Consider the following 60948-nt stretch of genomic DNA (forward strand, 5'->3'; position numbering starts at 1 on the left):
TGACAGCTGGAGGGAAAGCTATCAAGCGTGCCCAGGAAATACTGGCCCTCCTAGCAGCTGTTTGGGAACCAGAGAAGGTTGGGGTCATCCACTGTAGGGGACACCAAAAGGTGACTCAGAAGTCTCACGAGGCAATAGGTTGGCAGATCAGACAGTCAGGGAAGTGGCCCAAAGACTAGTGAGGAAGAGCAACTTCGCCAGCCACACCTGGTGCTCAGGGTGGGGTGTTTTACCCAGTCCTAGGCCTAGAAGCACAGTAGGAGGTGGGCGGCCTCAGACCCAAATGTTACATTGTAGATTGTTTGGCATTCATGCTCCCCAGAACATTGGACAGAATCAACCACCTCCCCTACAACAAGAGAAAAGGAATCTTTACTTCCTTAATGCAGATGGGGTGGAGGGGGTAGAGAGAGGAGTTCCTGTGGGCTGCTCTAGCCCAGGTTGTGGGGGGGGACAGGGGAGCTAGGCAGGGTTTGGAAGGGGGGTTGAGCAGAGGGAGACTCTCTGGGATGCAGGCTGCAGGCAGGGGAGTCCCTGAGTGTGTGCAGGGCTTGGTGTGTGTGTGTGAGGGGAGAGACAGGAATAGGGCAGGTCCCCCTTCTGGATGGTGAGATGGCAGCTGGGCTGGGCCACGTCCCCCAGGGCTGGAAGGCAGCAGCAAGGTGGCAGAAAAGGTCAGGGAGGCACACAGTAGGGGACAGTTGGGGAGTTGGGGGACAGGGGGCAAGGGGAAGATGGGCCTCCTGGGGAAGGGGGGCAGGACTGAAGAGTAGGTGGAGCTGGAGGCAGGCAGGTCCAAAGAGCCAGGGACTGACTGAATGGTCTGGAGACCTGCACCCACCTACCTGCCCATCAGCTGGGTCTCTGGCTTGGGGCCATGGCTCTGGCAGCTGGCCACCACCCCTCAGGTCAAGTTCAGTTAGGGTCAAGGCCTCTGCCACAAGCACCACCCAAGGGGTCAACTGGGTGGGTGGGGACCCCGTGTCCTAGCAACTGCACAAGCCCTCTGTGATGTCCCCAGGATTCTGTGCGCAGGTGCACTGGCACTGGGCAGCTCATCTGCCCAGCTGCTAGGGCAGGTGGCAGCGCCTTGACCCCAGGGCCCAGGCACAGAGGGCTGGACAGACAGGAGGACAGCTCTGACCCACGATGGACCTCAGGGTTGGCAGTCAAGAGAGGAAAGGAAGAGGTGCGCCAGGGAGCCCCAGGAGCCCAAGCAACAACTGCTGCATGCCAGGAAGGCAGCTGCTTGCATGCCTGCCTCTGTTGAGGTGGGTTTCCTAGTTCCACTCCTCTCCTCTCCACTGTCCTCTCTTCTGGGTTCCCTGCTTACCAGCTCCAGCCCTAGTGACAGTGCTCCTATGCCCGCCACCGTTCCTCCTCCCTGCCCCTGACCCGACCCTGCTCATAGGCTCACCAGCTCACTGCACCCACACTCACAACCCCCCCAACATACCCCCTGGATCAGCCCTGCTGCTCTCCTCAGCCCCCCAACGGAAGGAGCCAGTGAGCCAGCTGCAAGCAAGAGGCACCGGGGTAACCAGCCCAGATCAAGGGTGTGTGTCTGGGGCAGGTGGGCAGGTGTAGAAGGGGGTAACTGAGCTATTGCCCCAGAGGGCAGCAGCCTCTAGGATCCCTCAGTCTCAGGAGTAAAGGGCTGGCTGGACTTAGGTCCGTCCCTCCAGCCCTTCCTGGGTGACACTCCCATTCCTCATTGCCATGCTTCAACCTTTTTTATTTCCATATCCATCCAGTTCTACAGGGAGGGTCTACAGGTTGGGGGCTCCCTGGCCACTGCTGCTTTTGTGTTCATCAGGGGAGAAGGGTATCTTCAGCTTCAACAATATCTCCCTCCGCATAGCCCCTATACAGCCGAGGATTGATCCCTCCCGGAGGACCTGGACACTGACCTGCACGTGAGAAATAGGGGAACATGCCAGGAAGACTGGCCACGTAAGTGAATTCCTCAGACACTCAAAAGATAAGGTGTCTTTTGCTGGGATGGTGTCTTTTGCTGGGATGGGGATGGGGAGAATATAGGTCCCAAAAGAGTGACAGAGGACCTAGTGGGAAATGTTATGCATGTACAGATGTTTGTATTTACTTTCTAATGTAAAGCATTCATTCCCCAATAAAGAAATAAATCAGTCAATATAATAAACTCAGTTGAAAAAAGAAAAGAAAAGAAAAAGGTGTCTTTGCCCTTCCTGGGTATGGGATGCTGTGAGGATCTCAACAGGGATGGCAGAGTCCTGAGCGGGCCCTTGAAGTGTTGAGGTACTGCTTCTTTTTTCTTTCTTTGTTTTATTTAATTAATTTTTTCATTGATCTTTATTTATTGATTGGATAGAGATAGAAATCGGGAGGGAAGGGAGGCATAGAGAGGGTGAGAGACAGACACCTGCAGCACTGCTTCACCACTTGTCAAGCGTTCCCCCTGCAGTGCAGGTAGGGTCCAGGGTCTTGAAGCCAGGTCCTCTTGCACTGTGAAGTGAGTGCTTAACCAGGTGCAGCACTGCCTGGTCCCCTGAATGTGACATTCCTTTAGCAATGAAAAGAAATTTTCTTGGCTAGGTAAGAAAGAAAACAATAAAAGTGCATTAACATTTACAGTTGAAGCACACACATGTGTGTACATGTATATTGCCTGTAATTTTATTTATGTATTTATTTATGTACTTATTAATTTGTTTGCCTCCTGGGTTACTGCAGGGCTTGGTGCCTGCACCATGAATCCAACGCTCCTGCAGACCATTTGTCCCCTTTTGCTGCCCTTGTTGCTTGATGATTGTTGTGGATATTATTATCGTTGTTGTTGTTACTGTCGTTGCATAGGACACAGAGAAATGAAGGGGGGGAAGACAGAGGTGGGAGGGGGAGTCAGAGCCCTGCAGGTCTGCTTCACCGCCTGTGAGGGGACTCCCCTGCAGGTGGGGAGCCAGGGGCTCCAAATGGGATTCTTCCACCAGTCCCTGTGCTTCCTGCCTTGAGCACATAACCCTCTGGGATACCTTAGCCCTACTCCCCGTATTTACTTTTTACAGCAATATGACCTGTTTTAGAATCCTCATTATCCTGAGGATCAGTCCTGGAAATAATGTCATGAGATAACACGAGCGGGGGTTGGGGGGATCTCTGGTATCAGAGAGCTCCTGGAATAGCAGCTGGGGCTCTGGAGCCCTGGCAGGAGGGCTTTCCCATCCACCCTCCAAGGATTCCGCCTACCAGCATCTTGGTCCTGCTCCCTCCCAAAAAGATCTTTCCCTTTTTTCACCGAGAAACAGGCATCAGGCAGGAGATCCAGGCAGCAACAGAGTTTTTTGTTTTTTTCCCCAGTGAATCACCGGCTCCTGGGAAGTACAGGTCTGGAACCTGAAAACTCTTGTCTGTGTGTCTCTAAGTCCACCGGAAGAGCGACTTCTCCAGCCACACCTAGTGCTCAGGGTGGGGTGTTTTAGCCAGTCCTAGGCCTAGAAGCACAGTAGGAGGTGGGCGGCCTCAGACCCAAATGTTACATTGTAGATTGTTTGGCATTCATGCTCCCCAGAACATTGGACAGAATCAGCTCCTTCCCCTACAACAAGAGAAAAGGAATCTTTACTTCCTTAATGCAGATAGGGTGGATGGGGTAGAGAGAGGAGTTCCTGTGGGCTGCTTTAGCCCAGGTTGTGTGTGTGTGTGGGGGGGGAGGCAGGGGAGCTAGGCAGGGTTTGGAAGGGGGCTTGAGGAGCAGAGGGAGACTCTGGGATGCAGGCTGCAGGCAGGGGAGTCCCTGAGTGTGTGCAGGGCTTGGTGTGTGTGTGGTAGGGGGAGGGACAGGAGTAGGGCAGGTCCCCCTTCTGGTTGGTGAGATGGCAGCTGGCCTGGCCCAGGTCCCCCAGGGCTGGAGGGCAGCAGCAAGGTGGCAGAAAAGGAGGTCAGGGTGGCACACAGTAGGGTACACTTGGGGAGCTGGGGGACAGGGGGCAAGGGGAAGATGGGCCTCCTGGGGAAGGTGGCAGGACTGAAGAGTGGATGGAGCTGGAGGCAGGCAGGTTCAAAGAGCCAGGAACTGACTGACAGGTCTGGAAACCTGCACCCACCTACCTGGCCATCAGCTTGGTCTCTGGCTTGGGGCCATGGCTCTGGCGGCTGGCCACCACCCCTCAGGTCAAGTTCAGTGAGGCTCAAGGCCTCTGCCACAAGCACCACCCAAGGGGTCAACTGGGTGGGCGGAGACCCCGTGTCCTAGCAACTGGGCAAGCCCTCTGTGACGTCCCCAGGATTCTGTGCGCAGGTGCTCTGGCACCGGGCAGCTCTTCTGCCCAGCCACTAGGGCAGGTGGCAGCGCCTTGACCCCAGGACCCAGGCACAGAGGGACGGACAGACGGGAGGACAGCTCTCACCCACGATGGACCTCAGGATTGGCAGCCGAAAGATGAAAGGAGGATGTGCGTCAGGGAGCCCCACGAGCCTACGCCACAGCTGCTGCATGCCAGGAAGGCAGTTGCTTGCATGCCTGCCTCTGTTGAGGTGGGTTTCCTAGTTCCTCTCCTCTCCTCTCCTCTCCTCTCCTCTCCTCTCCTCTCCTCTCCTCTCCTCTCCTCTCCTCTCCTCTCCTCTCCTCTGTTCTCGCTTCTGGGTTCCCTGCTCACCAGCTCCAGCCTTAGTGACAGTGCTCCTGTGCCCGCCACCCTTCCCCTCCCTGCCCCTGACCCGACCAGGCTCACAGGCTCACCTGCTCACTGCAACCAAATTCACAATCCCCCCCACCCAACCTCCTGGATCAGCCCTGCTGCCCTCCTCAGCCCCCCAATGGAAGGAGCCAGTGAGCCAGCTGCAAGCAAGAGGCACCGGGGTAACCAGACCAGATCAAGGGTGTGTGTCTGGGGCAGGCGGGCAGGTGTAGAAGGGGGTACCTGAGCTATTACCCCAGAGGGCAGCAGCCTCTAGGATCCCTCAGTCTCAGGAGTCCATGGCCGGCTGGACTTAGGTCCGTCCCTCCAGCCCTTCCTGGGTGACACTCCCATTCCTCATTGCCATGCTTCAACCTTTTTTATTTCCATATCCATCCAGGTCTACAGGGAGGGTCTACAGGTTGGGGGCTCCCTGGCCGCTGCTGCTTTTGTGTTCATCAGGGGAGAAGGGTATCTTCAGCTTCAACAATATCTCCCTCCGCATAGCCCCTATACAGCCGAGGATCGATCCCTCCTGGAGGACCTGGATACTGACCTGCACGTGAGAAATAGGGGAACATGCCAGGAAGACTGGCCACGTAAGTGAATTCCTCAGACACTCAAAAGATAAGGTGTCTTTTGCTGGAATGGAGGTGGGGGAGAATACAGGTCCCAAAAGAGTGACAGAGGACCTAGTGGGAAATGTTATGCATGTACAGATGTTTGTATTTACTTTCTAATGTAAAGCATTCATTCCCCAATAAAGAAATAAATCAGTCAATATAATAAACTCAGTTGAAAAAAAAAAAAGAAAAGAAAAGAAAAAGGTGTCTTTGCCCTTCCTGGGTATGGGATGCTGTGAGGATCTCAACAGGGATGGCAGTGTCCTGAGCGGGCCCTTGAAGTGTTGAGGTACTGCTTCTTCTTTTTTCTTTCTTTGTTTTATTTAATTAATTTTTTCATTGATCTTTATTTATTGATTGGATAGAGATAGAAATCGGGAGGGAAGGGAGGCATAGAGAGGGTGAGAGACAGACAGACACCTGCAGCACTGCTTCACCACTTGTCAAGCGTTCCCCCTGCAGTGCAGGTAGGGTCCAGGGTCTTGAAGCCAGGTCCTCTTGCACTGTGAAGTGAGTGCTTAACCAGGTGCAGCACTGCCTGGTCCCCTGAATGTGACATTCCTTTAGCAATGAAAAGAAATTTTCTTGGCTAGGTAAGAAAGAAAACAATAAAAGTGCATTAACATTTACAGTTGAAGCACACACATGTGTATACATGTATATTGCCTGTAAATAAATACATAAATAAATTTTATTTATTTATGTATTTATTTATGTACTTATTAATTTGTTTGCCTCCTGGGTTACTGCAGGGCTTGGTGCCTGCACCATGAATCCAACGCTCCTGCAGACCATTTGTCCCCTTTTGCTGCCCTTGTTGCTTGATGTTTGTAGTGTATATTATTATCATTGTTGTTGTTATTGTCATTGCATAGGACACAGAGAAATGAAGGGGGGGAAGACAGAGGTGGGAGGGGGAGTCAGAGCCCTGCAGGTCTGCTTCACTGCCTGTGAAGGGACTCCCCTGCAGGTGGGGAGCCAGGGGCTCCAAATGGGATTCTTCCACCAGTCCCTGTGCTTCCTGCCTTGAGCACATAACCCTCTGGGATACCTTAGCCCAACTCCCCTGTATTTACTTTTTTTTTTTTCTCCTCCAGGGTTATTGCTGGGCTCGGTGCCTGCACCATGAATCCACCGCTCCTGGAGGTCATTTTTTTTTCCCCCTTTTGTTGCCCTTGTTGTAGCTTCGTTGTGGTTATTATTATTGCCCTTGTTGACGCAATTCGTTGTTGGATAGGACAGAGAGAAATGGAGAGAGTAGGGGAAGACAGAGTGGGGGAGAGAAAGACAGACACCTGCAGACCTGCTTCACCGCCTGTGAAGCGACTCCCCTGCAGGTGGGGAGCCGGGGGCTCGAACCGGGATCCTTACGCCGGTTCCTGCACTTTGCGCCACATGCGCTTAACCCACTGCGCCACCGCCCGACGCCCCTGAATTTGCTTTTTACAGCAATATGACCTGTTTATTTTAGAATCCTCATTATCCTGAGGATCAGTCCTGGAAATAGTGTCATGAGATAACACGAGCGGGGGTTGGGGGGATCTCTGGTATAAGAGTGCTCCTGGAATAGCAGCTGGGGCTCTGGAGCCCTGGCAGGAGGGCTTTCCCATCCACCCTCCAAGGATTCCGCCTGCCAGCATCTTGGTCCTGCTCCCTCCCAAAAAGATCTTTCCCTTTTTTCACCGAGAAACAGGCATCAGACAGGAGTTCCAGGCAGCAACAGAGTTTTTTTGTTTTTTTCCCCAGTGAATCACCGGCTCCTGGGAAGTACAGGTCTGGAACCTGAAAACTCTTGTCTGTGTGTCTCTAAGTCCACAGGAAGAGCAACTTCTCCAGCCACACCTGGTGCTCAGGGTGGGGTGTTTTACCCAGTCCTAGGCCTAGAAGCACAGTAGGAGGTGGGCGGCCTCAGACCCAAATGTTACATTGTAGATTATTTGGCATTCATGCTCCCCAGAACATTGGACACACTCAACTCCCTCCCCTACAACAAGAGAAAAGGAATCTTTACTTCCTTGATGCAGATGGGGTGGAGGGGGTAGAGAGAGGAGTTCCTGTGGGCTGCTCTAGCCCAAGTTGTGTTCAGTGGGGGGTGGCGGGGGGAGCAGGGCAGGGTTTGGAAGGGGGGTTGAGGGGCAGAGGGAGACTCTCTGGGATGCAGGCTGCAGGCAGGGGAGTCCCTGAGTGTGTGCAGGGCTTGGTGTGTGGTGGGGGGTGGGGTGGGGAGGGACTGGTTTAGGTTAGGTCCCCCTTCTGGATGGTGAGATGGCAGCTGGGCTGGCCCAGGTGCCCCAGGGCTGGAGGGCAGCAGGAAGGTGGCAGAAAAGCTCAGGGTGGCACACAGTAGGGTACACTTGGGGAGCTGGGGGGCAGGGGGCAAGGGGAAGATGGGCCTCCTGGGGAAGGGGGCGGGACTGAAGAGTGGGTGGAGATGGAGGCAGGCAGGTCCAAAGAGCCAGGGACTGACTGAATGGTCTGGAGACTTACACCCACCTACCTGGCCATCAGCTGGGTCTCTGGCTTGGGGCCATGGCTCTGGCGGCTGGCCACCACCCCTCAGGTCAAGTTCAGTGAGGCTCAAGGCCTCTGCCACAAGCACCACCCAAGGGGTCAACTGGGTGGGTGGGGACCCCGTGTCCTAGCAACTGGGCAAGCCCTCTGTGATGTCCCCAGGATTCTGTGCACAGGTGCACTGGCACTGGGCGGCTCAACTGCCCAGCCGCTAGGGCAGGTGGCAGCTCCTTGACACCAGGGCCCAGTCACAGAGGGACGGACAGACGGGAGGACAGCTCTACTGACGACGACGGACCTCAGGTTTGGCAGCCGAGACAGGAAAGGAGGAGGTGCGCCAGGGAACCCGGGAGCCCAGGCCACAGCTGCCTGCATGCCAGGATGGTGGCTGCTTGTATGCTTGCCTCTGTTTAGGTGGGTTTCCCATTTACTATCTTATCCTATCCTATCCTATCCTATCCTATCCTATCCTATCCTATCCTATCCTATCCTCTGTCCTGTCTTCAGGGTGCCCTGCTCACCAGCTACAGCCCTAATGACAGTGTTCCCATGATAGCCACCCACCTCACTCCCCCACCCCATTCCATGCCTCTGACCCAACCCAGCTCACAGGCTCTCCTGCTCATGTCACCCACAGGCTGTTTCACTCCTCCAGATGACTGTGTTGTTCCCTACCAGCACCGGAAACCTTCACCTTTCCTTGATCTTATCCCCCCTCCCTTCTGCCAACTGCCTCTCTTATAGATGTATACTGTCCTAACAATTGCTAAAGTTTTAGTTCACTTGATAATCAAAGATAGTTTTAATATTTTTAACATACTCTTATCTTCCACCTGAGGGAGATGGCTCCTGAAACTGGGGCAGCTTGGAACATTCCTACTCATGACCAGAGAATGTGAGCTATGATCTACAGGGATGCAGAGGTCACATAGGCTTCTAAGCTGAATATGGGCCTCAGATCAGAGTTTACAGCCAACAATATTTATACACCTTTCCTATACTTGGTAGCGACTATCTTCCCTGATACAGCTTTCTGGTCTTTTTTCCAGCCATGATAACATCTCCCAAGACAATAACTTGGATCCACCTGCATATCAGATGTCAGGCTGAGGAAAAAATAACAACTATACTTTAAAACCTATTCCAAAAGAACAAAGAAACCGGAACACTCCCTTCCACCTTCTATGAAGCCAACATCACCCTGATACCAAAAGCAGATAGGGACACAACAAAATAGGAAAACTGCACATCAATATCTCTGTTGAACATAAGATGCTATAATACTGAATAAGATTCTAGCCAACAAGATACAGCAGTATATAGAAAAGATTGTTCATCATGACCAAGTGATATTTATCCCAGTAATGTAACGCTGGTTCATTATACGTAAGTCAATCAATTTCCATTCACCACATCAATAAAAGCAAAACCAAAAACCACATGATTATCTCAATAGATGTAGAGAAAGCCTTTGACAAAATCTAACACCCATTCATGTTCCTAACACTACAGAAATATGAATAGTTGAGAAATACCTCAAGATAGTGGAGTTCAAATACAGCAAACCTACAGCGAAAATCATACTCAACGGACAGAAGTTGAAAGCATCCCCCATCTGATTGGGGACCAGACAGGGCTGTATATTATCAGCATTATTACCATTATTCTTAAACATAATATTGGAAGTTCTTGCCATAGCAATCAGACTGACTTCTGTAATTGCTTCCCCGCTGAACATGGGCATAGGCAGGTGGATCCATACTCCCAGCCTGTCTCTCTCTTTCCCTAGTGGGGCAGGGTTCTGGGGAAGCAAGGCTCGAGGACACATTGGTGGGTCGTTTCTCTAGGGAAGTCTGGTTGGCATGATGGTATTATCTGGAACCTGGTGGCTGAAAGGAGAGTTAACATATAAATCCAAACAACTTGTTGACTAAACATGAAGCTAAAGGTTGGAGCAGTGCAGATGAAGAGTTGGGGAGGGGTCCCCATTTTGTAGATAGTTAGTAGGCATATTTTAGTTATATTCCAAAGGGTCTGTGGCTATACTATTTTTTCCCCTTGAGCCTGAAATCTGATATGCAGGTAGATCCAAGTTATTGTCTGGGGAGATGATGTCATGGCTGGAAAAAGGGCCACAAAGCTGGATCAGGGAAGAGAGTAGCTCCCAAATATGGAAAAGGTGTATAAATATTGTTGACTGTAAGCCCCATCAATTTGATGTGACCTTGGGCCCATATTCATCTGAGGTGCCGATGTGATCTCTGCTATAATTTTAATACTGAAAAAAAAATCAACCCAAAAATGGAAAATAAAAAGTAGAATCAAGTGGAAATTCTAAAACTGAAAAATGATAATAGCTGAAATACATATATTATTATTTATTCTGAAAGCATATTAGAAACAGCAGGGGTTCCCCTTTTCCATTGCACATTCATATTTTGGGTTCCAGGCTCATTTGCTTTGGTCATGCAGTAGAGTGGGTGGAGGAGGCAGACTAGTGTGTCTCTCAGAAACAATAAAAACTGTAATCTTAAAAAAAGAAAGAAAGAAAGAAAAAGCAGAAGATTTGGAAAGTATACTAGATAATGGCTAGTAGAATATATATTTTTTCAAGTAAAAGAAAAATAAGGTGAGTAAACAATTTCTTTTTAAAATACACACAAATATATAGTTGATTTAAAATTTAAGGTGATAGAGAAGTACACAGAGAGAGCTATGCTCAGCTCTGGCATATGGTGATGCTGGGGACTGAATCTGGGGTTTAAAATTCATGGGTAAGAACATATTTTTTAATAGCCATTATGCTATCTGCTCTGCCCAAGTGAATGAATTCTAAATGACTGTGAAAAACCTCAATTGGTACTGCAGCTTAACATGATCAATACAACCAGTACCTCCTTGATGTGTTTCACTTCAGACAGTGTCCAATAGATGGCAGGCCTGGGATGTCAAACCTCCAGCTTCATTTCCCTGGTGAGACCTTTCCAAGCTGACAGAACTCCCTTTTTTATTATTATTCTTCACTTTTTCGCCTCCAGGGTTATTGCTTGGGCTCGGTGCCTGCACCATGGATCCACTGCTCCTGGAGGTTATTTTTTCCCTTTTGTTGACCTTGTTGTTTATCCTTCTTGTTGTTATCAATGTTGTTGTTGGATAGGACAGAGAGAAATGGAGAGAGGAGGGAAAGACAGCGAGGGGGAGAGAAAGATAGACACCTGCAGACCTGCTTCACCACTTGTAAAGCAACCTCCCTGCAGGTTTTGAGCCAGGGGCTCAAACTGGGATCCTTATGCTTAAAGCCATGTGCTCTTAACCTGCTATGCTATCACCTGACCCCCACAAAGAACTCAGTTCCATTTCAGTTGGTGCATTTTCTAACAAAACCTCAAAACTGAAATACAGACCAGGGCCCATGAAATAGGGCATATGTACATGTATCCATAGTTAGGGGAAAATATATACCTTAAAGCAAAAATGAGTAATAATTTGCAGTGAGTCAATAAATGCAACAAGCAAGTAAAAGTCCTAAAATTTCACCTTAAAGTAACTAATGAAACAGTTTCTACATAGACCTAGATACCCTCCTCACCTATCTCCTATTACAGGTCCCTACATCACTCCAAAGTTAACCTTGTCAGACAAAGTAAGGACTGCATAAGTTGAATAAGGGCAAGAGACTGGCATACTTTAATGATGACTCTCTGGTCACCTAGGGTCCTAGCTGGGGATTTCTGGGATTCCCATACAGACATGATGGGCCTAGACCTCTAACAGACCCTCTTGTCACTTTCACTGGTCATCTCCATCAGAAACTACATAATGTGGGCCTCTATGTGGATCAGTAATGGTAGGGAATGTTCCATTCCCCAAAGGGAGGTTGGCCAACATAGTCTACCACAGGAGGAGGACGGGTCTTGAAATTAATGCAGCCTAGAATGTTCCTAGCCATGACCACAGAATGTGAGCTCAGACCTACAGGGATACAGTGGTTATACAGGCTCCTGTGACAAATATGGGCCCCAAATCAAATCGATGAGGTTTACAATTATAACAATATTTATATACTTTTCCCATATTTGGGAGCTACACTCTTCCCTGATCCAGCTTTCCACTACTTTTTCCAACTCTGACACCATCTCTAGATAATTACGTTGGTCCATCTACATGTTAGCTATTAGGCCTAGGCAAAGTTATGGGCTCATTGGAATATACTTAAAATAGACCTACTAGCTTTTTCCAAAATGAAGATCCCAAGTTTCATCTGCTATATTCTTGCCTTTAGGTTCATGATTATTCCACAATTTGTTCTGCTTTATATCCTAATGCTTTTTCAGGCACCATGTTGCAGATGCTACCATGATGCCAACCTGACTTCCCTGGGCAGACGACTCCACCAATGTGTCCTGGAGCTCCACTTCCCCACAGCCCTGCCCCACTTGGGAAAGAGAGAGACAGGCTGGGAGTATGGATCCACCTGTCAACATCCATGTTCAGTGGGGAAGCAATTACAGAAGCTAGACCTTCCACCTTCTGCATCCCACAATGACCCTGGGTCCATACCCCCAGAGGGATAAAGAACAGGAAAGCTGTCAGGGGAGGGGATGAGATACGGAGTTCTGGTGGTGGGAATTGTGTGGATTGTACCCCTCTTATCCTATGGTTTTTGTCAGTTTCCTTTTTATAAATAAAAATGAAAAAGAAAGAAACCTGGGAAGTCAGCCCCCCAGAGTCCCAGCTCCCAATCACACTCCAAAAAAAAAATTTCACAAGTATATGTCACATCCATGGGAGTGTAAGTGATGATGCTCGGTGAAGTAAGTAATAATAATAACGAAGTGGCGAGTAAGCCCTTGGCTTCCTAGCTTCTAGAGCTGGAAACGCCCCTAGACAGTCCCCGTAGCCCCTGAGCCAGGGTACAGCTCGGACAGTCAACTCAGCAGTGACCTGAGGCAGCTCAGCTCTGGGGACGCGGGAAGCCGCCCACAGGACAGACACGCCCTGGCTGAGCACCAGCTCGCTTAGTGTCAGGGCTGGGGTGCAAAACCATGGGTCCAGCAGCAGGGGAAGCTTCACAGGCAGGGAGGAAGCCCAGAGGCTGCCTCTTTCCCCTTCCCTCTTGAGTCCCCTGCCCTCTTGTGAACATTCCCAGAGCAGCAAGTGGCTATCCGAATAAGAGGCCGGCTGAGCCTCTTTCTAGTGGTTCACACTGCTAGGAAGGCCTAGTGAGCCCTGCTGAGGCAAGGGGCCCATGTCACTTCCGATTTCAGTTCCTGAGCAGCCAGGACAGGCTGGGGGCATGGTCTCGCTCCTCCTCTGCCCCGACTGTCTGTCTGAGCTGGGCTGGCTGCGCAGCATCTGATTGGCTCCCTGGAACCCCCTGCACCCTCCTGATTGGCTGCTGCCTCAAGGACTGCTGGGAAGACACGCTCTGAAGTCACGTTGTGCAGGTGGAAAGGCCACGATGGAGCAGCTGTGCTTGTCTTCCCTCCTCGGATGGGGGCAGAACCGGTTTCTGTGCGACGCCCCCAGAGTGTGTGCTGTGCATGGAGGTGTCCAGCGCTTCCAGGAGCAGCCAGGGCTTCAGCTCCCTGCTTGGCCCTGCAGCTTGGCTTGTGGTCTGTGGAGACACCTGAGCAGGTGAGCAGCCAGGTAGGGGCAGCTGGGCCTAGTCAGGGCTGGAGGAGGGGGGAAGGCAAGGTGGGGGGAGGGGAGAGTGGGGAAAAGGGGCCTGGGGCCCAGTAAGGAGAGAGTGGGCACATGGGGCAGGGGATCTGGAGGATATTGAAGGGCGAGAGTGGGAAAGGTGGGGCAGGTGAGCCGGGGCAGGTGGGCAGAGTGGGAGCTCGGAGATCTCCCAGGGGAGCGTGGGGAGCAGGGTAGGTGAGCTGCAGGAAGGAGCAGCTGTCGCAGACTGTGAATAAGAGCCTGTAAATTTCTTATGTTAGGCTCACAGTCTAATGTTCATTGACCTGTTATCAGAATGGAGATCCTAGAATACTATGCGGTGTGATTGTTAGAAGATGGACAATATGAAGCGTTTAAGTGCATTTCCTCCTGTGAAGGAAGATGTTGTGTTACTAATGTGCTGTGATGATTGACCCCGCTGTATAGTAATGAACAAATAGAGCGAGGAAATTGCTGTGAGTACTGAATTTACTCCTGTGAGAAAAATAGTGAGATTGGATTCAGAGAATGCTGTTACTATCAGGACTGACTCACCTGCAAGATGGATGGTTGGTGGGAGGTCTGGATTCGCTAAATCTGTCAGTAGTGCTTGTATTGCCATGAGTGAGAATGTAGTTTGTAAGCCCGGGGTGGAATTCTAGGACAGCTGTGAGTTGCCCGTAGTTTGTATTTGCAATGAAGATAACACAGAAGTTAGACCATGGGAAGTTCTTAGGGTGGTGGCTCCTATATGGCTCAGGGGCTCTGGATTAATAGGGCCATGTGCCTTACAGAGGAGTAAGCAGTTAAGGATTTTGCAGGGCCATGTACAAATGTAATGTAATACTCACTAGCAGGGCCATGTACAAATGTAATGTAATACTAAGTTCTCACCCATTTTTTTAAGAAAATAGAACAAAAGTTACAAATGTTTATTTGGAACCAGAAAACACCTGGAATCACCAAAACAATCTTGAGAAAAAAGAGCAAGGCTGCAGGCATCAATCCCTCAGATCTCAAACGATTATAGTGACATTATAATTAAAACTGCCTTTTCTGGGACAAAAAATAGACACACTGAGAGGTGGATTTGACGGAGCCTCAGGCTTGAGAGTCTGTTTTGCATAACCATTATGCTATCTACCCCCACCCGCAAGAGAGGTGGATTTGAATTGAGAACACAGTAATAAGTCCCCACATCTATGGACCTTTAATTTTGTATAAGGAACCCAAACTAAACAATGGAGAAAGGAGAGTGTCTTCAACAAATAGTGTTAGAAAAATCAGGTTGAAATGTGCAGAACAATGAAATGGAACTTCTACATTTTACCACAAAGAAAAGTAAATTCCAAATGGATCAAGGCCTTGGATGTTAGACTAGAAGCTATCAAATCCATAGAGGGAAATATTGGCAGAAATCTTTTCCATCTAATTTATATTTAGTGGCACAATTCAAAGGAAGATAAAAACATAAATAAATGAATAACTGCATCAAATTGTAAAGCTTTTCCACAGCAAAAGAAACTACCGCCAAAACAGAGATTCCTTACAGAACAGGAGATCTCTTAAAAAAAAAATTAATGTAACCATATAATAACCAAGCTGTTGTGGAAAATGATTTAAAATAGAGAAAAAATGAGATATCTTCTTTTACAAATTTAGGGAATGAACAGAAGCCAGAACCACTAATTTTTATGAGATATTACATAAGGCAAACATATCCTGATTGCATATCTTTATTTTAACATGATACATCTCAGAAATTTATGGGCCATATACTATCCATATATATAGATAGTAGACATCAAACTACAGACTAAAGGCATACTGTACTTTTTTTTGCCTCCATGGTTATTGCTGTGGCTCTGCCTGCACCATGAATCCACTGCTCCTGGAGGCCATTTTTTCCCCTTTGTTGCCCTTGTTGTTGTAGCCTTGATGTGGTTATCACTGTTGTTGTTGATGTTGTTTGTTGTTGGATAGGACAAAGAGAAATGGAGAGAGGAGGGGAAGACAGAGAGGGGGAGAGAAGGATAGACACCTGCAGGCCTGCTTCACCACCTGTGAAATGAACTCCCCTGCAGGTGGGGAGTCAGGGGCTCGAACAGGGATCCTTAAGCCAATCCTTGCGCTTTGTGCATGTACTTCATAGAAAACAAAAATAAGGCATCTGAATTTATCTTTATATGATTGGCACTTTTCTTCTCTGAGTTCATATAGTCTTGATGCCAAACTGACAGAATCATTATTTATTTAGGATGCCTAATATGAGTTGATTATTCTGTATGTATTTTAGAAAAATAGGAAGAATTCAAGTCAAAATTCTTTTTTTTAATTTTTAAATTATCTTTATTTATTTATTGGATAGAGACAGCCAGAAATCTAGAGAACAGGAGGAGATAGAGAGGGAGAGAGATAGAGACACCTGCAACACTGCTTCACCACTTGCAAAGTTTTCCCCTCCATGTGGATATTGGGGGCTGGCAGCCTAGCCAGGGAAGGAGGAGGTATGCCCAGGAGTCCTGGAGCCCTGGAGCCCGGGGCCAGAGCTGCCTGCCTGCCTGCCTGCCTGCCTGCCTGCCTCTGTCATGGTGGGTTTCCCAGCTCCTATCCATTCCTCTCCTCTTCACTCCTCTCTTTTCCTCTTTCTTCCGGGTGCCCTGCTCACTAACTCCAGCCCTAGTGAAAGTGCTCCTGTGACAGCCACCCTCCCCCCATCCACCTCACACCCCCAGTTGACAGGTCCTGCTCATCCCCACCTCCACACAGACCCACAAACCCATCCCTGGATCAGTCGCGCCGCCCTCCTCAGCCAACCTGGCCACCTACCAGTACAGTGTTGATTTTCATTTTTTTTTTTTTTGCCTCCAAGGTTATTGTTGGGTCTCAGTGCCTGCACCATGAACCTACTGTTCCTGGAGGCCATTTTTACCCTCTTTTGTTGCCACTGTTTTTGTAGCCTTGTTGTGGTCATTATTGTTATTGTTGATGTCGTTCGTTGTTGGATAGGACAGAGAAAAATGGAGAGAGGAGGGGAAGACAGAGAGGGGGAGAGAAAGACAGACACCTGCAGACCTACTTCACCGCCTGTGAAGTGACTCCCCTACTGTTGGTACTCACGTGGGTGGCCTCGCAACAGAGGCAAGCCACTGGCTTTCCCATGACTGATTCTAGTGATCATGTGATGCAGAAAGAAATGCCAGGAGAAATTCAGATATGAATTTCCAATTTTATTCTGAGAAGGACAAGCTTATATAGCAAGTGGAACAAAGAACATTTTACACATATGTCAGTAATCATAGGTTTTCAAAAGGTCAATACCCCTATGGTGGGGAGGGCTAGGAATGATGGGAATTGATGAGATGCCAAAAGGTCAAGGCAATTAGTTTCCATGAAGCAAGAGATGTTAATTATCTAAAGGTATTAAGAAAAACATGATGGTTAAATAAGTAGAGTGAGATAAAGCAGAGAAGGGCAGAGTTTGATGTAAATCATGGTGATCAAAGAATCCAGGAAGTGAGGTGTGGGGGTCTCATTGTTAAGTTACTGGCAAGGCAGTGATGAAGTCTATTTTGTTGTTTTGTTTGTTTATTTTTTATTTAAGAAAGGAGACATTAACAAAACCATAGAATAAGAGGGTTACAGTTCCCCACAATTCCCACAACCCGATCTCCATATCCCATCCCCACCCCTGATAGCTTTCCCATTCTCTATCCCTCTGGGAGTATGGACCCAGGGTCATTGTGGGTTGCAGAGGGTGGAAGGTTTGGCTTCTGTAATTGCTTCCCTGCTGAACATAGGCGTTGACTGGTTGATCCATACTCCCAGCCTGTCTCTCTCTTTCCCTAGTAGGGTGGGGCTCTGGGGAAGTGGAGCTCCAGGACACATTGATGGGGTTGTCTGTCCAGGGAAGTCTGGTCAGCATCTTGCTGGCATCTGGAACCTGGTGGCTGAAAAGAGAGTTAACGTACAAAGCCAAACAAATTGTTGAACAATCACAGACCTAAAGACTGGAATAGTGTAGATGAAGTGTTGGAGGGTATTCCCTGCATGTTCTTGTGTACTTCTGCTTTCAGGTATATATTTTTCCCTAGTTTATGGGCACATGTGAACCTATGCTCTATCTCAGGAGACCTGGACTATATCTAGGTTTGGGGACTTTATTGGGGAGTGGAACACCTGGAATGGAATTAGAGAATACTATGAAAGGAAAGGTCTCACCTAAGTGATGAAGCTGAAGGGTTGTCATTCCACACCTGAAGTCTCTGGTCACAGTCTGAAGTAAAGCATGTTGGGATGGCACTTGTTGTGTTGATTAGGTTGTGATCCGCAGATGCAATATTATTTGATTTGAATTGAGAGCAGCATGCAGGAAAGTGGGCCCCACCCTAAGGTTCCGGGACTGGGGGAAATATAGGCTCTATAGTGGAAATGTGAGGTTCCTGTTGTCTTAGGGTTCAAGAAAACAATGGATAGTTATTGTTATCATCACATTATTTGGTAATTGGGTTAACTTTGGAAAGTCCCTTTGTTAGGGTTTGGGGTATAATACCCAGCATCTTGTATACAGCTGTGCTACTAGTTGCTTCTGTTCTCCCTGGTCTAGGCTTTTGAGAGACTCAACATATCAAAGACAGCCTATGTATTAAAAAGACTCAGTCTGTGTTTTAAGAAGTTCTAGACATATGATCAATTTTCCCCTCTCATATTGATTAAATAGTGGTTTATATGTTTACACTTTAATAGGAATGTAAATAAACACCATTCCCACCACCAAAAGACTGTGTCCTATCCCCACCACCCACCCCCACTCCCCCACCCCCATCCCCCCCACGCCAGGAAGCCCAATGGCCACCCTCCCCTTCACTACAGGGTTTTTACATTGGTGCCCTGCTCTCAATTTAATCAGATCCTGCTTTTAGTTTCCCTTTCTGTTCTTTTTTCTCAACTTCTGTTGATGAGTGGGGACATCCCATACTCATCTTTATCTTTCTGAATTAGCTGACTTAACATAATTCCTTCTATCTCTGTCCAAGATGGGTCAGATAAGGTGTGCTTATTGATCTTAATAGCTGCATAGTATTCCATTGTGTATATATACCACAGCTTTCTCAGCCACTCATCTGTTGTTTGGCACCTGGGTTCCTTCGAGGTTTTAGCTATTATGAATTGTTCTGCTATGAACATAGATGTACACATATCTTTTTGGTGGGGCATTATGGAATCCTTGGGGTATATCCCCAGGAGAGGAATTACTGGGTCATATGGAAGGTCTATGTCTAGCCTTGTGAGAGTTCTCCAGACTGCTCTCCACAGAGGCTGGACCAATTTACCTTCCCAGCAGCAGTGCAGAAGGGTTCCTCTGTCCTCACAGCCTCTCCAACATTTGTTGCTGATGTCCTTTTTGATGTGTGCCATTCTCACAGGAGTGAGGTGGTATCTCAGTGTTGTCTTTATTTGCATTTCTCTGACAGTCAGCGACCTGGAACAGTTTTTCATATGTTTGTTAGCCTTTTGGATCTCCTCTGGAGTGAATGTCTTGTTCATATCCTCTGCCCATTTTTGCATGGGGTCATTTGCTTTTTTGGTGCTAAGTCTGTTGAGTTCTTTGTATATTTTGGTGATTAGTCTCTTGTCTGATGTTTGGCATGTGAAGATCTTCTCCCATTCTGTGAGGGATCTCTCTGTTTGTTTAATAGTTTCTTTGGATGTGCAGAAGCTTTTCAATTTGATGTAGTCCCATTGGTTTGTTTCTGCTTTAGTCTTCCTTGCAATTGGGTTTGTCTCATCAAAGATGTCCTTGAGGTTTAGGTGGGAAAGTGTTTCACCAATGTTTTCCTTTACGTATTTGATAGTTTCCAGTCTGATCCAGGTCTTTGATCCATTTGAAGTTGATTTTTGTTTCTGGTGAGATAAGGTGGTTCAATTTCATTCTTCTGCATGTTACAACCAGTTTTCCCAGCACCATTTATTGAAGAGAGCCTCCTTCTTCCATTTAATACTTTTGGCCCCCTTATCAAAGATTAGATGTCCATAGGTGTGGGGGTTTAGGTCTGGGCTTTCAATTCTGTTCCACTGGTCTGTGTGCCTATTTTTGTTCCAGTACCAGGCTGTTTTGATGATGATGGCCTTATAATATAGTTTGAGATCTGGGAGTGTGATGCCTCTGTTTCTGTTTCTTTTCCTCAAGATGGTATTGGCAATTCTAGGCAATTTGAAGTCTATTTTTTTATGTCATCAAAAGATGGTGAGCTTATAGTTAACATAGTGAACTTTAAGTGAAATTTCAAGCAGGCAATCATTTGGTCTGCAGCAGAGGAATGAGTTAAGTGTGAGAGGTTGCAGGCCTCTGTGAAGCCTGGGAGACTGACAAGGGGAAACTAAGTCAGGAAAGCATTTACCTCCAAGCTCTATCCTCGAAAAGGAGAGACTGACGGGCAGGGTGTCTTTTCAGACCTCCATCTCAAGGATGGGGGAGTTCCCCTATGCTCTGCCATGTTTTCACATAATCCCACAATTCCTCCTCCTTCTTTTTTTTTTTTTTTTTTTATTGATGAGCAGTGTTTATGGGTCTATATCAGCAAAGGATGTCATGTCTGTCATAGGGACAGCAGTATAGGGATGAACAGAAACTTTCTGAACTGTAATGTTTATAATGTCATGTATGCGCTTTTTGAGGAATTGAATAAGGCAAGGAGCAATCAGTAACAGGACTGCAATAACCATCAAGGGGGCCTAGAAAAGGTAAAAGCCAAGAAGTTAGAGAGGAAGAAAACCAAGAGTCAGTATTGAAGGAGGAAAGGGAATTCTTAAGGTCACAGCTGAGTTCATTCAAAGTATCAACATTTTGTTCTACCAGTACAGATTCAATTATGAAAGAGCAGCATTCTTCTCGCAATGCCATACATGTCCCTACATGTTCTGCCAGTACCAAGTCAAGAGCTCTGCGGTTCTGGAGTGCCACCATAGCGAGAGAGTTTATCTGTCTCTGGAGATACTCCACACTGTCAGAGGTGAAGTCAATGGACTGTTGAAGTTGATTCTCGATGAATCCAGCCATATAGAGAGAATGTCCCAAAGCTCCTCCAGCAAGCCCAGTGGAGGCAGTCAGTACAATGCCAATGACCAGGGGAAGAAACACTGCCTGTTTGGTCCTGGGTGGGATGTCAGCCAATGGAATTCTTCTTCTCCGTAGAGGGTTAGCTGTGGAACAAGGGAGACTAGGAGGCAAGGACCGGGTAGAGAAGAGTTGACACGAAAATACAGGGTGGAATTGCACCAGAACACAAACAGAGGAGGGGCATACACTTTAGAAGACAAAGTGAGGTTTCTTGAACATCAAGGAACATTGGGAGAAAAGGAGGAAGTTAATAGACATGTAAGGATGAAGTCAGAGTCAATAGCTACTGTGTAGAGAGGAATTAAGGTAAGGGGTGGTAAGTTAGTGGAGAGGGAAGAGTTGGGTAGGCTGGTGAGGTTTGCTGGGGTATTGTTTACTGGTGAAGCAGCTAGAAGGGGTCTGTTAAGAGAAGCACACAGAAAGCAGTTTGATGCATTGGGGAGAGCACGGGATTGATCAATAAGAGAGACAGCATATTGAAGATAATCAGGCCATGATGAGAGATCAAGGTTGGAGGAACAGGAGGCAAGATCTTGAGAAAGAGCTTGTTCATGTTTGGTTATCATATTTTGAGTTTGAACTTCTCTAGAGGCAGGGACTAACTGTTGAGAGATGAAAATATCAGCAGAAGGAGAACTAGAAGCAGCAGTGTAGTAAAGTTTTCCAGTGATTCCAGTGGCCCATCTGTTATGCCAGGGGTCATGAATGATAAATTTAAGAGATCCATTGCCAGAAAAATATTGTAAGCTAGGGTTGAATATCGGTGTGGGGTCCTTGAGGTAACCACATCAGATAAAGCCGAAGAGAGATAATAGGTGGACAGTTTGATTTTTTGTAAATATTAAAAAGGTTTGATGTAGTTATTCCATTAGTGCTTTAGCCAACTGAACATTGGGGCATGCAGTCCCCTCTTTTTTATTTGAGTCTTAAGGGTTATATGGAATAATTGTAGTGAGAGTAATGTTCTAAAGGGAACAAAAATATTTTAATTATTTGTTAGCAAAAGCAGGACCATTGCCTAAGTTCAATAGGTATGTCCACTGAAGCAAAACAGGAGAGCATGTGACTCATAAGCTTTTTTGAGCTTTTTTTTCAGTCTGAGTTGTAGCCCACATGAATTTAGAAAAAGTATCAATTGAGACAAAAACATATTTAATTACCAAAAATGGGTAAGTGGGTGATATCAATCTGTCTGAAGGCATTGGGTTTTAAGCTACAGGAGTTAACCTCAGGAGTCTGAAGAACCTGGGCTGCTGAGACTCGACCTTGGGTGGGGGTCTGCTGGAGCCAGTGCCCTCCAGCATGGCCAAAGAATCTTCTTGGCTCCTGGGTGTGGACCCATGAATGAATGAGCTAGTGAGCCTGCGCCCAAAAGTGCACAAGGGTGACCTGACCAGATACAGGATGTGTGTTTGCGACAGGCTGGCAGGTGTAGAAGGGGGGACCTGAGCTCTTGCCCCAGAGGGCAGCAGCCTGTAGGATCCATAAGTCTCCAGGAGTCAAGGGAAAGCAGCCCTTGAGTCCATCTCTCCAGCCCTGCCAGGTAGACAATCCCACCCTGATTGCCATGTGCTCAGACTTTTTATTTCCATACCCATCCTGGAATACAGGGAGGGGCTGTAGGGGGCTCCCTGGCCACTGCTCTTGTGTTCATCAAGGGATAAGTGCATTTTCAGCACCAACAATATCTCCCTCACTTGCACTGCAAATCCACGGCTCCTGCAGACCTTTTTTTCTTTGTTTCTTTCTTTTATAATTTTTTACAATTATTTATTTTCCCTTTTGTTGCCCTTGTTGTTTATCATTGTTGTGATTATTGATGTTATTGCTGGATAGGACAGAGAAATGGAGAGATGAGGGGAAGACAGAGAGGAGCAGAGAAAGACAGACACTTGCAGATCTGCTTCGCCTTTGAAGCGACTCCCCTGCAGGTGGGGAGCCTGAGGCTCGAACCTGGATCCTTCCGCGGGTCCTTGTGCTTCGCACCACGTGTACTTAACCCTCTGCAATATCGACCGACCCCCCTGTATTTATTTTTTAAAGCAACATGACCTGTCTATTTTTGAATCCTCATTATCCAGAGGAGGATCAGTCCTGGAGATAGAGTCATGAGACGACACGGGGGATCTCTGGTATAAAAGAGCTCCTGGAACAGCAGCTGGGGCTCTGGAGCCATGGCAGGAGCACCTTCCCATCCACCCTCCTCGGAGTCCCCCTGCCTGCATCTTGGTCCTCCTCCTTCCCAGAAAGATTATTCACTTTTTTCACTAAGAAGCAGGCATCAGACAGGAGAGCCAGGCAGCAAATGAACTTTTTTAAAAAAAATTCCCCAGTGAATCACCAGCTCTGGGAAGGAGAGGTTTTGAACCTGAAAACTGTCTATCTGTCTCAGAGTCCACAGGCAGAGCCCCTACTCTAGCCTGATTGTGAGCTCAGGGTGGGGTACAGGGGGCAAGGGGGGAGTCATCATGGGGGATGGGGCTGGACTCGAGTGGATGGAGCTGGAGGCAGGAACATCCCAAGAGCCAGGGACTGACTGACAGCTCTGGACACCTGCACCCACCCACCCTATAGCAGCTGCAGCAGCCGGATCAGCAGCCCTGGATTGCCTAGGCCAAGGGCCTCTTGTGAGTCCCCTCTGAAGAGAAGGAGGAGGTAGAGGAGGAGGAGGGCAGCTGTCAGCACTCAGCCCTGTAGCCCTGGGCCCCTGCTGCACAGGCCTGTGTCAAGGCGGACTTGCTCCAAACCCAGGTCCATCTCAGGGAATCCAGGGAACTGATGGGAGGGTGGGGGGCTGAGGCATGTGGGCTGTCAGTCAGTCAGTCAGTCTGTCAGTGTTGATGGTTGGACAGGGGCTTGGAGGACCATGGCCCCCAGCCCTGGGCTCCCTGATCCCGGCTCTGCCCCCACCCCTTTTCCCTGGGCTCTGTCCACCTGTGCTGGCTCTGGCCTGTGGCTCTTCCTCTGGCCACACCTCAGGTCATTTTCAGTCAGGGCCATGGCCGCTGGCCACCAACATTGCCCAAGGGTTCAACCAGATGGGGCATGTCCCTGTCACCTAGCTACCACACAAGCCCTCTGTGATGTCCCCCAGGATTCTGTGTGCAGGCACACTGGCAATGGGCAGCCCAACCTCCCAGCTGCTTTGGCAGCAGAGCCATGGCCCCTGGATGTGGACTTGTGAATGTAGAGCCAGCGAGCCTGTGTCCAGCAAGCCCAATGGGTGACCTGACCAGATCCAGGGTGTGTGTTTGCGGCAGGTGGACAGGTGTAGATGGAGGGACGTGAGTTCTTGCCCCAGAGGGCAGCAGCCTCTAGGATCCATAAGTCTCAGGAGTCAATGGCTGGCTGCCCTTGGGTCCATCCCTCCAGTCCTGCCAGAATGACACTCTGGCTCCTGATTGCCATGTATTCAAACTTTTTATTTCCATACCCATCCTGGAATACAGGGAGGGGCTTTAGGGGGCATTCATTCATTAATTCCCCAATAAGGAAATAAAAAATAAATAAAAAGTAAATAAATAATAATAATAAGCTCAGTTGAAAAAAAAAAGTGTCTTTGCCCTTCCTGGGCATGGGATGCTGTCAGGACCTGAAGGGGGATGGCAATGTCCTGAGCAGGCCCTTGAAGTGTTGGGATTCTATTCTTCTATTTTTAAAAAAAATTTATTATCTTTGTTTATTGGATAGAGTCAGTCAGAAATCAAGAGGGAAGGGAGGGATAGAGAGGGTGAGAGAGTGACACCTGCAGCACTGTTTCACCACTGGTAAAGCTTTCCCCCTGCAGGTGGGGAGCCAGGGGTTCGAACCAGGGTCCTTACACTTTGTGCCACCTGCGTTTAACCTGCTGCGCTACCACCCGGCCCCCTAAATTGTTTTATATTTATTTACTTATTCCCTTTTGTTGCCCTTGTTGTTTTATTGTGTAGTTGTTATTGTTGTAGTAGCTGCTGTTATTGATGTCGTTGTTGTTGGATAGGACAGAGAGAAATGGAGAGAGGAGGGGAAGATAGAGAGGGGAGAGAAAGATAGACACCTGCAGACCTGCTTTACCGCTTGTGAAGGGATTCCCCTGCAGGTGGGGAGCGGGGGCTTTAGCCAGGATCCTTATGCCAGTCCTTGCACTGAGGAATTCAATTTTAATATTCACCAGAGAAGGGAAATCTGGCCAGGAGGCAGGATGGAGGTGTGGGGGTCTCTGCAGCACCTTCTGATTCCTCTGGTTTACAGTTGGCTAGGATCTTGGGTCTAGAGGTGTGTGTGTGTGTGTGTGTGTGTGTCTGTGTGTGTCTGTGTGTGTCTGTGTCTGTGTGTGTGTCTGTGTGTGTGCACCTCATCACACCCACCACCCAAGTTCTTATGCCATCACATACCAATGACAGCCCTCTCTCCCTCTCTCTCTCTCCCCCACTCCTCCCTCAATAACCACACCATTTTCTTGTTGCTTTGGATAGAGACAGGCAGCAATGAGAGTGAAAGAGAGCATAGCAGTGAAGTTTCCTTCGGAGGGGTGGGAGCTGGGCTCAAACTTGGGTCTTTACACACTTGGTGAAGCAGCGCACTATCCAAGTGAGCTGTCTCTGTTTTGTTGTTATTGTTTGTTGTTTTTTGTTGTTGTTACTTTGACAGAACAGAGAGAACTTGAGATAGGAGAAGGAGAGAGAAAGAGAGACACCTGCAACTGCTTCACTGCTCATGAAGCTTCCGCCCTGCAGTTGGGAAGTGGGGACTTGAACCTGGGTCCTTGTGTATGGTGACATGTGCACTGCTGCTGGACCACTCCCGATGACCTACTTCACCAGCCCACAGCTGCTGTACAAGTTTTCTGATCCTAAACTTCCTGATACTTGTTATTGGGAAATGTGCTAATTGTTACTTTTGTATCTATGTTTGTAAAATGTGTTATTTCTCTACAAGGTACATTCTTTTGGCTAATATAAACAGTGAGGCCTGTATTTCAGGCTCTGTCCCATTATCACAAAATCCTGCTCTAAGGTGAAGTCTGGATATTTCAGAGATCTCTGCCCACAGGCAGTAGAGGGTTGGATTGCCACAGTGATCACCCATGACTCTGATGTTTGCCCTGAGGGTCTGGAAATTGTTCATGGCATAACTGGAATAAACTCACTATCTTATGGCATGAAAAGAATGCACTGACATAATGACATCTGGATAACAACACCTTTAAGCACCCTTACCCTGATGTTTTCCCCTTTAGAAATGGTTTCTAGTAGCTGGGCTGTAGCGCAGGGGGTTAAGCGCACATGGTTAAGTGCAAGGACTGGCACAAAAATCCCAGTTCGAGCCACTGGCCCCCCATTTCTAGGGGTGTTGCTTCACAAGCAGTGAAGCAGGTCTGTAGGTGTCTACCTTTCTCTCCCTCTCTCTGTCTTCCCCGCCTCTCTTGATTTCTCTCTGTCCTATCCAACAACAAGAGCAACAAGGGCAACAAAATGGGAAAAATGGCCTCCAGAAGCAGTGGATTCGTTGTGCAGGCGAGCCCCAATGATAACCCTGGGGGCAAAGAAAAAGAGAGAGAAAGGAAGGAAGAAAGAAAGAAAGGAAGGAAGAAAGAAAGGAAGGAAGAAATGGATTCTTACCTTTGTCTATGTAATGGACACAGTTGTTTTGTCTGAGCAATGTTGTGTAATGCATTAAATTCTACTAATAAATACTCCTTGAAGCTTGGGGTGTGGGGCACACACTTGGCCTGTCCTACCAGGGATGTCACATGTGTGTGTGCCCATCTGACCTCTTCTGATCACCTGTATGGCAGCTGGCTGTGGTGACTTTCTCTCTACCCTGGGACGCATCTAATCTCAGAGCTGGCTGAGGCTCTCCACCTGAGTGTTCTCTCTATAGTTGCCACACATTTTTCAGAGTCTAAGAGTCAGTCTGGTGATGATAATGATGATTATAAAATTTCTTTTCTGTTTTGTTGTTGTTGTTGCCGCTAGGGTTATAGCTGGGGCTCAGTGCTAGCATTATGAATCCACTGCTCCTGGAGGTCATTTTTTCCATTTTATTGGGTAGGTTAGAGAGAAATTGAGAGAGGAGGGGGAAGATAGATAGATAGATAGATAGATAGATAGATAGATAGATAGATAAAGATAGACACCTGCAGCCCTGATCACTGCTCGTGAAGCATCCCCACTGCAGGTGGGTAGTGGGGGCTCAAACCTGGATCCTTGTGTGGGTCCTTATGCTCAGTACTATGTGCATTTAACCAGGTGCACTACTGCCCAGCCCTCCCCCCAATTTGTTTTCATTATCTGTGCTCCACATACAAATGAGACCATCAGGCAGATAATGATCACTTCTTTTTTTTCTTATTAAATCATTTGGAAAAAAAAAATAACTGCAAAATTCTCTATGGGGAGCGGAAGGTGGGAGTTCTGGCTTCTGTAATTGCTTCTCTGCTGGACATGGACATTGGCAGGTGGATCCACACCTCCAGCCTCTCTCTTTTTCCCTAGTGGGACAGGGGCTCTGAGGAGATGAGGTTCTAGGACATATTGGTGAGGTCGTCTGCCCAGGGAAGTCAGGATGGAATCATAATAGCATCTTCAACTTGGTGTCTGAAAATCAGTAAGATATAAAGGACACATTGTTTAATAAACAGGAGCCCAAAGATAGGAATAACAGCAAATGAAACTAGGGGTGTTCGTGTGGGAAGAAGCTAGGAAGTTCTGAAGGGCCCATGACTTTAATAATTTTTGCTTGAGCCTGATATCTAACATGCAGGTGGACTGAAAGCATTGTCTGGGAAGATGGTGTCAGAAGTGAGAATAGGACTAGAGAGCTGGATCAGGGCAGAGTAGCTCTCAAACAAAGCTCTCATATTCTGACCCTATTCAGATGCCTGGTTGCTTTCAGTTATTTTGTGAGATGTCCTTCAAATAGATGACCCGCCTATTTCTACATATTTTTCTAGGAAGAGAAAGGTGACAGGCATTGATGGGATAATTGTTGACCGAGGAGTGCGCTCTGCGCCCTGTCTCTCAGGAGGCTCCAGGCTGCTGAGAGAGCTCACTTGGGCAGTGTGCTGCTTTACCTTGTGTGTGACCCAGGTTGGAGCACTGTCCCCCATGGCATTGAAGGACATTTGGGGTCTGGGGCTCTCTCTCTCTCTCTGCCTGTCTCTATAAAAAAGTTTTTAAACAGTAAAGTCACCATTTTTTTAGTATTTATTTATTTATTCCCTTTTGTTGCCCTTGTTTTATTGTTGTTGTTATTATTGTTGTTGTTATTGATATCGTCATTGTTAGATAGGACAGAGAGTAATGGAGAGAGGAAGGGAGACAGAGAGGAGAGAAAGATAGATACCTGCAGACCTTTTTCACTGCCTGTGAAGTGACTCCCCTGCAGGTGGGGAGCCAGGGGCTCGAACCAGGATCCTTACACTGGTCCTTGTGCTTCACACTATGTGCGCTTAACCCTCTGTGCTACCGCCCGACTCCCTAAAAAAGGGTTTTAAAAATACTTTCTTAGTCTGGTAAGATGGCTAGCTTGGAGATTCCCTGTTTTGCCATGAAGAGTGATTCAGGTTCTGTCCCTGATACCCCACATTGGAGCACTACAGCACCAGGGGAAGCTCAGCGCTGCAGTATCTCTCCCTCTCTCTGTCTCTCTCCACATATCTAAAAGAAGTCAGGCCATAGCAGTGCAGCCTGAGCAATGACACGCCCACCCCCCCCAAAAAAAAAAGGAGAAGAGGAGAGGAGAGGAGAGGAGAGGAGAGGAGAGGGGAGGGGAGGGGAAGAGGAGAGGAGAAGGGAGGGGAAGGGAAAGGAAGGGGAATAGGGGGGAATGAGAGGGGAGGGAAAAGAAGAGGGGGAGGAGGAGGGAAAAGGGAAATCTTTTTCTCTGGCTTGGACAATGGTGCACCAGGTTGAGTGCACACATCACCATCCACAAAGTCCTGGGTTTGAGCCCCCAGTCCCCACCTACAAGGGGCAGCTTCAGTAGTGGTGAAGCAGGGCTGCAGATGTTGCTCTGCTCCCTCTCAATTTCTCTCTGCCTCTATAAAAAAAATAAGTAAGTGTGGTCCGGAAGGTGGTGCAGTGGATAAAGTATTGGGCTCTCAAGCATGAGGTCTTGAGTTCAATGCCCGGCAGCACATGTACCAGAGTGATGACTGGTTCTTTCTCTCTCTCCTCCTTTCTCATTAATAAATAAATAAAATCTTTAAAAAATAGTAAGTAAGTCAGACTTTTTTTTTTTCAGAACTTATTTAGGAGTATTCCCTGGGTGAGGCAGATAGCATAGTGGTTATGCAAAAAGACTTTCATGTCTGAGGCTCCAAAGTCCCAGATTCAATCTCTAGGACCAGCAGAAGCCAGAGCCGAGCAGCACACACACACACGTGTGTGTGTGTGTGTGTGTGTTTCATTAAAATAAAACCAAATCAAATATATATGTGTATGTAAGTACTTCTAAAAAGGAGCATTATCCCCTGAAAGCACTTACTTTCTGGCTACTCCAACCAGATGGATCCAGCAGGTGGCGGCACAGCCTGTGTGAATCAGACCTCCGGAGGTCTGCTCAGCCACATGGCTCAGAATGAGGGCCAGGCACTGTTTATGCAGGGACAGTTGAGGAGACGCTACAAAATAAAATGAATAGACTAGAATAGAACAGAATAAGATAGAATAAGAATAAACTAGAATAGAATAAGAGTAGAATCGGATAGAATAATAATATAGAACAGAATAAGATAGAATAAGAATGAACTAGAATAGACTACGAATAGAACAGAACAGAATAGAGTAAGATAGAATAAAAATAAACTAGAACAGAATAAGAATAGAATGGAATGGAGTGGAGTGGGATGGGATGGGATGGGATGGGACAGGATAGAATAAGAACAGAACAGTGGTTGTGTTCTAGTCCCATGTTCCTCCACTTCAGGACTACACAGAGCTCCACAAGGGCCTGTCTGTCACCACACACCCTTTGAGTAGCTACACCCACCAATGGATCCCTGAACACACATCCACCTGACACTCCACCTCCTTGTGTTTGAATGAGCCCAGACCTTCCCGATAATAGCTAATGCCATGGGATCGAGTGGTAGTGCAGCAGGTTAAGCACATGTGGTGCAAAAGTGCAAGGACCGGCATAAGGATCCTGGTTCGAGCCCCCGGCTCCCCACCTGCTGGGGAGTCACGTTACAGATGGTGAAGCAGGTCTGCAGGTGTCTATCTCCCCCCCCCGTCTTCCCCTCCTCTCTCCATTCTCTCTGTCCTATCCAGCAATGATGATATCAATAACAACAACAATAATAACTACAACAATAAAAAACAAGGGCAACAAAAGGGGGAAACAATAGCCTACAGGAGCAGTGGATTGTGATGCAGGCACTAAGCCTCAGTGATAACCATGGAGGCAAAACAAATTAAAAGTAAAATTAAAAAATAAATAAATAAAAATGAAAAATAAAGCACCATTGTGTTGATCCTCCAATCTGGGATCTGACTGTCATATATTGTTTTAACTATGTTTGCTAGAAGAATCTATATGCTGAAGAAAAATCAGACAAAGGCGTATGTGAGCTAAAGAGCCAACTTGAGCCCTGATGCCTTGCAAAGTTTGAACGTTTTGCAGACGGCCTAGCATAGAGGGCAAGTAGACATGGAGATGCCACCCTATGCCAGGCCCATTTACCCACGGCTTCTTCACTTGGACATTAATATGACCCTCCACCTAAAATAGCAGGTACCCAGCTGTTAACTGGAGAGAGCATAGTGGTTCTGTAAAACGACTTTCAGGACTGAGGCGCCAAGGTCCCAGGTTCAATCCCCAGCACCACCAGAAGCCAGAGATGAGCAGTGCTCTGGTGGAAGAAAAAAAAAAAAAGCAGTTATGTGTCCTAGGCCCAACAGATGGCACAGTGGCTAGCACTTTGGAGCGAAATAGTCAGGTTCCTGAGTTCAATCCCCATGGGTCCTGTGTGGCCCAAGAAATCCTTTAGTCTGGCCTGTGAGGGCAACTGCAGGCAGCACTCAAGACTCAATAAATCCAGGAGTGCTTTTTCTTTCTTTTTTTTTTTTTAATTTATTTTTCTTTATTTGGGGGGGGGGTTCAAGGTTTACAGTCGACAGTAAAATAACAGTGGTTGGTCCATTTATCACATTTCTCAGTTTTCCCATCACACTCTAACTCCCACTAGGTCCTCCTCCGCCATCATGTTCCAGGACCGGAACCCCCCCCACCCCCACCCGAGTCCTTTACTTTGGTGCAAGACACCAACAGGAGTGTTTTGTTTATATATATATATATATGTATTGGATAGAGACAGTCAAAAGTTGAGAGGGAGAGAGACAGACACCTGCAACACGGCTTCACCACTTGCAAAGCTTCCCCCCTGCAGGTGGGGACCAGGGGCTCAATCCCCGGTCCTTGTACATTGTAACATGTGCGCTCAACCAGGTGCACCACCACTTGGCCCCCAGGAGTGTTTTCTCATAGCAATATCAAGTGCTCTTTTTTTTTAAAGACCTTTTTTAAAAAAAATATTTATTTATTTTCCCGTTTGTTGCCCTTGTTGTGGCTATTGATGTCATTGTTGTTGAATAGGACAGAGAGAACTAGAAAGAGGAGGGGAAGACAGAGGGGGGGGGAGACAAAGATAGACACCTGCAGACCTGCTTCACAGCTTGTGAAGCGACTCCCCTGCAGGTGGTGGGGGCTCGAATCCGGATCCTTACGCTGGTCCTTGCGCTTTGCGCCACGTGTGCTTAACCCGCTGCGCCACCTCCTGATTCCCCAAGTGCTCATTTTTAGTAAGTGTTCATTTATTTATTGGATAGACAGAAATTGAGAGGGGAGGGGAGATAGGAAGAGAGACAAAGAGACACCTGCAGCCCTGCTTTACCACTCGTGAAGCTTTCCCCTTGCAGATGGCAACCAGGAGCTTGTGCACTGTGATGTGTGTCCTTGTCCTTGTGCACTGTGATGTGTGAGCTTAACCAGGTGCACCACCACTTGGCCCCTCCAGTGTTCATTTTTTTAGGTTGATCATTTTCTTTTTTTTTTTTCCCTTTTGTTGCCCTTGTTGTAGCTTCGTTGTGGTTATTATTATTGCCCTTGTTGACGCAATTCGTTGTTGGATAGGACAGAGAGAAATGGAGAGAGGAGGGGAAGACAGAGAAGGGGAGATAAAGATAGACACCTGCAGACCTGCTTCACCGCCTGTGAAGCGACTCCCCTGCAGGTGGGGAGTCGGGGGCTCGAACCGGGATCCTTACGCCTGTTCCTGCACTTTGCGCCTCATGCGCTTAACCCACTGCGCCACCGCCCGACCCCCAGGTTTATCATTTTCTCCCCCCCCCTCCCAGGCTTGGTACCAGCACAATGAATCCACTGCTCCTCGCGGCCATTTTTTCCATTTTATTGGATAGGACAGAGAGACATTGAGAAAGTAGAGGGAGAGAGACAGAGAGACACCTGCAGACCTCCTCCACTGCTTGTGAAGTGCCCCCCCACGCAGGCAGGGACCAGGGGCTTGAACCGGGATCCTTGCATGAGTCTTTGCACTTTGTACTATATGTACTTAACTGGGAGTGCGCGGGCCCTATGTTGATCATTTTGCAGGCCCCCCACACACACTGCTATAAATATCCAGCTGGAGGCCATTTATTTCCAGGGCTCCCAGTCCGCACCTGCAGGAGAAACTTCAAGAGCCATGGAGCAGTGCTACAGGTGCCTCTCATTCTCCATTTCAAGCTCCTCCTTCCCCTCTTCAATTCTGTGTCCTATCAACTAAACAAATAATTTTTTAAAAAATAAATATTCAAATGGCCCTTGGCTGGGGCAAAAAAAAAAGTTCCCTCCTTCTGTTCAAGGTAAAGGCACTCAGTGTTAAAACTCTTTCAAGTGTCCAGAGAAGGGAAGTTCTCTTGAAGTCTTTGGAATTCTTTCCTTCCTTGAAGGAGACTTCTGCTCCTCCTCCCAGGGTGCCCCCACAGAGGCCAGTGTCCTTTGTCACATGTGGCGGGAGGCAGCCACGTCTGCAAAGCCGAAAGCAGGTGGGCCAGCAGAATAGCTCACCTAGACAGCGCACTGCTTTGCCATGTGCACAGCCCGGGTTCAAGCCCGGCCCCCACTGCCCTGGAGGAAGCTTCAGTGTTGTGGTCTCTTTCACTCTCTCCCTCTGCCTCTCTATCTAAAATTAAAAAAAAAAATGTGTGGGGGGGAGGGCAGGCAGTGGCTCACCTGGTTGAGCGCACACACTATACAGTGCACAAGGACCCGGGGTTCAAGCCCCTGGTCCCCACCTACAGGGGGGAAGTTTCACAAGTGGTGAAGCAGGGCTTCAGATGTCTCTCTGTGTCTCTCCCTCTCTAGCTCCCCTTTCCTCTCAATTTCTCTGTCTCTATCCAATAATAAGTAAAGTATCTAAACACACACACCTCAAAGCAGGTCCAAACCACACCATCTTGAGTGTCTCGTGTGCACAGGGCAGAGCTGGCCTGTCTCCTTCTCTGTCAGGGTGGAGGGGAAGAGAGTGTCTGTTTAATCTGGAACAGCTTCAGGGAGATCACAGGCACCCAGGCTGGGTGGGCCTCACAGACAGAAATGAAACAGCATTGTGCTCACTCACTCATAGGAGGGAGGGAGGGAGAGGGAGAAAATGAAGAAGGAGAAAGAGAGAAGAGAAAGAGAATAGAAGAGAGAGACAGACATCCCAGAACACTGTTTGGCTCTGGCTTCTGGTGGTGCTGGGGGTTGAACATGGGACCTGGGAGCCTCAGGCAGGCAAGCGTTTTGCAGAGCCACTGTGCTCTCTCCAGCTGCTGCTGCTGCTGCTGCTGCTGCTGCTGCTGCTGCTGCTTCTTCTTCTTCTTCTTCTTCTTCTTCTTCTTCTTCTTCTTCTTCTTCTTCTTCTTCTTCTTCTTCTTCTATTTTCCCTTTCGTTGCCCTTGTTTTTTATTATTGTTGTTATTGATGTCATCGTTGTTGGATAGGACAGAGAGAAATGGAGAGAGGAGGGGAAGACGGACAGGGGGGGGAGAGAAAGACAGACACCTGCAGACCTGCTTCACCACCTGTGAAGTGACTCCCCTGCAGGTGGGGAGCCAGAGGCTCCAACCAGTATCCTTATGCCAGTCCTTGCGCTTTGCGCCACGTGCACTTAACCCGCTGCGCCCGACTCCCTCTCTCCAGCTTTTAACCCACCTTCCACCCCTCCTGGCTCAGGCTGTTTCTAGGACTCCTTGGGAGGCCAGAGAGCAGCAGCCCTGGTAACTACAGTTCCCAGCAGCCTGTGCCCCCACCCCCAGGCCCATTCCAGATCCCCAAATATGGACAGAGACCAGCTTCTGCAGCAGGACACACACACACACACACACACACACACACACACACACACACACACACCAGATACTTGCCTAGGAGGGAGGCGGGGAAGGGGGGAAGGGGAGAGGAGGGGGAAAGCGAGAGGAGGGGGAGGGGAGAGGAGGGGGAGGGGAGAGGAACATCTAGATTACTTAATGCTCACCTAAGGGTGCACCTGGTTCCTGAAACAGAACCACCCTAGCCAGGACCTTTCAGTGGGTCCTAGCAGCAGCTCTAGCCCTGGGAGTCAAGCAGCCTGTTGGAGGAACCCAGCTTGTGTCCAGGACCTGAGAGATGTGATGGAGTTCCAGGAGGTCAGATACCTTGTCTCTGAGTGCAGGCAGCTGGGAGGGCACAAGGTATGGGGGAGAGAGCAGCTGACCACGTTGGCTAGCTGGCTAGCAGCCCTGGGAGGACAGGGGTCAGGGCCACCTCTCTGTCTCTCCCTCCCCCTTTCCCTGCCTTCCTTCTTTCTCCCTTTCTCTTTCTTTTTTAAAAAATATTTTTACTTTATTTATTTTGGTTAGAGACAGAAAAATTCACAGTGAGAGCGAGTGTGTGTGTGTGAGAGAGAGACAGAGACAGAGACGCCTGCAGCCCTGCTTCACCACTTATGAAGCTGCCCCTGCAGGTGGGGACTGGGAGCTTGAACCTGGGTCCTTGCAAACTGTAATGTGTGTGTGTGTGTGCTCAATCAGGTGCACCACCACTTGGCCTCCCTTCCTTCCTCTCTTCCTCCCTACCTCCCTTCTTTCATTCTCTCTTTCTTCTTTCTTTCTCTCTTCCTTTCTTTCTTGAGCCCTGCTGCTCAACTCTGACTGGGGATTGAACCTCAGAGCCTCAGGCATAAAAAGTCTCTTTGCATAACTATTACGTTGGCTCCCCAGCCTGTTCAATCACTTTTTATGTTTTTTTCTTTTTTTTTCTTTTATTTGTTAATGGATAGAGACAGAGAGAAATTGAGAGAGAAAGAGACAGAGAGAGACCTGCAGACCTGTTTCACCGCCTGTGAAGTGACTCCCCTGCACGTGGGGAGCGGAGGCTTGAACCGGGATCCTAACTGGTCCTAGTGCTTTGCGCCACGTGCGCTTAACCTGCTGCACTACCGCCCGACTCCTGTTTATCTTTTTTTACATCTTTATTTATTGGATAGAGACAGTCAGAAAATCAAGAGGGAAGGGGGAAGATAGAGAGAGAGAGAGAGAGTGCGATACCTGAAGCCCTGCTTCACCACTTGCAAAGCTTTACCCCTGCAGGTGGGGACTGGGGGGCTTGAACCTGGATCCTTGCACATTGTGGACATATGCACTCAACCAGATGCGCTACCACTCAGCCTCTTCAATCATTTTCTTCTTTTTTCTTTCCTTGCCTTTCTTTTCTCCTTCCTTTCCTTTCCTTTCCCTTCCTTCCTTTCTTCTTTCATTCTTTTTCTCCTTATATGCTTCCTTTCTCCCTTCTTAGAGACAGAAGGTAAGAGAAAAAAGATAGGAAAAGAGAGAGAGAGATACCACAATTCCACAGCTTCCTCCGATGCAGTGAGGTCCAGGCTCAAGCCTGGGTTGTGCATGTGGCAAAGCATCGCCCCAGCCACGTGAGCTCTTCTCCAGGCCCTGAAGAACCCCACTGCGTGCATGGAAGGTCAGCTGCCCTTGACCTGAGGGCTGACCAAGTCTCGGTAGACAAGGTGAGGTAACGTGAGGCAACGTGAGGCTGTGACTCATTCCGCAGGCCAGACACCGCCTGGCTGAGTAAGTGATGTCCACTTCCTGTGCAGCATATCCCCATCTGCCCTTCAAGTCCTCCGCTGCCCCTGGTCACCCTCACATCTTGCCACCCTCCACCTGGGCTCCCCCCACCCCCAGCCCGTGTTTGTCTTAGGAAACACTTCCAGCCTTCAGTGCCCTCAAGGGGAGACTGCGCACCGCCGACACCCTCCCTGGCACCCCAGCTCCCACATGCAGCAAGGTGGGTCTGTGCGGAAGGACCCGGGTTCAAGCACAGGAACACCTGCGGTGGGGAGGCGTCACCAGTGGCGGAGTCCTACTGTGGTGTCTCCTCTCTCTCTCTCTTTCTCCTTCCCCCTCTCTATCTCTCTGTTTCCCACCCTCTATCTAAATGAAAGCAGAGGTGGGGGGAATAGGAGTGGAGAGACAGCATCATGGTTCTGCAAAGGGCTCTGTGGTCCCAGATTCAAGCCCCAACACCACCATAAGCGGGGTGGATTGGATCGACCTTCCCGTGGTGCATCTCGTGAGTACCCATTCATTGGGGAAACTGACGATCCTTCCTAGCCGACTGAATCCACATGGATCCCAGTCACTTTCAAAGCCAGCAACAAGCAGACATCAGGCTCAACCTGATGCTGTTGACTGGCTACGGAAGAAGGGCAAACGCTAGAAGAAGAAGACCACCATAAGCCAGAACTGAGCAGGGCTCTGGTCGGCCTCTCCTCTGCCCCTCTCTCACTCTTAATACAGTAAAATAAAATAAAATTAGAAAAGAAAAGAAAAGGCCACTGGAAGTGGTAGTGTCATGTAGCTACTGAGCCCCAGAGATAATGTTTGTGGCAAAAAAGAAAAAAGAAAAGAAAAAGAAAAAGGGATGGGTAAGTGGGGAGTGAGATACCATGGTGGTTGTGCAAAAAGACCTTTATGAGCAGTGCTCTGGTTAAATAACAACAATAATAATAGAATGAAATAAATTTTACCACAAAGATTATTGCTGGGGCTTGGTGCCTGCACTTAGAATCCACTGCTCCATGGCCAGTTTTTCAATTTGTTTTTCTATTTTTATTGGATAGGACAAAGAGCAATTGAGAGGGGAGGAGAGATAGAGAGGGGGAGAAAAAGAGAGACACTTGCTTCACTGTTTGTGAAACTTCTTCCCTACAGGTGGGGAGCAGGAACTCAAACTCAGGTTCTTACACATGGTGATATGTGCATTTAACTCCCCAGCCCCCATTATGTATGTATGTATGTATTTATTTATTTATTTATTTTTAATGCCTGAGAGGGCCAGCAACATAGCTTGCTTGGATAGTACATTACTTTATCATGTGCACAAACCAGGTTCAATTCCAGTCCCCATGACACTGAAGGAAGTTTCCTCCCTCTCCCTCTCCCTCTCCCTCTCCCTCTCCCTCTCCCTCTCCCTCTCCCTCTCCCTCTCCCTCTCTCTCTCTCTTCCTCCCTCCCTCTTAAAATAAATTAAATAGGGGTCAGGTGGTGGCACACCTGGTTGAGCACATATGTTCCAGTTCACAAGGACCCAGGTTCAAGCCTCTGGCCCCCACCTGCAAGGAAAAAGCTTCATAAGTGGTGGAACAGTATTGCTGATATCTCTCTCTCCAAGGACCCAAGTTCAAGCCTCTGGCCCCCACCTGCAAGGAAAAAGCTTCACAAGTGGTAGAACAGTATTGCTGATATCTCTCTCTCTCTCTCTCTCTCTCTCTCTCTCTCTTTCCAGAGCACTGTTCAGCTCTGGCTTATAGTGGTGCTGGGGATTGAACATGGGACTTTGGAGCCTCAGGCATGAGAGTCTCTTTGCATAACCATTATGCTATCTAGCTTCCACCCCATCTCTGTCCCTACTTCCCTGTCCTCTCAATTTCTAGTTGTTTCTCTCAAATAAAGATAATTTTTTTAAATAAAAATATATCTTTAAATCAATTAATATTTTTAAAAATATTTATTCCCTTTTGTTGCTTTATTGTTGTTATTGATTTCATTGTTGTCAGATAGGACAGAGAGAAATGGAGAGAGGAGGGAAAGACAGAGAAGGGGAGAGAAAGACAGACACGTGCAGACCTGCTTCGCCACCTGTGAAGCGACTCCCCTGCAGGTGGGGGAGCCGGGGGCTCGAACCGGGACTTTTTTTTTTTTTTTAAGAAAGGAGACATTAACAAAACTCCACACAATTCCCACCATCCAGTCTCCATATCCCATCCCCTCCCCAATAGCTTTCCCATTCTCTATCCCTCTGGGAGCATGGACCCAGGGTCGTCGTAGGTTGCAGAAGGTGGAAGGTCTGGCTTCTGTAATTGCTTCCCCACTGTCATGGGCATTGACTGGTCGATCCATACTCCCAGTCTGCTTCTCTCTTTCCCTAGTAGGGTGGGTCTCTGGGGAAGTGGAGCTCCAGGACACATTGGTGGGGTCTTCAGTCCAGGGAAGCCTGGCCGGCATCCTGATGGCCTCTGGAACCTGGTGGCTGAAAAGAGAGTTAACATACAAAGCCAAACAAATTGTTGAAGAATCATGGACCCAAAGGTTGGAATAGTGGAGATGAAGTGTTGGAGGTTACTCACTGCAAACTCTAGTGTACTATTGCTTTCACTATATATTTTGCCCTAGTTTATGGATACATGTGAACATATGCTCTATCTCATGGAACCAGGTCTATATCTAGGTTTTGGGACTTTGTTAGGAAGTGAACCACCTGGGATGGAATTAGAGAATACTATGAAAGGAAAGGTCTCACTCCAGTAATGAAGCTAAAGGGTTGTCATTCCACACGTGAAGTCTCTGGACACAGTCTGAGCTGAAGCATGTTGAGGTGGCACTCGTTGTGTTGATTAGGCTGCGATCGGCGGATGCAATATTATTTGATAAGAATTGGGAGAGGCATGCCTGAAAGCTGGCCCTACCCTAGGGTCCCAGGACAGGGGAAGTTTAGGCTCTATAGTGGAAATTTGAGGTTCCTGCTGGCTTAGGGTTCAAGAAGACAATGGATAGTTATTGTTATCATCACATTATTTGGTAATTGGGTTAACTTTGAAAAATCCCTTTGTTAGACATACAATCAGTTTTTCCCCCTCTCATACTAATTAGTGATTTATATGACTAGAATTTAATAGGTGTATACATAAACACCATTCCCACCACCAAAAGACTGTGTCCCATACCACCCACCCATCAGCCCAGGAAGCCGCATGTCCACCCTCCCCCTCACCACAGGGTTCTAACTTTGGTGCCCTACTTTCAATTTAGTCAAATCCTGCTTTTAGTTTCCCTTTCTGATCTTCTTTCTCAACTTCTGTTGATGAGTGAGATCGTCCCATACTCATCTTTATCTTTCTGACTTAGCTCACTTAACGTAATTCCTTCTAGCTCTGACCAAGATGGGTCAGAGAAGTTGAGTTCATTGTTCTTTTTTTTTAATTTATTTTTTATTTAAGAAAGGGTAAATTAACAAATCCATAGAGTAGGAGGGGTACAACTCCACACAATTCCCACCACCCAATCTCCATATCCCACCCCCTCCCCTGATAGCTTTCCCATTCTCTTCCCTCTGGGAGCATGGACCCAGGGTCATTGTGGGTTGCAGAAGGTGGAAGGTCTGGCTTCTGTAATTGCTTCCCCGCTGAACATGGGCGTTGACTGGTCGGTCCATACTCCCAGTCTGCCTCTCTCTTTCCCTAGTAGGGTAGGTCTCTGGGGAAGTCGAGCTCCAGGGCACATTGGTGGGGTCTTCAGTCCAGGGAAGCCTGGCCGGCATCCTGATGGCATCTGGAACCTGGTGACTGAAAAGAGAGTTAACATACAAAGCCAAACAAATTGTTGAGCAATCATGGACCCAAAGCTTGGAATAGTGGAGAGGAAGTTTTAGGGGGGTACTCGCTGCAAACTCTAGTGTACTTCTGCTTTCAGGTATATATTTTGCACTAGTTTATGGATATGTGTGAACATATGCTCTCTCTCATAGAACCTGGTATATATCTAGGTTTTGGGTCTTTGTTAGAAAGTGAACCACCTGGGATGTAATTAGAGGATACTATGAAAAGAAAGGTCTCACCCCAGTAATGAAGCTGAAGGGTTGTCATTCCACACGTGAAGTCTCTGGACATAGTCTGAGATGAAGCATGTTGAGGTGGCAATCGTTGTGTTGATTAGGTTGCGATGGGCAGATGCAATATTATTTGATATGGATTGGGAGAGGCATACGGGAAAGTGGGCCCTATCCTAAGGTTCCAGGACTGGGGGAAGTATAGGCTCTATAGTGGAGATGTGAGATTCCTGCTGTCTTAGGGTTCAAAAAGACAATGGATAGTTAATGTTATCATCACATTATTTGGTAATTGGGTTAACTATGAAAAGTCCTTTTGTTAGGGTTTGCTGTACAGTACCCAGTATCTTGTATATAGCTGTGCTACTGGTTGCTTCTGATCTACTTGGTCTAGGTTTTTGAGAGAGTCCGCACATCAAATACACATCCTATATGTTAAGAAGACTCAGTCTGTGTTTTAAAAACTTCGAGACATACAATTAATTTTCCCCTCTCATATTAATTAGTGATTTATATAACTACACTTTACTAGGAGTGTACATAAACACTATTCCCACCACCAAAAGACAGTGACCCATCCCTCCTACCCACTCCCACCCCCCACTGTCCCAGGAATCTGCATGTCTACCCCTCACCACAGGGTTTTTACTTTGGTGCCCTACTTACAATTTGGTCAGGTCCTGCTTTTAGTTTCCCTTTCAGATCTTCTTCCTCAACTTCTGTTGATGAGTGGGATCATCCCATACTCATCTTTATCTTTCTGACTTAGCTCACTTAACATAATTCCTTCTAGCTCTGTCCATGATGGGTCAGAGAAGGTGGGTTCATTGTTCTTGATAGCTGCATAGTATTCCACTGTGTATATATACCACAGCTTTCTCAGCCACTCATCTGTTGTTGGGCACCTTGGTTGCTTCCAGGTTTTAGCTATTATGAATTGTGCTGCTATGAACATAGGAGTCCACACCTCTTTTTGGTTGGGTGTTATGGAGTCCTTGGGGTATAAGCCCAGGAGAGGAATTACTGGATCATATGGAAGGTCCATGTCTAGCCTTGTGAGAGTTTTCCAGACTGCTCTCCACAGAGGCTGGACCAATTTACATTCCCACCAGCAATGTAAAAGGGTTCCTCTGTCCCCACAGCCTCTCCAGCATTTGTTGCTGCTGTTCTTTTTGATGTATGCCATTCTTACAGGAGTGAGGTGGTATCTTAGTGTTGTTTTAATTTGCATTTCTCTGACAATCAGTGACCTAGAGCAGTTTTTCATATGTCTGTTAGCCTTTTGGATCTCCTCTGAGGTGAATGTTTTGTTCATATCCTCTGCCCATTTTTGGATGGGGTCATTTGCTTTTTTGGTGCTAAGTTTGCTGAGCTCTTTATATATTTTGGTGATTAGTTTTTTGTCTGATGTATGGCATGTGAAGATCTTCTCCCATTCTGTGAGGGGTCTCTTTGTTTGTGTGATAGTTTCTTTGGATGTGCAGAAGCTTTTCAATTTGATGTAGGAGTTCATTGTTCTTAGTAGCTGCAGAACGAACTGGGATTCTTATGCACTTTGCACCACCTGTGCTTAACCCGCTGCGCTACTGCCCGACTCCCCTAATTAATTAATATTTTATTAAATGCCTGAGAGTGGGTTTGAAGGTAAGGCATCATTTAATTTGATAAATTCAATTTGAGCAAAGCAGTCTGAGTCTGCCCACATCCCCTAAGCAAGACTGGGGGGTGGCTGGGAGGCACTTGCCCTCCTTGGCGTGTGGCCACCCTTCAGACAGGAGGGAAAGAGTCTCATGCCAGCCACCTTGTCCCTGGGCAGAGCTGCTCCACGGAGTCTGCTGGGACCCAGGGTCAGGGGTGAGGCCTGGGCCTTGGAAGCCCTTCCTGCCCGGGGTTCCATGCCCAGGGCGGTCTGTGTCCTTCCTCACACCGGAGTTTATTCACTAGGGGGCCAGGGCTCTATTTTTGGTCTGCAGTGAATTAGCTGAGGGAGGGTGGGGGGCGGGACACTCAAGGAGCTGATTCACTGGGTCAGGCTGCCCCAGGCACTCCGCTCTGAGCTCTGAGTCCCCCCAACAGAAGCTGGCAGTGTGCATGCAGGAGGCCCTGGGTTCACTGGGTGACCTCCAGAGCCCAGGGCCAGGGCAGAGGCAGAGGGAGGGAAATAGGAGCCTCAGAGCAAACTGCAGGGGAAGCAGCACCCCCCACCCCACCCCCCAGCACTGCTGTTGGCCTGTGAAGCCTGCCATTCTTTCTTTTTTCCCCCTTTCTTCCTTTCTTTTTAATACTTATTTATGATGTTTTTGTTGCCCTTGTTTTTATTGTTGTAGTTATTACTGTTGTTATTAATGACGTCATTGTTGAATAGGACAGAGAGAAATGGAGAGAGGAGGGGAAGACAGAGAGGAGGAGAGATAGACACTTGCAGGCCTGCTTCACCGCCTGTGAAGTGACCCCCCTGCAGGTGGAGAGCAGGGGCTCGAACAGGGATCCTTACGCTGGTCCTTGAGCTTTGCACCATGTGTGCTTAACCCACTGCGCTACTGCCGGACTCCCCCCTTTCTTCCTTTTTTTTTTTTTGCCTCCAAGGGGCTCAGTGCCAGCACTATGAATCCACTGCTTCTGGTGGCCATTTTTTCCCATTTTATTGGATAGGACAGGGGGAGACAGAGAGGGAGAAAGAGAGACACCTGCAGACCTACTTCACCAGTTGTGAAGTAACCCCCTATAGGTGGGGAGTAGGGGTTCAAACCCAAATCCTTGCGTGGGTCCTTGCTGACCCATACTATGTGCACTTCACCTGGTGCACTGCTGCCCGGCCCCCGGAAGCCCTTCTTTCTAAAGGAGACACAGCAGAGCATCCTCTCAGAGTCAGAGGGAGAGGGCTTCAGCAGGATCAGCAGGAGCGAGCAAGATTGTCTGGGCCTGCAGACATGTCTGGAGTCGTGGGGCTGAGGTTATAACTCGTAAGCTCTTTTTTCTGGTTTGTGCAGAACAAGTCTCTTACCGTCTGGTCCTGACATCTCTTGTGGAGACAATACCCTTTATCTTTAAAAAAAAAAATTATTTATTCCCTTTTGTTGTCCTTGTTGTGTTATTGTTGTAGTTATTGCTGTTGTTGTTGGATAGGACAGAGAGAAATAGAGAAAGGAGGGGAAGACAGAGAAGGGGAGAGAAAGAGAGACACCTGCAGACCTGCTTCACCACCTGTAAAGGGACTCCCTTGCAAGTGGGGAGCTGGGGGCTCAAACCAGGATCCTTACACCAGTCCTTGAGCTTTGTATCACCTGCACTTAATCCACTGCACTACCACCTAACTCCCCCTTTATCTTTTTTAAATTTTTATTTATTTATTAGATAGTTATTGTATAGAGATAGCCAGAAATCAAGAGGGGAGGGGAGATAGAGAGGGAGAGAGGCAGAGAGATACTTGCAACACTGCTTCACCACATGTGAAGCTTTCCCTCTGCAAGTGGGGACCAGGGTCTCAAACCTGGGTCCTTGAGCATTGTAACGTGTGCATTCAACCAAGTGTCTCACCACCTGGCCCAGAGAATGCCCTTTATCCTTTGTCCTCGTGGGCACATAGTAGAAGTGTCTGGGTAAGTAAACAACTGCCCATGTACTGACCTTACTATGTTGGCTAGAGAGAATGCAGACAGACATCAGCAGCCCTGGGGCTCTAGTGCAAAAGGTAAAGACTTGGACTCACAGGCATGAGGTCCTGAGTTGGATTCCTGGCATCGTGTGTGTCAGGGTGATGACCTGGTTCTCACTCTTTCATAAACAAACAAGTTTTTTTTTTTTTTTTAATTTAAACACTGGAAGGAGGAGATAGTATTGTGGTTATGCGAAGGACTTTCTTACCTGAGGGTCAAAGGTCTCAGGTTTAATCCCAAACATCACCATAAACCAGAGCTGAGTAGTGCTAGAGTTTAAAGAAATAAAATAAAATAAAAGAGGCCAGGTGGTGGTACACCTGGTTGAGTGCACACATTACAGTGCGCAAGGTCCTGAGTTCAAGCCCCCTGTCCCCGCCTGCAGGGGAAAGCTTCATGAGCAGTGAAGCAAATCTGCAGGTGTCTGTCTTTTTCTATCCCTGGCCCCCCTCAATTTTTCTCTGTCCTGTCAAGCAAAAAAAAAACAACAAATTAAATAATAATAATAATAGGAAAGAAAAAACTGGCCACCAGGAACCATGGATTTGTGTCAGCACCAAGCCCCAATGATAACCTTGGTGGTAATAAAAATATAATGAAGAATCAATATATAAATAAATTGGGCAGGGGAGATACAATAATAGTTGTGTAAAATGCTTTCATGCCTAGGGGCTGGTCAGTGTTGTACCCAGCAGAACGCACACATCACCTTGCCCAAGGACCTGGGTTCAAGGCCCCAGTCCCCATCTACAAGGAGGAAACTTCACAAGCAGTAGAGCAGTGTGGAAGGTGCCTCTCCTCTCTGTTCCCTTCCCCTTTCAATTTCTGTCTCTATCAAAAATAAATAAATAGGGACTGGGTGGTGGCACACGCGGTCAAATGCACAGGTTACAGTACGCAAGGACTAGAGTTCAAGCCCCTGGGGGGGGGGGCTTCACAAGTGGTGAAACAGGTCTGCAGGTGTTTCTCTGTCTCTCTCCCTCTCTGTCTCCTCTTTCCCTCTCCATTTCTCTCTGTCTCTAGCCAACAAATGAATAAACAAAACAAAACAAAATAAAATAAATCCTTAAAGAAAAAAAATATTTTGTGCCTGAGGTTCCAAGCAGCACCCCAGCCAGAGCTGAGTAGTGCTCTGGGAGGGGGGGTAGGGGAGGGGGGTCGGATGGTAGCTCAGAGTTAAGCGCATGTGGCACAAAGTCCAAGGATCCCAGTTCAAGCTCCTGGCTCTCCACTTGCAGGGGGTTGCCTCACAAGCAGTGAAGTAGGTCTGCAGGTGTCTATCTTTCTCTCCCTCTCACTGTCTTCTCCATCTCTCTCAATTTCTCTCTGTCCTATCCAACAATAATGACAGCAATAACAATCACAACAACAACAAGGGCAACAAAATGGGGAAAATGTGCTCTAGGAGCAGTGGATTCGTAGCCCCAGCGATAACCCTGGAGGTGAAAAAAAGAAAAAAGAAAAAAAATTAAATAAAATATAAAAGCTGAAATTTTCAGGGCAAGGGACAAAGTCAAATAAACAAAGAGATCTTTCAACATCTATTTGGTGAACGAATCGTCAAGGCTCGCAGAACCATCTGTGAGTCTCTTTGCCCCAAACAGCCAGCCTCCTCTACACCTTGCCAAGAATGTCGCTCCCATGCCATCTCTTCTGCCGTCAACACCTTCCAGTCCACATTCCTGGACACGTCAAGCTTTCCTTGGAGCCCCAGGCCTTCCTGCCTCCACCCCCACATCTTAGGTCAGCCTTTGGGGTTGGGGAGACACTGCCTTTCATTCCCATCTGACCGTCCGTCAGCAGTGATCCTTAATGCCCACACTGGGTCCTTAACAGCATCAGAAGGACCCTCTTTGCAGGGGTAAATAGCAGAATGGTTATGCAAACAGACTGTCATGCCTGAGGCTTCTAAGTCCCAGGTTCAATCCCCTGCACCACTGTAAACCAGAGCAGATCAGTGCTCTGTTAAAAAAAAAAAAAAAAAGGACCCTCTTTCTCCTTCCCCCCTTACTTCTCCACTGCTGTGACCCTGGTGGTCCATCCTCCTGACTTCATCCTGTGGGAATACCATGGAGATTAGCTCATGCGCAAGGGCAGAGCCTTCTGACCCTGTGTGTTAATGTTTGGCAGCATGGCTGGGAGAGGAATGAGGCTATGAGACCATGGAGAAGCCCTTTGGCCTTCTGAGGCCAGCCAGCCAGCCTCCAACAGCCCCTAATTTGGTCCATCCTCCCAGAGGGATAAAGAATAGGGAAGCTTCCAGTGGAGAGGGTGATACACGGAACTCTGGGGATAGGAGCTTACAATCTTATTAATCATTATTAAATCAGTAATAAAAATAATTTAAAAAGAAAAAAGAAAGGGAGAGAAGATAGGATCATAGGAAAAATGGGCAAATATATATAAATATAGACATTTGTAGAAATAAGGGTCATCTGACAGGCTGGGGGTATGGATCAACCTGCCAACACCCATGTCCAGCAGAGAAGCAATTATAAAAGCCAAAACTCTCACCTTCTGCACCCCATAAAGAAGAATTCTGGTCCAGGGTGAAGGTAGATAGCATAATGGTTATACAAAGAGACTTTCATGCCTGAGCCTCCAAAGACCCAGATTCAATCCCCCACACCACCATAAGCCAGAGCTAAGCAGTGTTATAGTAAACAAAAACAAAAACAAAAAAGAAAGAAAAAGAGAAGAAGAAAATGTTGTTCCATACTCCCAGTGTGGCAGAAAAGATAAGGGGAAAATGACCAGCAGGCTCTGAAGTCCAACTCCATTGGGACCCAGAGAGAGAAGAGGAAAAAGGGAGGGAGGGACTTTTTTTTTTTTTTTTTTAGCACAGAGAAATCAAGAGGAGGGGAAGACAGAGAGGGAGAGAGACAGAGAGACACCTGTAGACCTGCTTCACCACTTGTGAAGTGAAAAAGAGACATTTGGATGTAGTAATAGGTGTAGGTACGACTTGGAGAGGAAGAGAAGGTGGGACCTTATTTAAAAAGGTGGGAGCCAATCTAGACAGATAGCTGTAGAAATAATAATTGACCCATATCTGCAACCTTGGGAGAATTGCTGTAGCTTCTAATGGAGGGAGTGGAGACACAGAACTCAGGTGGTGGGAACAGTGTGGAATTACACCTCTCATCTCATAATTTCTGTAAATCAATATTAAATCACTAATGAAAGAGTTTCGGGGCCAGGTGGTGGTGCACCTGGTTGAGCGCCCATGTTACAGTACGCAAGGGCCCAGGTTTGAGCCCTTAGTCCCCACCTGCAGGGGAAAAGCTTCACAGATGGTGAAGCAGGGCTGCAGGTGTCTCTTTTTCTTTCCCTCCCACTCTCCTTCTCTACCACCCCTTTCCCTCTCGATTTCTGGCTGTCTCTAATAAAGATAATAATTTTTAAAAAATGTCAACACACACACACACCAAAAATAAGACTCTATGGGGAGACCGACCTGTGAGCCTTCCTGCTTCTCAGGCTCTGCTTTCTCCTTTTTTCCTTCCTTTCTTCTTCCTTCCTTCCTTCCTTCCTTCCTTCCTTCCTTCCTTTCTTTCTTTCTTTATTTCTTTCTTGTTCTTGTTCATTTGTTTCTTATCAGATCCTTGCTCAACTCTGGCATATGGTGGGTGCTGGTGACTGAACCTGATAACTCAGAGCCCAGAGCCCCAGCTATGGGAGTCTTTTTGCAGAGCCCTAATGCTATCTCCACGCACTCCTGCTTTCTCCGTGGCAAGGCACACACACCCCAGCCTGCAGAATGTATCTGCATCCGCCTTGCCACCTTCCCTGGACACCTCGTCCCCCACCAAGGGCTTCTTCCTGCACCTGGGAACCAGCTGGACTTTGGGGAGCTTTACAGGCCCTGGGCCACAGTCACTGCTACTGCTGGGGCTGCCAACACCTTGGCCCAGTCCCCAGATCAGGGGATGGGGGTCTAGAAAAAGGAAGAAGGATACTTCACTTGGTCAGTCCTCTGGCAGAACAATGGTGTGCTATGGTCTCTGGCAGTAATAGAATCAGAGCTAGAGGGGGTCGGGTGGTAGCACAGCAAGTCAAGCACACGTGGCGCAAAGCACAAGGACCGGCATAAGGATCCCGGTTTAAGCCCCTGGCTCCCCACCTGCAGGGGAGTCGCTTCACAGGCAGTGAAGCAGGTCTGCAGGTGTCTATCTTTCTCTTCCCCTCTCTGTCTTCCCCTCCTCTCTCCATTTCTCTCTGTCCTATCCAACAACGAACGACATCAACAATAACAATAATAACCACAACAACAATGAAACAACAAGGGCAACAAAAGGGGGAAAATGGCCTCTAGGAGCAGTGGATTCATGGTACAAGCACTGAGCCCCAGAAGTAACCCTGGAAGCAAAAAAATAATCAGAGCTAGAAGTGGGCCTGCCCTGTTACCCTGGGGATAGATCCTATGGAACCAAACACACCCATCCAAAAAGATCTGTGTGCACATGTGTTCATAACAGCACAATTTGTAATAGCCAAAACCTGGAAGCAACCCAGGTGTCCACCAACAGATAAATGGCTGAAAAAGTTGTGATCTAGATACACAGTGAAATACTATTCAGAGAGAGAGAGAGACAGACAGACAGATGCCTGCAGACCTGATTCACTGCTTGTGAAGCATCCCCAGGAGAATTCTTCAGGGAGTCAGGGCCTAGAACCTGGATCCTTGTACTTAGTGAGGGAGATAGCATAATAGTTATGCAAAGAGACTCTAATGCCTGAGGCTCCAAAGTCCGAGGTTCCCCTGCACTACCATAAGCCAGAGCTGAGCAGTGCTCTGGTTTAAAAAAAAAAAGGGGGGGGCTGTGTGGGTAGCACAGTGTGTTAAGTGCAGGTGGCACAAAGCTAAGGACCGGCGTAAGGATTCTGGTTCGAGCTCCTGGCTCCCCACTTGCAGGGGAGTCTCTTCACAAGTGGTGAAGCAGGTCTGCAGGTGTCTATCTTTCTCTGTCCTCCCCTCCTCTCTCCATTTCTCTCTGTCCTATCCAACAATAAAGACAGCAATAACAACAACAATAATAACTACAACAGTAAAACAATAAGGGCAACAAAAGAGAGAAAAGGAATACTACTGAGCTATTAAAAATGGTGAATTCACCTCCTTCACCTCATCTTGGATGGAGCTTGAAAGAATCAGGTTAAGCAAGATAAGCCAGAGAGATAAGGATAAATATGGGATAGTCTCACTCATTAACAGAATTTGAGAAATAAGAACAAAAAGTGGAAACACAAACTAGAACTTGAAATAGGTTTAGCAAAGGCTTCTGGGGAAGGAGAAGGAGGAGAGGGGGTTTGAGGTCCCAGTGCATTAAGGTGGAGAGGGAACTAGGCTGGGGGTGAGAGTGTTTTGCAGACACCAATCATGATAAGGTGTGAGATTTTGACCCATGTGTAAACAACTGAACTTATCGTAAACCATTAGCCCTCCCAATAAAAAAGAAAAAAAGGAAGGAGAAGAATCCAATTTGAAAAGTGTTTTGTTTACAGCAGAAAGAAGCTAATAGTTAAACCATTTTTCTTAACAGATTGTGCTGAAACTATATTCACAGGCCATTCATGAAGACAAAGCAAGAAGCCAGGGTTAAGTCCCTTCTAATTCATGCAAGACTTGGGCACCAAACTACACAGAATCTTGATGTCATCTTGAGTAGCTTTGATGTCGAAACAGACATCAAAGCTAAGGGGCTCAGGCAAGGGAGATAGCACAATGGTTATGCAAATAGATTCTCATGACTGAGGCTCCAAAGTCCCAGGTTCAGTCCCAGGTATCAACATAAGCCAGAGCTGAGCAGGACTCTGGTAAAAATAAACAAATTAAATAAATAAAAGTTAGCTGGGAAATGGATTTAGCAGCTCTGCAGAAGTCATGTAGTAGGGTGGGAGAGAGAAAAAAAAAAACTTTTTAGAAGATTGTGGTGACCAGACTTTTTAAAAAAAGTTTTTCAGACCATTTAAAAAAAATTTTAATATTTATTTATTTTCCCTTTTGTTGCCCTTGTTGTTTTTTTACTGTTGTTGTAGTTATTATTGTTGTTGATGTCGTCATTATTAGATAAGACAGAGAGAAATAGAGGAGGGGAATACAGAGAGGGGGGAGAGAAAGAGAGACACCTGCAGACCTGCTTCACCGCTTGTGAAGCGATTCCCTTGCAGATGGGGAGCCAGGGGCTCTAACCAGGATCCTTACACCAGTCTTTGCACTTTGAGCCACATGCGCTTAACCCGCTGTGCTACCGCCCGACTCTCGACCAGTTTGTTTTATAATGAGTTTGATCTACTTTTTCTTAGAAAGAGGGAATACAGGACAATAAATTTTAGGTTCCAGTCTCAAAGTAAGGGCTGATAGGACAGAGAGAAATTGAGAGAGGTGGGGGAAAGAAAGAGAGAAAGAGAGAGAGAGGGAGAGGGAGCGAGCGAGAGAGAGAGAAACCTTCAGACCTCCTTCACTGCTTGTGAAGCTTCCCCAGGGGAGTTCTCCAAGGAGTTAGGGCCTGGAACCCAGATCCTTGCGTGGATCCTTGCACTTAGTACTATGTGTGCTTAACCAGGTGCACCACTACCAGGGCCTCCAATTATGTATTATTTCAGTAACAAAGCCTGTATTAGATCATGGCATCAGACTAATTGCTTATTTTAAACTTGAATAAAAAATTACAAAGGTGGACTCATTTGAACAGTACACTGCTTTGCCATGCGCATGACGAGGTTTGATCCCTGTCCCACCACACTGAGGGGAGCTGTGGTGCTGTGGTCTCTCATTCTCTCTGTGTGTACTTCTGTTACTATCTAAAAAGAGAATTAATTAAAAGACATAGAGGCACATACAATAAATTAATATTCTTTCTTTTTCTGTTCTTTTCTTTTTTTTAACACTGGGGCTCAGTGCCTGATATAGACTCCACTACTCCCACCAGTCATTTTCCTTCTCTCTTCTAGATAGAGGGTGAAAAACAGAAGGAGAGAGAGAGAGAGGAGTAGCCTGGGAGGTAGTTCCGTGATAGGGTGCTGGACTTACAAGCATCAGGTCCTGAGTGTGATGCAGAGAAAAAGAGTGATCAGAGGACTGTTCTGTTCTGATTTATGGTATTTCTGGGGATTGAACCTGGGCCCTCAGACTTCAGAGCGTCAGGCATGGAAGCTGTTTGCATAACTATTATGTTGTTTCCTCAGCCCCTTTGTTGAGTTTTTTAATTTTATTTAAAATTTTGTTATTATCTTTATTTATTGGATGGAGACAGCCAGAAATCAAGAGAGTAAGAGAGGGAAGAAAAGAGAGAGAGAGGAAGAGAGAGAGAAGAAGGGAGATTGAGAGACACCTGCAGCACTGCGTCGCCACTCATGAAGTTTTCCCCCTGCAGGTGGGGACTGGGGTCTTGAATTCAGGTCCTTGTGCACTATAATGTGTGCACTCAACCAGATGAGCCACATGGCCCTGATTTTTTTTTTTTTAATCAATTCTAGTTCCCGCCTTGGCAACTGGAAATGACAAAGTGTTAGAAGAAGAAGGAGAAGGAAAAGAAGGAGGAGGAGGAGGGAGAGGAGGAGGAGAAGGAAAAAGAAGATGAAAGAGGAGAAAGAAGAAGGAGAAAGGAGAAGAGAAAGAAACTCACAGATGAAAGCCAAAAGTGGAAGAATCAGGATCGGACACCCTGGGCAGCTAAGGGCAACAGATGCAAGTCACTCCCCATGACTGCACATCCAGATGAACAGAAGGCAAACAAGAACAGGCCAGAGAGGGCTGTTCAAGCAAACAAGGAAGATTCTATAAATAAACCAGGGGAGAAAAAACACACCAGTCTTAGCGGATGAGCTCATCATGCTGGGTCCGGATAGGCATCTCTTATTCCTCTCTTAATTGAAGTTTGTGAGAGGGAGAGCAGAAAGGAGAGGAGTCAGGCAGCTGGCCCCTGAGGACCAGGTTCCAAGAAGTCACCCCACTTTTAATTAGACACCGCTGGAGTTAAGGAGGCTCGATACCATCGCTATGGACAGGGCCCTGTGTTTTCACGGACAGGCCAGCCCCACCCTTCCCACCTACCTAGCCAGGCACCCACCCACCCCTGGTGGCCTGCCCACAGTGAGCAAAGAAAACAGGAAGGAGTTCCCAGACGGGAAGAGGCAGAGGAGGGCGCTGTGGAAGGAGGCCAGCTTTTTGTTCTGAAGGGTGGCCGGTGGGCAGGCCTAGGATGGCTGGGAGATGCAGCTGTCCGGAGCTCTGGGCATGGGGCACACGACCATGAACTAGAGCCCCAGCCTCCACGAGCTCCCCTGTGGGGCCCAGGTGGGGGAGAAGTTAGAGAGGAGCTCACAGCATGAACACACAATACAGTCACACAGGCAAACAGGCCACGGACATGGATGGAGCTGGTGGCGTGGGGAAGGTCCTACTGAATCACCACTTGGAAGTGAGGTAGCAGCCCTGTCCTATAAGATTCTAGAGGGAGAGTCAGAAAATGGCTGTGGGGGAGCGAGGTGGGGGGTGGAGCCTCCAGGTGGTAGCTCACAGATCAACATGTTTGAGGACCAGAGTTCAAGTCCCCCACTTCCCAGTTGTGTGTGAGGGGGGGGGGGGCTTCACAAGCAGTTAAAAAAAAAAAAACTGCTGTGGTATCTCTCTGTCTCTGTCTCTCACCTTTTTTTCTGTTTGCCTCTAGGGTTATCTCTGGGGCTTGGTGCCTGCACTAGGAAGCCACTGGTGGCCATTTTTTCATTTTTTAAAATTGAATAGGACAGATAGAAATTGAGAGGGGAGGGGCGGGGAGGTAGAGAGGGAGAGAGACAGAGAGATACCTACAGACCTGTCTCGTTGTTTGTGAAGTGACACCCCCCCCCCCCGCAGGTGGGGAGTGGGGAGCTCAAACCAGGATCCTTGAGCAGTCCTTGTGCTTCATACTCTGGGTGCTTAACCTGGTGAGCCACTGCCCGGTCCCCTCACCTCTTTTTTTTTTTTTTAACATTTTTATTTATTTATTATTGGATAGAGACAAAGAGAAGTTGAGAGAGGAAGGGGAGATAGAAAGAGAGAGACATGGGAGTTGGGTGGTAGCGCAGCGGGCTAAGCACATGCGGCGTGAAGCATAAGGACCTGCGTGAGGATTCCAGTTCGAGCCCCTGGCTCCCCACCTGCAGGGGAGTCCCTTCACAGGCAGTGAAGCAGGTCTGCAGGTGTCTATCTTTCTCTCCCCTTCTCGGTCTTCCCCTCCTCTCTCCATTTCTCTCTGCCTTATCCAACAATGATGATGGCATCAACAACAACAATAATAACTACAATAATAATAAAAACAACAAGGGCAACAAAAGGGAAAATAAATAAATTTTTAAAAAAGAAAGAAAAGGAGAGAGATAACAAACTCAGAAAAAAGAAAACAAATGACACCATCCAAAAATGGAGAGAGGATATGAACAGAATATTTTCCATAGAAGAGATACAAAAGGCCAACAAACATATGAAAAATGCTCCAAGTCATTGATGGTCAGAGAAATGCAAATAAAGACAACAGTGAGATACCACTTCACTCCTATGAGAATGTCACACATCAGAAAGTGTAGCAGAAACAAATGTGGAGAGGTTGTGGGGACAAAGGAACCCTCCTGCACTGCTGGTGGGAATGTCAGTGAGCCCAGCCCCTGTGGAGAACAGTCTGGAGAACTCTCAGAAGGCTAGAAGTGCACCTGCCCTATGACCCTGCAATTCCTCTCCTGGGGATATATCCTAAGGAACTCAACGCATCCATCCAAAAAGATCTGTGTACACCTATGTTCACAGCAGCACAATTTGTAATAGCCAAAACCTGGAAGAAACCCAGATGTCCAACAACAGGTGAGTGCTGACTAAGTCGTAGTCTATATACACAATGGAATACTACTCAGCTATTAAAAGTGGTGAATTCACCTTCTTCACCCCATCTTGGATGGAGCTTCAAGGAATCATGTTAAGTGAGATAAGTCAGAAACAAAGGAATGAATATGGGATGATCTCACTCATAGAGAGAAATACCAGAAAGTGTGGAAGCAAGCCCCCGTGATAACACTGGTGACGGGCTTTGGGAATGTGGTAAAAGCCGGTTGGACAATGCCACAGAGACCCAGGGGGACAGGAGCAGGGTGGGGTCTGCGGGGGTTTTCCGTGATGTGGTGCAGGAGATGGAAGCCAGGTTCTCATGCGTATGCCAAGACTTACTGACTGACGTATTAATTCATGAAAGAGAGGAAAGGGAGAGAGAGCATCACTCTGGCACATGTGATGCTGGGGAATCAAATCAAACTTGGGACCTCATGCTCGAGAGACCACTTTTTTTTTTCTTATTGATTTAATAATGATGAACAAGATTGTAAGATCAAAGGGGTACAACTCCACACAGTTCCCACCACCAGAGTTCCCTGTCCCAACCCCTCCATTGGAAGCTTCCCTATTCTTTATCCCTCTGGGAGTATGAACCCAAATTCTTTATGGGGAGCAGAAGGTGGGAGTTCTGGCTTCTGGAATTGCTTCTCTACTAGACATGGGTGTTGGCAGGTGGATCCACACTCCCAGCCTGTTTCTGTCTTTCCCTAGTGGGGTAGAGAAAGAGCCTGGCGCTTTATCCCACGTGTCACACTAGAGGAAAGGGAATAAAACAAACAAAAAAAAAACCCCAGCTACTGAAAGTAATAGAGCCAACCAGGCCCTGAACCCCAGTGTTAACTGTGGCAGCAAATAAATGACTTAATAAATTAATTAAATGTGGAGAGGGGAAAGGAAAGAAAGACTGGAGACGAAGAAGAAAAAGAGGAGGAAGGGCCTGCAGGAGCGTGTAGGGTGCCTAGAAGAAATATGAAATGGGAATGGGGTTGGGTCTGGGGAGCCTGGGGTAGAATGCACGGGGTGGGGGTGGGGAGCAAGCACTTCTGTCAGCACTGCTGACGGGTCAAGAGAGATAAAGTGGGTAATTAGAGGACAAATAGCAAATGACCTCACTCTCTGTGGGAGCTAGAGAAACAAAACAAAAGGAGCAGAGTCACTGGGAAGCCATCCCTGAGACCTGAGACCCTGACACGGAACTGAGGCCGCCAGTGGGTGCGAGGGACCTAGTGGGCTGTAAGGAGAGCTCAGCGGTGGGTAGCGCACACAGGGCAGGCGGGCAGCTGCTCCCCTGAATGACACTGCCTTGGGGGGCCTGCTGCCTCAGTAAGAGCTGAGGAGTCGGGAGTGGCATGTGATGCATTGACTTTGGCAAGCCGTCAGTCACTGGTGACCTCACCAGAGACACCGAGATAAGAGCAGATGAGATGTGAGATAATGGAGATGAGAGTCAAGGGGAGTAGGAAGAGAGGGAAGGAAAGTGAAGAGGATGAGTGCTGGGCTGGGCAGCTCAGTCCCAGCCAGATCCAGGATTTATTACCCATAGGGCCCTGGGCCAGAGACTTCAATGTCATGCTTCAGTCTCCTTGCCTTTAAAATATGCTAACGGGTGGTCTGGGAGGTGGTGCAGTGATAAAGCTTTGGACTCTCAAGCATGAGGTCCCGAATTCGACCCCTGGCAGCACATGTACCAGAGTGATGTCTGGTTCTTTCTCTCTCCTCCTGTCTTTCTCAAAAATACATAAAATCTTTCAATGGGATTAAAAGCACATAGTACTAAGCACAGGGACACCCACACAAGGATCCGGGTTCAAGCCCCCAGCTCCCCACCTGTAGGGGGGATGTTTCACAAGCAGTGAAGCAGGTCTACAAGTCTCTCTCTCTCTCTCTCTCCCCTTCTCTCTCAATTTCTCTCTATCCTATCCAATACAATGGAAAAAATGGCCACCAGGAGCAGTGGATTTGTAGTGCTGGCCACTGAGTCCCAGCAGTAACCCTGGAGAAAAAAATAGGGTGGGGACAGGGTGGGGAGGGTTCAGGTTCTGGAACATGTTGGTGGAGGAGGACCTAGTGGGGTTTAGAGTGTGATGTGGAAAACTGAGAGATGTGACACATGGACCAACCACTGTATTTTACTGTCGACTGTACACCATGAATCCCCCCGATAAATAAATAAATATATATAGAATAGTGCTCTGCTTTGTCATGCACACAGCCCAAGCTTGAGCCCCGCCATCAGTGCACTGGAGGAAGCTTCAGTGCTATCGTCGTGTCTCTCTCCCTCTCTCAGCTTCTCTGCCCTCCTATCTAAAATATTAATGACAATGATGATGATCACGATAGGACTGTTTCTCATCAAATTTGGTGGATGTGCAACCTCCTGTGAGCTGGGGCTTACAGGCGACAGCCGTTCAGGATCAGTGGAATCTGAGCTCACTGCTCGGTTTTGTCTGTTTTATTATTTTTTTTTAATATTTATTTATTTCCTTTTGTTGCCCTTGTTGTTTTATTGTCGTAGTTATTATTGTTGTTGTTGACGTCACCTTTGTTGGATAGGACAGAGAGAAATGGAGAGAAGAGGGGAAGACAGAGAGGGGGAGAGAAAGACAGACACCTGCAGACCTGCTTCACCGCCTGTGAAGCGACTTCCCTGCAGGTGGGGAGCAGGGGGCTCAAACCGGGATCCTTACGCAGGTCCTTGTGCTTGGCGCCACCTGCGCTTAACTCCATGTGCTACCGCCCAACTCCCTGTTTTTTGTTTTTTTATTCACGAGAAAGATAGGAAGAGAGAGCGAAAGAACCAGACATTGGGAGTAGGGACTTAACACAGTGGGTTAAGCGCACATGGCCCAAAGCGCATGGACCGTCCTAAGGATCCTGGTTTGAGCTCCTGGCTTCCCACCTGCAGGGGGAGTTGCTTCACAAGTGGTGTAGCAGGTCTGCAGGTATCTATCTTTCTCTCCCCCTCTTTGTCATCCTCTCCTCCCTCCATTTCTCTGTCTTTTCCAACAACATCAATAACAACAATAACTACAACAATTAAACAAGGGCAACAAAAAGGAATAAATAAACACACATTTAAAAATAAAAAAGAACCAGACATCACTCTGGTACATGTGATACCTGGGTTTGAACTCAGACCTCATGCTTGAGAGTCCAGTGCTTTATCCACTGCACCACCTCCCAGACCACAGCACTCGGTTTTGAGGGGTGGTCATCACCACAATGATCTCAAATCCTGTCACTATTCCCCAGCCCTTGACATGGTGGAAGCAACTCCCCTGTCTCTGTCCACTGGGCACCTATATGCTCTTCAATCTATAGAAGCAACCGTTAGGGCTAGGGAGGTGGCATAATGGTTCTGCAGAAAGCTTTGTATAGCGGGTTAAGTGCACATGGCGCAAAGCGCAAGGACCTGTGTAAAGATCCCAGTTCAAGCCCCCAGCAATAAATTTGGGAAAAAAATGGCGTCCAGAAACAGTAGATTCATAGTGGAAGCACCAAGCCCCAGCGAGAACCCTGGAGGCTAAAATAAATAAATAAATAAATAAATAAATAAATAAATAAGCCTTTGATGCCTGAGGCTTTGAGGTCCCAGATTAGATCCCCAGCACCACCATAAAGAAAAACTGAGTGGTGTGTTCTGGCATCTCTCTCTCTCCATTCAAAACAATTAAATATGGGCCAGGTGGTGGTGCACCTGATTGAGTGCACATATTCCAGTGCACAAGAACTTGAATTCAGTGGTCCGGGAGGTGGCGTAGTGGTAAAACTTTGTACTCTCAAGCATGAAGTCCCGAGTTCAATCCCCGGCACCACATGTGCCAGAGTGATGTCTGGTTCTTTCTCTCTCCTCCTATCTTTCTCATAAATAAATAAACTCTTTAAGGAAAAAAAAAAAAGAACTTGAGTTCAAGTCCCTAATCCCCACTTGCAGGAAGGAAGCAGGGATACAGGTGTTTCTCTGTCTCTCTCCCTATCACTCTTTCCCTATCAATTCTAGCTGTATCTATCCAATAAATAAATATTTTTTTAAATTTTTTGTTTAAGAAAGGAGACATTAACAAAACCATAGGATAAGAGGGGTACAACTCCACACAATTCCCACCACCCTGTCTCTATATCCCATCCCCTCCCCAATAACTTTCCCATTCTCTGTCCCTGTGGGAGTATGGACCCAGGGTCATTGTGGGTTACAGATGGTGGAAGGTCTGGCTTCTGTAATTGCTTCCCTGCTGAACATGGACGTTGACTGGTCAGTCCATATTCCCAGTCTGCCTCTCTCTTTCCCCTGTAGGGTGGGTCTCTGGGGAAGTGGAGCTCCAGGACATACTGGTGGGGTCTTCAGTCCAGGGAAGCCTGGCTGGCATCCTGATGGCATCTGGAACCTGGTGGCTGAAAAGAGAGTTAACATACAAAGCCAAACAAATTGTTGAAGAATCATGGACCCAAAGGTTGGAATAGTGGAGAGGAAGTGTTGGAGGGTACTCACTGCAAACTCTAGTGTACTACTGCTTTCAGGTATATATTTTGCACTAGTTTATGGATACATGTGAACATATGCTCTGTCTCCTGGAACCTGGTCTATATCTAGGTTTTGGGACTTTGTTAGGAAGTGAACCACCTGGAATGGGAATGGAATTAGAGAATACTATGTAAAGAAAGGTCTCACCCGAGTAATGAAGCTGAAGGGTTGTCATTCCACACCTGAAGTCTCTGGACACAGTCTGAGCTGAAGCATGTTGAGGTAGCAGTCGTTGCGTTGATTAGGTTGCGATCGGCAGATGCAATATTATTTGATATGGATTGGGAGAGGCATGTGGGAAAGTAGGCCCTACGCTAAGTTTCCAGGACTGGGGGAAATATAGGCTCTATAGTGGAAATGTGAGGTTCTTGCTGTCTTAGGGTTCAAGAAGACAATGGATAGTTATTGTTATCATCACATTATTTGGTAATTGGGTTAACTTTGAAAAGTCCCTTTGTTAGGGTTTGCTGTATAATACCCAGTATCTTGTATATAGCTGTGCCACCGGTTGCTTCTGATCTACTTGGTCTAGGCTTTTTAGAGAGTCTGCATATCAAAGACACATCCTATATATTAAAAAGTCTCAGTCTGTGTTTTAAAAACTTGGAGACATACAATCAATTTTCCCCCTCATATTAATTAACTAGTGATTTATATGACTACACTTTAATAGGAGTGTACATAAACACCATTCCCACCACCAAAAGACTGTGTCCCACCCCCCATCTCCCACCGGCCCAGGAAGCCTCCCCCTCACCACAGGGTTTTTACTTTGGTGCCCTACTTTCAATTTATTCAGATCCTGCTTTTAGTTTCCCTTTCTGATCTTCTTTCTCAACTTCTGTTGTTGAATGGGATCATCCCATACTCATCTTTATCTTTCTGACTTAGCTCACTTAACATAATTCCTTCTAGCTCTGTCCAAGATGGGTCAGAGAAGGTGGGTTCATTGTTCTTGATAGCTGCATAGTAAAAGATAATTTTTAAAAGTGGACTTTTGGGGGCCATGCAGAGGCACGCCTGGTTGAGTACACACATTACAGTGTGCAAGGATCCAGGTTCAAGCCCCTGGTCCCCACCTGCAGGGGGAAAACTTCATGAGTGGCTAAGCAGATCTGCAGGTGTCTCTTTCCTCCTCCCCTTACAATTTCTCTCGGTCTCTATTCAAAATAAATAAAGATTTTAAAAAAATTTTAAGTGGAAAAAAAAAAATTAAGTGGGCTTTTTTTGTTTGTTTTTTTACCAGAGCATTGCTAAACTCTGTCTTATGGTGGCGCTGGGGATTGAACCTGAGACTTTGCTTCTTCAGGCATGAAAGTCTCCTGCATAACCATGATGCCCAAGAAAGAAAATATTTAGGAGGCTGGGTGGTGGTGCACCTGATTGAGCGCACATGTTACAATGTGCAAGGACCGAGGTTCGAGTCCCCGGTCCCCACCTACAGGGGAAAACTTCACAAGCAGTGAAGCAGTGCTGCAGGTGTCTCTCTGTCTCTCTTCCTCTCTGTCCCCCCTTCCCTCTCAATTTCTGCCTGTCTCTATCCAATAAATAAATAAATATAATAATAAAAAAAAAACTTAGTGGTCCGGGAGGTGGCGGGGTAGATAAAGCATTTGATTCTCAAGCATGAGGCCCTGAGTTCGATCCCCAGCAGCACATGTACCAGAAAGATGTCTGGTTCTTTCTCTCTCTCCTCCTATCTTTCTCATTAGTAAACAAATAAAATGTTAAAAAAAAAAAACTTTAAAATTTCAGAAGAAGAAGCAATCCCAGAAGCCTTCAGTTTTTGTTTGTTTGTTGGGGGGAGAATACAATCTCTGAAACAAGAGAATGGTTCTTGCCATCACACTGGGATTCCCTTTACTCAGCTCCATTTCAGGCAGTGTACATGTCTGAGAACTGATCGGTGAAGATGTTGGCAAAAACAGATCACCAGTTATGTCACACTCTCTCTCTCTTTGCCCACTGACCGCAGAGGACATCAGCCTCATCTGACTCTGAGGCCAGACACACTGGGAGGCCCCTGGGACTCAGCCTGCTGAGGGGTCAGAGGGTCGAAAGTGAGTGGCTGAAGAGGCTCCTGGCCAATCCCCAAAGATGTGTTCCAGGAAAAGGCTTAGCCAAGACTCCCATCTGTGCCAGCCAAGTGGTTTTCTAAACTGGAATTGTTGGTTGGGCTGTCTCCCTACAAGGCATCCCAGACCCTGGCTGCTGCATGAGTTCCCAGAGTTCTGGCTCTCCAAAGGCTGGGCTGCTCCTGGTTCATGCCCATCTCAACTTCTGATGCTGAAACCACCCCCCCAAGTTCTCTGGGGTGGCTCACAGCCCACACTGCCAGTCTCTGGGTTGGTATGAGGCCCAGAATCAGTGTCGCTGGCCTAATGGACAACCTGGCAGTCATCAGAATGGCACCCATTCAGTAGGAGAAACCACCACAGCCTATGAGAGATGGGCTCACAGAGAATGGCGCTGGGGGGCGGGGGATCTTATGTGCCCTGCCCTCTGAAAAGCAGGTTTATGACAGAGGAGCCTGAGGGAGTATATGTTTCTTCTAGAAGCTTCTGTGACCTAGACCTCACAGATGAAGGCCTGTCTGACTTCCTTCTATAGGACATCTGCCTCCCAGAGGGAGAGGTGGGACCACACAGCCGGAATGGCTTCAATTGACGGAACAGAGAAGCACCAAGTAAAACTTGGACTGGGTGTGTTGTATTACACCAAAGCAAAGGACTCTGGGGAGTGAGGAGGAGGGTGGAGGTGGAGAGGGTCTTGGGGTCCTGGTGCATGGGGGGGGGGAACACCTTAAGTTGGGGGATGAGGATATCCTGAAGACTCCTGTCATGGAGAGATGAGAAATGTACCCATGTGCAACAATCATACTGTAAACCATCCCCATGAGGTCTTAAAAGTTAAAGATTTTATTTAATTAATTAATTTATTTTTGCCTCCAGGGTTATTGCTGGGGCTCGGTGCTTGCACTACAAATCCACCGACCCTGGTGGTTATTTTCCCCATTTTGTTGCCCTTGTTGTGGTTGTTGTAGCTGTTGTTATTGTTGGATAGGACAGAGAGAAATGGAGAGAGGAGGGGAAGACAGAGTGGGGGAGAGAAAGACAGACACCTTCACCGCCTGTGAAGTGACACCCTGTAGGTGGGTAGCCAGGGGCTCGAACTGGGATCCTTATGCCAGTAGTTTTTATTTACTAACATGAG

General features: G+C 47.5%; 3 long non-coding RNA genes across 3 annotated transcripts; 2 read left to right on the plus strand and 1 right to left on the minus strand.

Annotated features, from left to right (window-relative positions):
* Positions 1-8134: 8134 nt before the first annotated feature.
* LOC132538617 (uncharacterized) lies at positions 8135-9228 on the plus strand. The gene is made up of 2 exons (XR_009549960.1): positions 8135-8203; positions 8839-9228. It is a non-coding gene; the product is annotated as an uncharacterized LOC132538617 (long non-coding RNA).
* Positions 9229-26885: 17657 nt separating this feature from the next.
* LOC132538618 (uncharacterized) lies at positions 26886-34199 on the minus strand. Its single transcript, XR_009549961.1, has 3 exons — positions 34075-34199; positions 29043-29178; positions 26886-27151 (listed from the first exon to the last, which is right to left on the minus strand). It is a non-coding gene; the product is annotated as an uncharacterized LOC132538618 (long non-coding RNA).
* LOC132538619 (uncharacterized) lies at positions 34100-60446 on the plus strand. Its single transcript, XR_009549962.1, has 3 exons — positions 34100-34225; positions 50831-53189; positions 59711-60446. It is a non-coding gene; the product is annotated as an uncharacterized LOC132538619 (long non-coding RNA).
* Positions 60447-60948: the final 502 nt, after the last annotated feature.

This window comes from Erinaceus europaeus, chromosome 5, assembly GCF_950295315.1.
Source record: "Erinaceus europaeus chromosome 5, mEriEur2.1, whole genome shotgun sequence".
NCBI lineage: Eukaryota > Metazoa > Chordata > Mammalia > Eulipotyphla > Erinaceidae > Erinaceus > Erinaceus europaeus.